This window comes from Mustela erminea, chromosome 8, assembly GCF_009829155.1.
Source record: "Mustela erminea isolate mMusErm1 chromosome 8, mMusErm1.Pri, whole genome shotgun sequence".
NCBI lineage: Eukaryota > Metazoa > Chordata > Mammalia > Carnivora > Mustelidae > Mustela > Mustela erminea.
The window spans coordinates 18698286-18752564 of NC_045621.1; the positions used below are offsets into that span (position 1 = coordinate 18698286).

At 40.7% G+C, this 54279-nt stretch overlaps 2 protein-coding genes across 3 annotated transcripts in view; one reads left to right on the forward strand and one right to left on the reverse strand.

The window, feature by feature from the left end:
* The first annotated feature begins 8327 nt into the window (after positions 1-8327).
* On the forward strand, positions 8328-45166 carry CCNYL1 (cyclin Y like 1). Of its 2 annotated transcripts, XM_032354596.1 has the most exons (10): positions 8329-8940; positions 19863-19937; positions 21629-21663; positions 26753-26853; positions 29880-29915; positions 32593-32644; positions 34219-34338; positions 37956-38122; positions 41592-41754; positions 43245-45166. In XM_032354596.1, exons 1-10 carry the CDS (start codon positions 8715-8717, stop codon positions 43359-43361), a joined length of 1092 nt encoding a protein of 363 aa, XP_032210487.1. In that variant the 5' UTR covers positions 8329-8714; the 3' UTR covers positions 43362-45166. The 2 variants fall into 2 exon arrangements, with proteins under 2 accessions (XP_032210488.1, XP_032210487.1); XM_032354597.1 differs by lacking the exons at positions 26753-26853; positions 32593-32644 and having other exon boundaries at positions 8328-8940.
* A 5373-nt stretch (positions 45167-50539) lies between these two features.
* FZD5 (frizzled class receptor 5) overlaps positions 50540-54279 on the reverse strand; it is a 7473-nt gene continuing 3733 nt past the window's right edge. The window contains exon 2 of the mRNA XM_032354598.1: positions 50540-54279. This exon is cut by the window's right edge and continues 2813 nt beyond it. The gene's annotated coding sequence lies outside the window, so the exon portion shown is untranslated.

Genomic DNA, 54279 nt, shown 5'->3' on the forward strand with positions numbered 1-54279 from the left:
AGGCAGACTGGGTGTGGGCACTGGCTTCGGCGGTTACCACTACTCTCCTCAGTTTTTCTTTGCCTCTTCTCGGCCAAGCATTGACTCTATAACCAGACTACTTTTTTTTTTTTTTCCAGAAGAGTGTTCTATGTTATCTGTATAGTAAGTACAACAGAGAAGATATAGCTCGTGGGATGTGGGGCATCACTCAAAGGAGCACCTTAAAGAAGCCGGGCCTGCTCAACAGAGGGGCCAAGACCCTAGCTCCTCCACTCCCTGCCACATGCAATCGAAGTTGTATGTTTTGTTGTTGTCATTGTTTAAGTTCACTTTCTCTACAAACGTGTCCCTTAAGACAAATTTCTTGGTCCCTGCATCTATCCAGTCTGCCCATCCTAATCCTTTCTGATGGAAAATTCTAGAGGAAGTGCAGGGTGCACTCCATGCTGTGAGGATAAAAATCGATTTGTCTCCACAATAGGGCAATAGAGTCATCATGAGGAAAAGACTGTGCCCTAAAACCTATGAGCTCTGTTTCTAGGGGACAAACTTGGTTAAGAAGACTTCTTTAAATTTTTCCCTGCTGTCAAGTTTAATGAGACTGCTCCTCCTACAGTGTTTCTAATATCAGCTTGACTTCAGGAGGCTGCTGTCAAAAAGGCTACCAGAAGACACTGAGGGGAACACACTAAATCATTACAGGAAAAAAGTTCTAACTTCAGTAAGCCAGCTTGGCCAAAAATTCCATTTTAAGAGTAAAATTGGCACATCAAACACTGACACATCTTCAAAGCAACAAGATATCACACAAGTGAAACAAGTAGAAATAGTGAAGTTTGGTGGGGGGAAGGGGTTAGCATTGGCAAGATTGGGAAAAAACAACTGCAAGCATTATTTAGTTATACTCTACCTTGCTTTTGTTTTTTTTTTTTTAAAGATTATATTTATTTATTTAAAAGAGAGAGGGAGAGAACGCAAGCAGGGTGAGGGGCAAAGGGAGAAGCAGAGGGGTTGCCTGGGTGGCTCAGTGGGTTAAGCTGCTGCCTTCAGCTCAGGTCATGATCTTAGGGTCCTGGGATCGAGTCCTGCATCAGGCTCCCTGCTGAGCAGAGAGCCTGTTTCTCTCTCTCTCTCTCTCTCTCTCTCTCTCTCTGCCTGCCTCTCCATCTACTTGTGATCTCTCTCTGTCAAATAAATAAATAAAATCTTTAAAAAAAAAAAGCGGGGGGGGGGGGGAGAAGCAGAATCATTTCTGAGCAGGGAGCCTGATGTGGGGTTTGATCCTGGGACTCTGCAATCATGACCTGAAACAAAGGCAGACATTTAACTGACTGAACCACAACAGGTGCCCCTCTACTTTGCCTTGTTCTAAAGCGGATTTGGCAGTGAGTTTACTTCCAGGGCAAGTGTGCTAGGCAGCTCTTTCCGGAAACTGGTTGAGTGTAGATCACATGCCTTTACAACCTTTGGATCTGGATTGAAAGCTGGCATCTGCTTTAGAAAACCAGGAGCCCGAACAGCTGTGGGCTAAAGATTTTAGATTTCCTATAGCACTTAGACAAAGGCAACGGGAAGCAAAGAAGCCATTAAACTGCAAAGAAGAGAAAAGCCTCCAGGAAAGGAAAAAAGAAAATCCAAGGCTCTTAAAACTGTAGGCCCTTCCTAGCACTCGTCCTAGAAAGTGCCCTGATATGTTGAGTTGTAATCACAATGGACATTCAGGGCCAGAACTGACCTGTTCAATGAACATTAACTGCCCTAGTGGTATGGCAAACTAACACTTTTTAAAATTTTTTTCAGGGCGTCACTTCAAATAAATGAACATTCTTATCTCAACTGACTTCAGTGGGCCAGAAGAAACCTTCATACAACGAGAAGAGAGAACGTAGGAGAACAGTTCAGAAGGTGTGGAAAGAGACAGATGGAAAAGGCACTGGATTGTTTTCTTAAATAAGAATGCCAGGACCACCAAATGCCCCACTTACTAAAAAGTACCAATTATAATTTTCTAAAGTTGGGAATGAGAAAAGTCAAGTTCCACATCAAATGAGATATAGTAATAATTCTTAATGTTTTTATTCACATATGTCATAGAGAATATGGTGATAAGGGTAGACTCTCTGCCCAGAAAAAGAAAATGTACATATTACTTACACACAAAATCCTATTCTATAGTACTCGTCATCATAGTCAAGATGGAATCCAGTTAGTCACAACACACATGTAATACATAGTCCTAATCACCTGACTGTCATAAAATCTTTCGTGCATCTAAGCTAGTTTTATTCTATAGTTTAAGCCTCTCACCACTTTTTCTGTCCTCTTAAGAAAAGATTATTATAGAACTCTGTTTAAGTTTTCATATATGCTTGCAAAAGGATATGAAATTTTATCATGATCCCTTTTGCTTTAAGCTGAAACTTCTCTAAACTTCACTTGTAGATGATAGCATAGAGTGTTAGTTACCGTGTGTATCCTGTTATCCCTTCTACAGTAGTTACTCAGCCGTTTGATTACATTTTCTGAGCCTTCATTGCAGCCATGTGTGGTCGTATGGCCATGCTTTAAGTCAGTGATATGTAAGTTCTGGGCTAGGCGCATCTTAAAAATCTCCATTCCTTTCCTCTGCTCTGATGTCTGGAATGAAGATTCTATAGTCATTCTGGACCTTGATTTTGAGGTGTGATGGACAACACTGACTGTTGACTCACTTATTGCAAGATCAATTTAATGAGAACAGGGACTTGTTTATTTTGATCAGAACATCTTCAGCACTTAAAAAGTGGGTGGTATGTGGTAAAGGCTTAAGTATTGAACAGGTATTGAATGGATGAAATATGAGTTTATTCCAGACCCATATGAAACACTAATCACAAAGTCCTCCCCAGGGCCCCTGGGTGGCTCAGTCACTTAAGCATCTGCCTTGGGATCAGGTCATGATCTCGGGGTCTTTGGATGAAGTCCCACATGTGGCTCCCTTCTCAGCTGGGAGACTCCTTCTCTCTCTCCCTCTGCCACTCCCCCTGCTTGAACTCTGTCACTTTCTCTCTCTCTCTCAAATAAATAAATAAATAAAGTTTTTTAAAAAATTCTCCCCAGGGGATATTCAGGCATCAGTAGGCACATGCAGGTTCTCAGTTTCTATCACAGAATCAAAGTCTTGCTTAATTCAAATCACATTGCTACTCCTTGTTTCCCTTTGCTCTGTCATTGAAGGATAGGGTTGTTGTTGTTGTTTTTTCTCACCATAGCACATACAGTCCCCAGTGTCCATCACCCAGGCACCCCATCCCTCTCACCCCCTTCCCCTCCAAAAATCCTCAGTTTGTTTCCTGAGATTAAGAGTCTCTTGTGGTTTGTCTTCCTCTCTGGTTTCATCTTGTTTCATTTTTCCCTCCCTTCCCCTATGATCCCCTGTCTTGTTTCTTAAATTCCTCCTATCAGTGAGATCATATGATAATTGTAATAGAGTCTTTTCTTAATGCTCTCCAATGTCTTTTTCAAACAAAATATTTTAAAATCTAGTTTTATAACGATGCTTTCCAATGTTTTCTTTTTTTAAAAAGATTTTATTTTTATTTATTTGACAGAGAGAGACACAGCGAGAGAGGGAACACAAGCTGGGGGAGTCGGAGAAGGAGAAGCAGGCTTCCCGCTGAGTGAAGAGCTCGATGTAGGGCTTGATCCCAGGACCCCGAGATCACGACCTGAGCGGAAGACAGATGCTTAACGACTGAGCCACCCACGTGCTCTGCTTTCCAATGTTTTCTTAGCAAGTGTTAAGATTCTTTAATTTTCAAAGTCATGCATATCTATTTTGATGTGTGTCTATTTCTTTTTTTAAGATTTTATTTATTTATTTGACACAGAGAAAGAGAGATCACAGCAGGAAGAGGCAGACAGAGAGAGAAGGGAAACAGGCTTCTTGCCCAACAGAGAGCCCGATGCAGGGCTTGATCCCAGGACCCTGAGATCATGACATGAGCCAAAGGCAGAGGCTCAATCCACTGAGCCACCCAGGCACCCTTGATGTGTGTCTATTGTTAAATGCAAGCACTATTTTATAACATAATCTTGGACATTGTCTCAAGTCTATAGGAATCATCCAAAATGGCATTTGAAGGGGTCCCTGGCTGGTGCAGTTGATTAAGCAAACAGCTCTTGGTTTTGGCTGGAGTTGTGATTTCAGGATTGTGGGATCGAGCATGCATTGTGCTCTACAATCAGCACAGAGTCTGCTTGGGATTCTCTCTACCTATCCCCGTCATGTGCTCATGCGCTGTCTCTAAAATGAATAAGTCTTTGGGGAGCCTGGGTGGTGGCTCAGTCGGTTAAGCATCTGCCTTCAGCTCAGGTCATGATCCTGGGGTCTGGGATCAAGTCCTACATCTGACTCCCTGCTCAGTGGGGAGTCTGCTTCTCCCTCTGCCCCTCTTCATGCTCTTGCTCTCTTTCTCTCTCAAATAAGTAAGATCTTTTTAAAAAAATAAATCTTAAAATAAAAATGGCATCTCATGACATTCCTAGAACTTCAGACAATATTATTATTATTATTATTATTATTATTATTATTATTTTAGATTTTATTTATTTATTTGACACAGAGAGAGAGAGAGATCACAAGTAGGCAGAGAGGCAGGCAGGGGGTGGGGGAAAGGCTCCCCACTGAGCAGAGAGTCCGATGTGGGGCTCGATCCCAGGACCCTGAGACCATGACCCAAGCCGAAGGTAGAGGCTTAACCCACTGAGCCACCCAGGTGCCCCTCAGACAATATTATTATTATTATCATGGAATGTAGTCACTGAGGATTTAACAATATGTTGTTCATGGAAACCTAAACTTTACTGAATCTTTACAATTCTACTGTGGTTTCCCAATTTCAATTTATTGTCAATTTTTGTCCCCAAACCGTATTTTACATCTTTTAAACAATTAAATTAAGTATTAATTATCGCTGCTTCTCTGATATTTAGATTTTTCTCTATTTTTTTCTTTTGAGTATAGTTGACACATAAAAGTTACTTTAGTTTCAGGCGTGCCTGCTTCTCTGATTTTTGAGGTTACCTTTTCTTTCTGCCATCCTAATAAAGGAGGACATTCCTCCCTTTCGTCCATTTTTGGGTAACTTATGTGGTTAAAGTGTCTGTAAATGTTCACATTTTTTGCAATTACGTGTCATTTTCTTCTTAATTTTGTTTTTACTTGCACCCCAGAGTTGTAATTTAACTATTTGGGGGAAATAATTAGCCCCGTCTACTTTTGCAACATACCTGCTTATACTAGAGCTCCAAGATTTGTGGTCAAGTGTCTCTTCAATTTACCCACCTTTGAGGGAAGATATTTACTTATTGTATATAAATATACTGAACTTTTATGAAGTGTGGACTTCTCTACACATCATTCTCTCTTCTCCAGAGGAGATTTCCAAGTAGAAGCTCATTAAAATAGAGAAACATAGAGGTCACCAGATGAGCTCTTCCTAAGCCTCTCCTTTATTAGAAATGTCTATGAGGCCACACAGGTCCTTCCCTCTTCCTTGCTTTCCTGTCAGTCCAAAGCTAATCTCTCCTAACTCTGGAGTACCTCACTTTTGCCTTCTCAGAGACCTTGCTCCTATAATTCTCTCATCTTCTGTAACTTCAAACATTTTTTCTCCATTGACTCTTACCTTTAACAAATAAATAGACTCACTTTTTTTTTTTATCTTAAAAAAAAAATCCTTAATCATACACCGCCCTCTAACTACTACAGCATCTCTCAGTCAAATGTTTGGGAAGAGACGCCCTCAGTCCTGGTGTTCCCTGTCCCACCTCCGATTCACTTCTTTACTCACTACCTGCCATCTGCCTCACACACATCCACAGTCTCCCAGTTGCCATAGCCAAAGGCATTTGTAGCTTTCCCATCCTTGACCCCGCAGGGAATTGCTTATTGCCTGCCTACCTGCCAGGCACTGTTCTAGGTGTAGCCCTGTAATGAAAGGCAGCTGTGGCCCCCACCCTCACGGGACTCACTTGATCCATCAGTCGTTCCTGATTAATACTCAGGTCCTTTGAGTTCACTGCTCACCTTTTCAGGCTTTACTTAAATGCCTCTTAAATCTCTCTATTCTCCAGTCTTTCTTTTTATTTATTTTTTATGTATTTATTTTTTTTAAGATTTTATTTATTTGACAGACGGAGATCACAAGTAGGCAGAGGCAGGCAGAGACAGAGGAGGAAGCAGGCTCCCCGCTGAGCAGAGAGCCCAATGCGGGGCTCGATCCCAGGACCCTGAGATCACGATACGAGCCGAAGGCAGAGGCTTAACCCACTGAGCCACTCAGGCGCCCCCAGTCTTTCTTTTTTAAAAAAGTCTTTTTAATTACACACATCTTCTTAAGACAGTCATTTCTGTACCTGTGGCTTAAATTACTTTCTATATATTCTAATGAAAACACAATTTTACATGTTTATTCATTTAAGTTTTATTTTACATAAAATGCTTCATTCGCTAAAACCATAGTGTTCTATGAACAACCAAGTTGTTCTGTGAAAGTAATCATTAACAAATGTTCTATTCTTAGTATGTCAGCTTTAGGAAGTTTCCCTGATTATGTTTCTTTTTTTCTTTTTTGGTTTAATATGTGTTATTTTTGAAAATGTAAGTTGGGATATTGCAAAACAGATCAGTCAAAAGAGGTAAATATCCAACTTTCCACCAGACAGCTCCTTTCGCATGTCCCACTTAACAGGCAAATATTATCTTCCTCCTCAAACCTGTTCCTCTTCCTGTATTATCTCTCTAGGAGAGGGTCACTGCTGTCTACCCAGTCCGCCAAGCCAGGACCCTGGTGGCCATTTTTGCCTCCCTCTTCACTTGTCTCTCCATATCTAGTCATTAAGCCCTTCGATTCCATCTCCCTAAACATCTGAAGGCCTTTCCCTCCACTTCAGTCACTGCCACTGCCTTCTGTCCTAGTTGAACACAAAGTCTCTGAATTGGCCTTGTTGCCTCCTTGAGTCCTTATTTGTCTCGCTACAAACCATCTGAAAGTGATTCCTCGACTTTATGTTATTCAATTGTCGCATGTTTGCAGGATAAAATCTATCCTCTGTCCCCAACCATCTACTTTGGTGTCAGTTAGTTCTAGGTTTGAATCCCAGACTCAATCAAGCCCTTTCCAGCAGTCTGACCTCAGACAGTAGGATTCTCTAAGCCTTTGTTTTGTCATCTCTGTGAGCTCACTGAGGGCAGGAAGCTTTCTCATATACAGTGCCTAGCATGTGGGAGAGAATGTTAAATGAAGGGAAAACATTTTAAAATCTACATTAAAAAATTGTCCTTCCTTAAAAAAAAAAAATCCTGATATACCATGTCACTTCCTCTCAAGTTTTACTTCTGTCTTTATTTTCTGGTAATCACGATAAGGTGCCTGGGGTGATCTGCACTATCTGGGATCAAACCCCGGCCCCACACCTGAGCGATCACGTGTCCAATGTTATTTCGTCTCAATTTGTTCTTTAGTATCTGTAAAAGGATTGTGTTTGAGGGTTAAAGGAGTGCCTCACTTGGAACGGGGTAGGGCACGCAGTTAAGTGCTTGCCAAACTATCATCATCATCAAATCAGGACCGTGTCACCCCGTTTTGTGGTTCTCAATTTCGTATGAGAAAATCGTGCTTAGTGGACTGTTGGCCAAAGATAAAAAACCTGGAAACTCCTGCCTTGGAAGGGAGTAACAGAAGCGAGAAAAGCGAGTTGGTGAATCCCCGCGTTTCTGGGCTGGGAGGGACCGAGTCGGTCCCCATTTCACCGATAACGAAAGGGAGGGTGACGTGTCCTCCTGTCTCGTGCAAGACACACAGCCACAGCGCCTTCCTGCGAGCGGGGCCAGGGCTCCGGGAGTTGCTGCGCTTACGTGGCAGGCGAAAACTGAAACTTGGGGGGCAAGAGAGGGGCGTCTGGTTACGAAAACGGTCAACAACTCGGGGGGAACTAAGTTCGGCGACCAATGCATCCCATGAGTCAGCTGTCGGACCCGCTGCAACCGAGCTCCTGACGGCATCGGCTCTTTACTAACAAGACTTTCTGTAAAGCCCACCGACCCAGGGCAGCTTGGAGCCACAAACGCCCGCAGCGCTTCCCGCAGAACCGGAAAACTCCCGGCTGCGCGAGATGAATGGGAGCTGGAGTCGGAGGCGCGCCGCGCGGGGGGCGGAGCAGCCGCGGGGCGGGGGCGGGGCATTGTGAGTCACGTGCCACCGCACCGAGGCGGGCGCGTGGAGGGAACTCTGGGCGTGATTGGTCCCTTGTAACCAGGTGACCACAGAATGCGTTCCGGTTGGCAGGCGCCAGCCAGGCCAGCGGACTTCAGTCGGGAGGTGGCGGCGGAAGGAGGAGGAGCCCCGACCGCGCTCTCTCCCGGCAGTGGCTGCGCGTCTCAGCGCTTGTCGGGTCCCCACCCCTTTTAAATAAGCCGGGCTGGTCACCGCCCTCACAGACTAGTTGGCTTGGGGGAGGCGGCGGCAGCGGCGCGGCGGCGGGGGTGCGGCCGGGGCCGGAGCCCTGCCCCGGGCCCGGCGGCTGGGCGGACCATCGGACAGCGGGCGAGGCCGCGCCTGCATGCGCGGCGCAGCCCCGGCGTAGCCCGGGGCTGCCGGTGCCGACCGCGCCATTGTTGGGGGAGGGGGTAGCTGCTGAGCGCGGCGGAGTCGGGGGCGAGTGAAGGCGTCGAGGAGTGGAGGCGCCCCATGGGGAACACCCTGACCTGTTGCGTGTCCCCCAATGCCAGCCCCAAGCTGGGCCGGCGCAAGGGGTCGGCGGTGCCCGACTACGAGTCTGAGATCTACGAGGCTGCGGCCGGGGACGCGGTGGCAGTAGCGCCGGCGCCTGCTGCCGCGGAGCCCGCCGAGTTGGATTTCGGAGCGGGCGAGGGCCACCACCTGCAGCACATCAGCGACCGGGAGATGCCTGAAGGTAAGGAGGAGGCGGGCACCTCTCGTCCCTCTCGGGGGCCGACACTCTCCGCTCTCGGGCGGTCCCCCGGGACGCAGCCGCCGCCTCGGGCGCCTTCCTGCCCGGAGCCGGCTTGCCCAGGGCTGGGCGCCGGGGATCAAGGCTGGCTCTGCCTGGCGTCCCCACCCCTTATTCTTTCCCCGTCGTGTCCGGCCAGTTGCTCTCCCTCTTCCCTGACCCGAACGTCGGTTCTTTCCCCTCTTCCCGTTTCCCAGCCGGGCCCGAGACCCCCCCAGGCGCAACTCCTTCCTGTTTGTCGGTCTACTTAACATCTCGGGGGACTTTTATAAAGACTTTTTATAAAGACTTTCTGGTATATTCTCTCCCCAAAATGTAAATCCCCCGTCCACCTCATCTCCCTGTGCTTACCGAAGCGAAGAAACCAGGTAAGAGCCTGATGGTATCCGTCCTCCCACCCGTTAAGGCACTGGACACGCGGGACAGTTCAGACGCATTGTTACGGATCTGTTATTGAAATTCACAGTACAGACTGGCCTGGGAGAGTCCGTGTGGTGTTCCTAAGTAGGCGGTTTTCAGCAGCCTCGGTGGAAGCTGCCTTCCTCTAGAATTTGAAGACGGACGGGAAGAAAATGATGGGAGGAAGGGTCTTGAAATAACTGTGAACGGTGCGGAACGTTACTGCCAGGGCTACCAGAAATACTTTTTATACCGAACGGAGAATCCGGGCAGTTCCCATTACTTTTAATTCCCACTTTGGCCCAAATAGGTCTTCAGCCCTACCTCAGTGACTTAACAGACTTCACTTACTTGTTGCCCGTTCTAAAAATGAGAGGCGGGTGGTTAATGAGACGATTGATTGGTCAAAAGTTTCCGGAGAGAGAAAAAAAAAAAAAAAACAAGCCATAAATTTAGACCTTAATTTGTAATATAAAGGTTTGGTAATTAAGATGTGTGTCATCCTGGGGTGCCAAGGTCGCTTAGTCGGTTAAGTGTCTGCCTTCGGCTCAGGTCAGGATTCCAGAGTCTTGGAATGGAGCCTCGCACCGGGCTCCCTGCTCAGCAGTGAGTCTGTTTCTCCCTCCTCCTCTGCCCCTCCGCCTGCTTGTGGGCTCGCTCTCTCTCTCTCTCTCCCATTCAAACAAACAAACAAATAAATAAATAAATAAAATATATTTTTTAAAAAGTGTCAGATCTTGCACAAGAATGTCTCCAAATCTCTCTTTCCTTCCTCCCCCGCTCCTGTCTATAGAATCGTGTTCAACTTTAAGAATGTTGGGGTAAAAGTTCTGACTAAACGGTTGGGGGAGGGGGGAGGGTAAAGAGGAAATGTTTGATTTTTGCCTCTGCAATTTTGGAAAGGGATGACTAGGTAAAGATAATTCTGAGTAACTGCCTGGCTCTTTAATGAAGTCTTATATCCTTTGAAGTAGAAAACATTGTATCATAAAGATGTTAAAGCCCCATTAGCCCATTTGTTTCATTTGAGTGCCCCAGCTTATTTCATTATTTCCTAGGGGAAATGTCTAGTTCTTTTTCTATGTAAACTTTAGGTGGGCTATTAATTTGAGTTATAATAATTAAGCCTGTGGATTTACCCATATGATGGGTATGGCTTTGTAACTGGAAAGCACTGCTTTTTCAGAATATTGAAGTGTTGTAAAAGAATGAGCAAATTATGTGAGTTCATTGTACTTTTAAACACAAAGCATGTAAATACTTGTGAAAACTTCCGCTCTTCTTGGTGCTGTAAGGTAAGCAAGCCTCTGAGTGATTTGTCAAAGTAGTTAGTAGATGGGTAGTGTTGGAAGAGAGACCAAATTTGGACCTTTTAATAATTCTTTGAAGATTTTGTGACACATCTTCATGGCTGTCTGATTTGGCCCTTCCAACTACACATAAGGGCATGCGTGTGTTCTCCCTGCATTGCTGATGGAGGAGAGATTCTGAGATGGGCAATGACTGTAACATAGCAGCTGAACAGAAGAAACTGACATGGAAGGGATGGATTGCCACTCAGTTCTTGGGGTGCCTAAAAACCTCTTTAGAATGCTTCTGTTATTATTTATCCATGCGATAGGCCTGTCTCCGCTTAGCTTGATGATTTCCATTCAGAGTTTCTTGTTCGCAATTCAGAAGCAACTTTACCTCTCCCTTCCATGTCTGTAATTATTACAGTAGATAAGACTAAAAGAAGTCATGATATAGCCTAGATTAACCAGTCGGGTAAACGGGTTGATGCATTTAAAAGAGTTTGTTCTGGTGATCTCGAATTAAAGCCAAGAATTCCCTGGACAGAGGAACAGTAAGAAAAGCTGATAAGGTAAGTTACCCAGTATTAAGCATAGGACTATAAGGAGTGTTAAACCAGAAAAGTTAAAAAAAAAAAAAAAGTTCGTGAATATACAATTTACCTTTTATATTTAACATAGTTAAAATTCATTTTAGTTTGTCTTAATTTTCTTTGATGTTCAATAAAATGATAAGAGAACCCTCAATTTCAGCATTTGCCTATTAGGTTTCCATAGAAACAGGGTCAGAACACCAACTATGAAGTGCAGGCACATTGAAAGTTTGCTTTTAATGTCTCTATTTCAGACAGTTTTTACAGGGGAACTAAGAAATAACTACTTAAATAGAGAACATTTTGGCTTTTCCATGATGAAGTATTTAATTGGTTCCTTTCTTAGACAGAAACCTCCATAAATAATGTTGTGCCTTGTTTTTCTGAAACATTTCAACATTTAACATTGAAACATTGAAGTTTAACATTGAAACATTTGCAAGCCATTTCAAAGAGATATTCCTAAGAACCTAGTGTAGATTTCAGATAGACTCAAAAGAATTTTTCTACTACCTTACCTTTATCTAACAGTGGATCCACAATAACTGGTGGTAGTATCAATAACACTAAATAAGACAGTAAAGTCCTATTATCCGAGCTTATATTACTTATCAACTTTTCATACAGCCTTTTATGTTCCAACCTTACAGTCTTCACTAATTGGCTGGCCAAAAGTTCTCTCTCAAGTGACCCCTTCTTCCCCCTTCCCCTGAAGAGTGAGTGAGGAAAGAATTGTCAATCTGATGTGGAAAAACCTCTGAGCAACACAGCTTTCCTCTTTCCAATAGCTATTGTAAACAAATTATTTTTTTTTTTATGACAATAGGCATTTGCTGTAAAATATTTAGAAAATACAAAAAAGGGGCACCTGGGTGGCTCAGTGGGTTAAAGCCTCTGCCTTCAGCTCAGGTCATGATCCCAGGGTCCTGGGGTCGGGCTTCCCGCTCAGCAGGAAGCCTGCTTCCCCCTCTCTCTCAGCCTGCCTCTCTGCCTACTTGTGATTTCTGTCAAATAAAATCTTAAATATATATATATATATATATATATACAAAAAAGTCATTCACTTAGAATATCCAGAACTTTTATTAATGTTTTAGTGTTTCTTATTCCTAAACCTTTCATATGTATATAAACATTTGTTAATTTTATTTTGTTAATTTTACAAAAATGAGATAACTTCATGTGCCACTTTATAGCTTTATTATTTTTTTTTAAATTTATAATATTTGACAGACAGATCACAAGTAGGCAGGCAGGCAGAGAGAGAGGAGGATGCAGGCTCCCCGAGGAGCAGAGAGCCCTATACAGGACTCGATCCCTCCATATAGCTTTTTGTTTTAAAGAGAAATAATGACATAAAGTTCCTGGAACTGTGCTCGACCCCCAGAGAGCACTCAGGATATATTTCCATGGAGCTGCACATAGCTCTACCACATGCCTTTTAATAACTGTTTAGTGTATCTTTGAATGGTTGGAGCACCACTCATTTACCTACCCTTTATGGTTGGGCATCTCTTATAGTAAAATAGAACACAATCCCATTATCATGCTTTATTCTGGGGACACGGATAAAAACTGCTGCATTGTACTTGAGAATTCAGATGGTATTCTTTGTCTTGTGTCTTGGTCTTTTTGTAGGTAAAGTACTTTAACATTAAATGTTCTTATACCAAATTGAAGTTATTGTTGGTTTTTCACTGGATGTTAGAATTCCTCCTTGAGATTTTTGTGGTTCTTTGTAGACTGTCTTGTGTCTTTAATTCGAAATAACTACTACTCCAAGAGATCTGAAAGTCATGCCGGTCTAAGATGACTTCTCCAAAGAAGCATTAGAAGAAATCTTAGTTGGGGAAATTGGGAGAAGCTTAACTGGATTTGGGCACACTGAAACAGAGATTTTTTTAGGCATTGTTCCAGATGCAGGACAGACATAAACAGGGCAAAGCCTATAACCTTAACTTCTTAGATGCTAGAGGAACCTAGGGTTAGACAGCACATGAATATTGAAAGAACCTCAGATAGTGAAGTGGTGAAAGAAGGTCAGGGATTGGAGGAGGCCAGGTTTACACGAAGTGGTGTAAGACTGCTGCTTTCAAGTGACAAGTGTACAGCCCTTAAAGTGAGACGGAGCTATGGGAGGATATGGGAGAAGATGCTTCCGATCACTTCCTCACGTGGGAATATGCTGGTGCAGGCAAAGACAGGAAGACACCGGGATGGAAGCCGCAGGGTGAGAGGGATGCCAGCAGGAACGTGGTAGATTCAGACCTTTAGAATACTGGGGCTTCACAAAAAATTGAGATCTTAGTTTAGTTGTAATGGGAAACTTTTGGAGGATTATATAAAGGGGAATGACATTAATTCTTTAAAAACAAACAAACAAGACTAGCCACTGTGTGAGCATGTGTAACATAGGCCTGGATGGAAGCAGGGAGACCAGGTAGAAGTCTGGTTCCAGTAGTTCAGGTGGGAGGCAAGAGGAGACTGAACTGAAAAACAATACAGGCCTAAAATACAGAGTGACTTACAACAAAGATATGAAGCGCAAGCCACAGAACAAGAAATGCAGATGACCCTTAAACGTGTCTTCATGCACAGGGGAAATGCAAAATAAAGCTATACTGTAGTTTCTCTCCTATTGGGAGAAAATCCACTGATACCACATTCTTTGGTGAGACTGTGAAGAAACAGTTACATTCGTACTTTGCTGTTGGAAATGCAAAATGGTCTGACCCCATAAAGGGGAAATCGGCCCAATCTCACAACATTGCAGATAGATTTAACCCAGAAGTCCTACCCCGAGGAATTTATTCTGAAGATATACCCCACAAGTATGAAATCACATATTCACACAGTTTATGTTGCAATATTTTCAAGAGCAGAGTATTAGAAATAACTATTAAGTGTCCAGTAAGAAGCTGGTAAAATCAACTGGTACCTCCACATAGTGGAGAGCTACGCAGCTGTAAAGAAGAGCAAGGTCCTCACTGCTGTGCAGTGATCTCTAGGTTACATTACATGGAAGAAGCAAGGAGAGGACACACAGTGATCTGCATGACAGAAGCAGGAGAACTAGATATTTAAACCAAAATCACTGAGAAATTCTTAATGCTTGTGTGACTTTGAGTCCTTTCCCTTTAGTGTTCGCCAAAGCACATATTCGCTTGAGGTGATATTGGCTGAGAGTAAAGAGTGGACATTTCATGCACTTTACAATGAAATGCTGAATGTTCAGTTTTTGCTTCTGAGTTCGCTTGTGAAAGCTTTTTTTGGTCATTTATTGTGCTTTATATGTTAACATAGATGGCTCTTGCATTTCTTTCCATCCTCACGAACAATGCTCTGTGTTACATAGTATAAAAATTAAATGTTTTACACATGAGAAGATGGGCTCTGAGGGGTATAAACTGAGTTGTTCAAGTTTTGAAAATGAGATGATAGATCAGGGATATAAATCACAGATATATGGCATACTGTGGTAGAATTTATTGAATGATTTATCATGTGGGCTACTTTGGATACTACTATTTTCCCTTACCGTTTGTGTGTGTGTGTTAAAGTACTTAGGTTTTAGAATTAAAATATTAACATTGCCCAGTGTGAAATGAAATAAAGGTAACTCGCAGCCCAGAAATGTTCTCTGACATTCAAGAAACTGAGCAAAAATACTCCTTAGAAGTGTGTAACGGAAAAAAGACGTACTTCACTACGAAATGGCAGGACTGAGAACCAAGGTAGATTCAGGTACAGAAGTGGTTTAGAAGCCAGAGGTAGGAAGCAGAAGAATTAGGAATTACCTGGAAGGTGTGGACTCAGGGATAAAATCAGGGTAATTTTAAGACTTGAGATATTTGTGTTAATGGGCCATAAAATGAGCACGGTACGGTGTAAGGATGACAGCATAGTTCAGTAGGTGCCGGAAGCCTTAAGTGAACAGGTGCCCAGCAGCTGGCCCAGAAAAACTGCTGACATCTTCTATTTAATTGGAATATATTGAAATCAATATATTGAAACAATCTCCTTGTGGAACACACTGCTTTGACACTTTCTTGGTCACTTCCTTCTTTCCCTAATATTTTGACAAGGAAAAATCATTTACTACACTTATAGTTGCATAATTTTACACATTTGGCCTTTAATAATGCATTTCATTTATTCTAAGTTGCTTGTATTTTCACATTTTTAACATCTCTGCATCTTATAACTGGTAGAATCTTTGATTGGGGGAAAGCAATATTGGATGTCAATAGTTTTATAGATTTCCTCTGTATTTACGTTAAGATCCAAGTTTAATTTTTTTTTTTGAAGTCCTACTTTCCTACATTAACCTGTCATGCTGTCAAGTTAAGTTGCAATTTAAATTGATTTTTTAAAAAAAGTGATGGGTCTTAAAATACAATTTGAATCATAGCTTCTAATCATGAACTCAGGAGTATTTCTCTTAGGTTAAAACATTCTTAGAGGTTTCCAAAAAAGTAATTTTGGGATAGAGTCACATACAAGATGTACAGTAATTTCATGCCATCTCTCTAAACCACTGTGTGTGCACACATGCCTATGTGCATGTTGGTGGGAGGTGGTAACGCTTCGCTTAATGGTTGGCAGTCTTTCTCTTTCATAGAGCAAATAGGGTAGTTCAGTTGTCTTAGGTTCTTGAGAAAACAGTAAAGGACAGTGCAGAAATACTGTGTGTGTGCGCATCTGAGTTTAATATCTAAAGGCTTAAGTATCCATTCTATAAAATAGCAATGTAGTTTTTGTCATTAGCAAAAAGTGCAAGTTATATAGAAATTGTCATAGGCTAGAGACAGAAGATTATTATTTTCTGAAAACCTCATACAAACTGAGAACATTTTAGGGTCCTTGTAATTATAGTACATATAATACATACATGTGATAGGCATCTCACCAAAGTGGAAATAATACTGTTAACTATGGGTGAAATAGTTAAATTGTATAATCAGAAGTGCAAATTAGAGACAGTGAACTTCTTCATTTATATCAGTAGGAATTTTTTTCTTTCAGGTATCAGAAGTCAGGGTGGGAGTGAAAACTGGTACAGTTGATAGCATTACACACTAGAATGCTCCCACCTTTTTAATAAGAAAGCAGCTTTGTATTATACATTGAGTCATGACAACTATTTAACCTTATGGTCTAGTCATCCCATTTTGGAGATCTTTCCTAAGGAGATAGACAAAAAACTATGTATATGAAGATTTTCCTCATAAGAATAGATGTTTGTAAGCAACCTGAACCCTAAAAATATGTGATTGACTAAAGTATGGGAATAACACTTGGTAGGCCATTGTGTATCCATTAAATAGTAAATATATTCGAATGGGGTTGAGATTGCTTGTCAGGAAAAAAGTAGGACATAAATGGAGCTATTTTTTTAAGGGTAAGTAACAAGGTAATGGTTGTGAGTTAAGTAATTTTTAAACAAAGTATTATTTTGGTTCTTGCAAATTTTTGTTCATGATAGGATATTTGTTAAAGGAAGGAGCAAATGACTTTAACTGTTTGCACCTATAATGTGATCCTCAGTACTTCTGATTAACCTAGTCTCTTTCATTTACAAGTTAATATCTAAAAATTAAAAAATATATATATTGCTTCTATAACCAGAGTTCATGGAGTAAATTGGTTACTACTTGACCCAGGAATTAAATGGCCTTTCTCAGTTCTGCTCTCCTCTGTTGATACATCCTAGAAAGGCTTCCATCATGCTCAACCCTCCCCTACCCCCCGTGATGGCAAAGGAAGCCTGGGGAAGCTCCAGACAGTAGCCAAGAATCTACAGCTCTGCCTCTTTTTTTTTTTTTCCTCTCTCTTTTTAAAAAAGTATTTATTTATGTATAGAAACAGCGTGAGTGGGGGGAGGGGCAAAGGGAGAGGGAGAGAGAATCTCAAGCAGACACTGTGCTGAATGGGGAGCCTGAAGCAGAGCTCAGTCTCATGACCCTGAGATCAAGACCTGAGCTGAAATTAGGGAGTCAAATGCCTAACCAACTGAGCCACCCAGGCGCCCCAGCTCTGCCTCTCTCAGTGGTTCTTGGGAAGTCCCAGGGCAGCAGTAGCTGGCCCAGCCTAAATGGAGTAGGGGCAGTGCCAATTTCCTTCTTATCACTTGGGCTCATTTTGTACTTTTTCTGCATATTGATATTTCTTTTACCCAAGGCCTCTTGATTTTTAATATTTAGATCCTTAGTAGCATATCTTGGTTTGGGAAGGTGTGTGTGTGTGTGTGTGTGTGTGTGTGTGTGTGAGAGAGAGAGAGAGAGAGATCCCTAGAATTCCCACTGAAAAGTGTTAATTAAACTTCTTTTGTGCCATAGGCACTGATAGGTAGTATGTTTATTTCTACAAACATTTCTGCTTATTTTCTAGATTCACATGTGATATATTTACTTTTTTTTTTTTGTAAGAAGTTGGTCATGAACGCTTTCGAAAGCCTTAGGTTAGAGGCAGCCGTGAAAGTCTTTGTCACTTTGAGCACAGCTGAATTCATTGATTTTCCAAATAACTAACATTGTCTTATTTTTCAAATATGTGGAAAAAAAGTTTAATTTTTATGTATGGTTCTTTTACATAAAAATGTTGAATAGAATAGTTTCTCCAAAAGCAGTCAAACAGACTTCAAATTCAGTGAAGGAATTTCCATGAAGAACAAAGCTATGTTTAGCTATGTAAATTTCTAGTGCTGGCAGTACCATTAAAATGGATGGTTCAGATTCCTGTTAAACCAAGAAGTCCGAAATGGTGATTGTGAAAGATTCTATTGGAGGAAAAAATGATTCTAGGTAGATAAGTTTGTGAAATGCTGAATTAGACATTATTCACTATATGACTGATTTTTTTTTTTTTTTAAGATTTTATTTTGTCCGAGAGAGAGCACTGTCAGGCAGAGGCAGAGAGAAGCAAGCTCCCTGCTGAGCGAGGAGCCTGATGTGGGACAAGACTGATTAGTTTTTTGGTTTTTTTTTAAGATTTTATTTATTTATTTGAGAGAGAGAGATCACAAGTAGAGAGGCAGGCAGAGAGAGAGGAGGAAGCAGGCTCCCCGCTGAGCAGGAAGCCTAATGAGGGACTCGATCCCAGGACCCTGAGATCATGACCTGAGCCACCCAGGCGTCCCAAGACTGATTAGGTTTTAAGGGACATTTTGATTCTCTAAGAGCCAGGGAAGCCAGGGATACTATTTTCTATTAGACTGCCAACACGCCTTTAAAAAACAGAACAATTGTTATGTGGTTTGGGGAATACTAGACTTATCCATTACTCTCTCAGGATCTTGGTCCGGTTTCTTACACGATTGGCTAAGTACTTTGGGATGGACCTTGCTGAGGAGTGTCATATGGTGTTTTTTGTTTTTTTTTTTTTTTTTCAGAGAATTTTGAGTGGTTCTTAACAAAGGTTGTTGCAATATGAAAGTCATTTGTTTGATAGAAGTATCAGACTGTCTTGTCAAAAACAGTGAAGTAGCCCAAAAATATATTTCAGAGCTAACAGAGCTTAAAAAGAACAAAGATTATATGCAACCAGACAAAAACCTATTTCTGCATTTCCTAGTTCTTGCTCAGACTGCTTTGCTTATCAGACTGTCACTAAACATCTTGAGGAAATGCAGAAACCATTTTGTTTGGAATCTTAGACACACCAGAGGTGTTTCACTTTTTTTTTAAATGATAATTTTATTATCACATATAGTGGCAAACCCTCTTTTATGAAAGTTCAAGTACCTGCTTTGTATTCTTGTGTAAATAGAGAATTTCCCACCTTGGTACAAGGTGTGGACTACAGGCAGACATACCTTTACATAGGTATAGACAAAATTTTTTACAAGTAGCCCCATGATCTGGCCCAAAAAGTACTCTTATTGAAACCCCAAATTAATCATGCAGCATGGATGGAGGAAGCAGGAGTTTTACTTTGGAAATTGAGAGCAAAAGTTAAAAATTACTTGCTATTATGGAAGTGTACCTGTAGAATAGAACATTGAACTTTCATACAGTTTTTTAAAAATCTGCCATGGTGGATAGTCCCCCATATAAACCACAGCAAACTAAATGAGTTCATTTGTTGAATGGAGTTAGAATTAGCTATTTGATTGTCTAAAGAATATTTGCTTGCCAAAAGCAACTTGTTTGGTTTTGACATATTTGGTATATTGAGCTGGTATCTGACAGTAATAGCCACAACATAACTTGCTTTTTGAGACTGTTTCTGGAATATGCCAGTAATATCAGCTTAAAGGGTGGTGACAGGATTTTTAATAGTTAAGTAGGAGGGGGAAGGCACAAATAAAATTCCATCCAAAAGTTGCATAGATTATTTAGGTGCAGGTTAAAAAAAAGTTTAAGACACAGCTTGGTTTTATTCCACATATGTGAAGAGATTCTACAATTTTGCAGTTTCCCAGTATAATTTTATATTGTTGCCTTTACTGAAACTGGCTTTTTGTCATTACTAAAAACTCTTCCCAACACTGCTAAGTGATTAAAATTGATGCGTAGCTATTTTTAAAATCATGTATTTTTCTACTCAAATTGTCACACCTTTTTCTCTTCTTCCTATACAGAGTTAGCTTTGGAATCAAACCCTTCTGACCATCCAAGGGCAAGCACAATTTTCCTGAGCAAATCTCAAACGGATGGTAAGACAGTGTTTTTCCCCCTCTGAGAAAAAGATTGTTTTTGTTTTGTGTATTATAGAAAGCCCCTAAAAGAGCTTGTACGTTGGTTTAAGTGTTTCACTCTTTCATGTATTCATTTCTTATTATGATATCTGATGATATATTCTCCTTTCCTTGTTACGGATTTAGCTAGCAGGAACGGAGACTCTGTGTACACATTTTGCCACCTCTTTTACCAACTTTTATCAACTTATCACTTGTGACCACATGCTTTAGATATTGTCTGATTCTCCGTACTGCCTTGTCCTTTAACCCCTGACTCCAAAGAACAACGGTTTTCAAGATGAGTGATAGGATTTAGGCCCCAGTTAAGTTTTCATTTAACAAATTAAAAAAAAAAAAAAAAGTTTGTTAACTTACGGGGATTAAATCTGTGATTCTGGCCCCATTTTACACCAGCCTCAACCAACAAGCCTATCTCATATCCACATTTATTCTACTCAGAACTTCTGAGCTATTCAAAATTTTCTCATCCTAATGTAGTGGTGTGCCCAGATACATGGGAACAAACATGGCCTGTGGGGTTTCCTAGAAGGTTAGAGACTAGTATACATTGCCTGTGTCCTTGATGTATGATGAGAATCAGAACTGTAGAGTTTTAGCACTCCTGCTTGCATGCTTATTTTCCTTAATGTAATGTTAAATCCTTTTTTATTCGAACTAAGACCATACATGACCAAGTTTTTCAGATGATTATGACAGCAGGAATTTAAAAAGTGAGGGCTCCATAATATTTGAAGTATGCGGCACGATAAAAAATGGGGGATTTTAACCTGCATTTTCATAGAGTATGTACATAGCCTGACTTAAGCAGATCACTTCTGGTTAGGATTGCTGTATTTCTCTGTTTCTTCCACATGTAGAGACAGTGTGTGGAGACAGTAAAAGCAAAGCTTTCTCATGTCTCTTTCTCCTGAGTCATAAGGAATGTGTGCCTATGATGTCACCCCACATTAAAGGAGGCAGTGTGGGAAACGAACAAACAAAAAATGGGGTCCAAGACCCTCATTGGAGCTTTTATTCTTCGTCTAGTCTTTTTTAGAGCAAAGTGATTTTGTGTGCTGTAGATAACAATCGGTTAGGTTAACACACTTATCAAAATATAAATTTAAGATAGATACTTTCCAGTTGTGTAATGGCCCATTTATTTTTTTAGCAAGGTATTCTAGTAGATCACCAATAAGTGCTTTAGGATGCTTCCAGAATACTGATGTATCTAGAAATTAGTGCCTGGCCAGAAACTGATTCTTAGAGCTGTCGGATCCTGGTAATTAAAGTAAGTTGTATATAAATATAGAATTAGAAAATACTATGTAGTGGTTCAGATATTCAACAGGTAATCATTTTTATTAGTTAAATTTTCACCTGGCCTAGTTTGCTTTGTCCTTTTCTTTTGTACATGGGGAGCCTTTTGTTTGTACCTGACACAGAAAATCTGTTAGGTCAAAAAGTAAAACTAAGTTTTTAGATTTTATTTTATAGGATTCGTCTTGCTAGGTAATTTAAATTATAAATTTTGTTGGAAATTATATTTTTAAAATGGAATTTCACCTCATTTTGTGCATTGGTAATCTGTCAGATGAGTAGCAACTACTTTTACTTTTCTGTGGCATTTGTATCAGAATTGATCAGTTAATTTTTTTTATTCTTAGTGCGAGAAAAGAGGAAGAGCAACCATTTAAACCATGTAAGTAAACAGTTGAAAAGTTAAGTAAGAAATTAATAGTTTGAATTAAAAGTATGTATGTCATTATTCCCCAAAAATATAATGGATCCCATACTGTTAGCCCTGTAAGGACCTCTTTTTGTAGATTTTCCGAAATCTCTTCTATTTTCCTCGTTACCAAACGTATTCTAGAAAGTCTTTGGCTTAGTAGTGCCCATTTTTTAAGGGTTCTGACATTTAACTTAAATTTCAGTAACATAGCTATGGTATAAAGTTCTGCCTTCATTTTTTAATCTTATTTTTTAACCAAAGTAACAAAAATGTAATAACTACGTTAATTTTTAGCACTCTCAACTTCCTATTGTGCCAGATGCAAGCTTAGCTTCGTCCTTCACCATGGCCTTTTTGCCCCTGCCGCTAGTCCCTCAACCTGCATCACGGTTTTTATCAGAATCAAAGTGTATGTTGTTATGACTGTGCAAATGTTGTTCCCTGCTGAGCCATGTAGTTCTCTGCCTGTGCCTTCTCCTGTATACACCTCATTCTTTGTCTTGAGTATTTCTGAGACCTGAGCACTTCTGCACTTCTCCAGGGTAATCCGGGCCCCATTTTCCTAGCCAACATGATCTCACACGGCCAAATGCTGTGAGGAGCTCCCTGGCGGGTCTTTCTGCTTTCACGTTCTTCCTTTTTTGTGTGGAATTAATTTCCTGACACTATTCACTTGCTGATTTTCTAATAGCTAATTTTCCCCCCAAATGTTGTAACAGTTGTCACATGTCCATCAGAAATATTTTTCGTTTACTAAAACACATCTGTTCTGTTTTTTTCTTGGAGACTGGCTTTTGTTGTTCTATTCCAGTAGAGTAGACTGGTTTTCACTAGGTTGGCTCTGTGTCTGTTTTCCTGGTATATCTCCTTGAAGTCATCTGGGATCTCACATAACTGCTGTCCTGTGTTGGATCCCCTATGTCCTAGATTCTCTGTTTCCCCTTGTCTTGTTACAGGCCCTTGTTTTACTGGAGCACATTTTTCTGGGAATAGGCAGAAGTTTTTAGAGATCTAGCTTCTCTGAAACTATTTGATATTTGATAAAGTATAGAATTCTATAGAAATTAATTTTTGCAGTTCTATAGACATTTCTTTATTGTCTTCTCATTTAAAGTGTTGCTCATAAATCTGTTGACATTGTATGATACATTGTACATTACCAATTTTAGTCATTGTTCCCCCATCCCTTCTTTCTCTGAAACCTTCTAGTACCTTCTCTATCCCTGAGATTCTGAAATTTCATAATATGGTTTGATATGGACCTTTTCATTTTGTTGGGGCAAGTAAGTCTGCAGACCATCTCTCTTTCTAATGAGTGTCTGTGTGTGTGTGTGTGTGTGTGTGTGTGTGTGTGTGTTATTCAGATGTTGGACCTCTTGAACCAGTATTCCCGCACAGATCTCTAATTTTTTTCCTATTTTCCATTTTGTCTTGTTGTCCTACTTCCTGGGGACTTCCTTGACTTTATGCTCTAACCCTTCTCCTATTGAATACTGAGCTTTATCTATCTTATTTTTAATTTATAGAGTTCTCTTATAGTCTCTCGTTATTTATAGCATCTGGTTCTTTCATGAATGCGTTTTCTCATCTTAGGGTTTTTAAGAATTTTTGCACTTTTCATTTGCTTCTTAATTTTATCATTCCCATCAATTTCTTTTCCCGTTCTGATCTCTCTTATTTGTCAGAGGCTTCTCTCAAATATGGAGTGGTCTCTGCCCGTGTCTGTGATCTCACTGGAAGTACTATGCGTGAGCAGGACTTGTTCACGGATGGGCCTCACTGTGGGCGTCTGGGGGCTGAGTCTCTGAATTCTGAGCCTGCCTTGGGTTCTGTAAGACAAACTGGCTTTCTTGTTGCCGTTCCAGCCTCTGTGCTTTTCTGTTCTGCCGTGTCAGTCGCCACTCCTTTGGTCTTTTCACCTTTCAAACGTTAAAAAGCACCTGCTATTTATCCTGTGTTGTATATATCCTCTGAAAGGAGAGGAAGTAGATTTGTGATCAGTCCGCCATGTTTTTAAGTCAAACTTAGAACGTGTTTTGAAAGTATATATTTAAGTTTAAAGTTTTAATTCAGTATAATTAATGATACTAATTCAGGCAGTATTTTCCAGTTATCCTCATAATTAGCATACAACACTTTTCTCCTAATGCCTGGATTAAGAATTCAGACCACACACCCTGTCATATTGTCCCATTAATGCACAACATAGATGAAGCAGTTTTCATTAATGCATAGTGTTGGACATTTTAAAGTTGTCTTGTGAAAAAGACAACTTGTGCTGTGAAAATGAGAGACCCACAAGTGAACTTTAGCAGTAGGCACAATGGGCAGGTCAGTGGCTGGGGCCTGGATTTCAACAGGTACTTGGCCTTTGATGGTAAGGCTTGGATTGTGATTTCCTAGACTTCTAAGTGTGATTATTTTTTAGTCTTTGCCATTGAATCCTAAGTGTGTGAAATAACCTTTGTTGTAAAGATTATAAAAGTCCACCTATTCCGTTAGTGCTCAATGAGTGAAAATAAACACTGCCTTTGTCTCTGTCTATTCTAGTAACAACTGAAATATCTATGAACACTAAACTGCCAATACTGCTGTTTTTTGCTATTTGATTTTTTAAGTATTTGCTTTTTATGACCCTGTGCTTGTCAGTGTTGTTTATTGAGGCTGTAAGCCAGTGATGGTAAGCCTTTAACCATAAAAGACAATTGTCTTTAAATCTCGGCTAATTTTAAGCTAATAAATAATTATAGCTTGGTATATCCAGGCATTGTTCATTGGCTTAATTCTGCCACCCTCTAGTTGAATACTAGATCTTACTGAATACTGAAAAGTAGGCCTGAACTGATAGGGAAGTGTTCAGTGTATCTTTGGTTGGATCTAGCCAGTACACTGTAAGTTGCTGATTCACTAACCCCCCATATGGCTGTAAGACTACATCTAATTAAAATTTTTAAATGTTTCACACTAATATTTTCAAAGGCAAGCCAAAATATATTCATACTAGAAAAAAAATTAATGAGGAAAGCGGGAATAAATATAACCCAAAGCTTTACCAACGGATCTATATTTTGGTGCATTTTCTTTCTATTCTTTTTATGGCTCCTCAGTATAGGTTTTGGTCAGCATTGACTTTTATTATTATGTAATATACACCATAGTATACCCTACTAGTAGTGGCCTTAAAGAACTTTCTTTCATTTAGAGTAAAAGTATTTAAATGAATTAATTTTCGTTTTACATGCTGTATTTATTGAGATTCTTAAAATACGTATTGACTGAATAGCTTTAAAGAACATGACAGTGTTACATATAGTTGAACATTTCTGGCTTGAAGCAGAATTTAGTGATACTTTTCAAAAACAGAAGGTCTAGAACTTTTTGTTAGTAAGAGGTAAATGACTTTGTAGGAAAACATCTGAAACAGGCAATGTGTTTTTATATATCATGTGGATATTTCAGATTATTGGCTACTGGCAGCTTTTAAATGCTCCGTATTTTAAAAAGTAAACTAGATTTTTTTTTCCCCTGCCCCATTTGTCGTTTATTTGAGGGGGATGCTGACAGAGTGTGACAGCATGGCGAATGCTATTTTATATTGATAAGAGGAAGGAAGGCTCATCTGAATTAGTTTAAAAAAAAAAAGGAAAGAAAGAAAGAAAAAGAAAAAAAAACCACAACAAACCAAGATTAAAATTGTTGGCATTCTTTGGTATCGAATGCTGCTATTACTTTTAACTACTTAGAGTGACTGGGATTTGTTTATTGGTCTCACATAGTTTAGGCTACTTCAGTATTTGACTGTTGCTATATACTTGGGCTCAGGCTCTTCACAGATAAATGGATACTTCTAAAGTGTTTTAAAGATGGTTATTCTATGGAGGGTCTCCAAAAGTTCATTGTCACCTCTTGGACACTACTGCAGATAAATCCTCATTAATTTGTAGTAAGATGTACCTTCCAGTTGTAACTGATTTTAGATAATTTGTCAGTTAATTGAACTCCTACTAATTGGTCCCAGAATCTGTGTTCATTAGCTGGAGGTGGGAGGAATAAGAGTCCGCCCTTCTCTAGAGAAGCTTACTTTTTTTTAGGAGGGGAGGGGACACCCTCCAGCAGTTGGTAGCATGTAACAAGTGGCAGATTAGATGTGTGAGCGTACAGAGAAAGAAGTTTTGTGGTGTGACTGCTGGCAAAGGTATCCTGGAGGTAGATAGGGTCAAGCTTTCTGGGACAAGGAGAAAGAAAAAGGCATTGTAGGCATAGAAAGCAGCATGAGGGAGGCAGGAAATTGTTGTGATGAATATCAAGTAACTCACAGAATAGAATTAATAAAATTTTTAAATGAATGGAAAGTCCTCTGAGGTTCTCACTTAAGTAATATGATAGCAGTCTTATTTAAACATGAAGTTAAAGTGAAGTTCTCATAAGCTGTTTTATCTGGTTTTTTTGGATGTGAGAGAATATTAATGCAGTACTCTCTTGCCCTCCGGATAAGGAACCTGAGGCCCAGAGACACCTACAGCCCCCTTAGCTTATTAATGATAGAGCAACCCTGGCACAGACAGCTTCTGACTCAAGAACATTTGTTTCATCACACTGTCTCCTGAACTGATACATTTATTATTGGCTTTCATTTTCTGCAATAAAATGTTCTTGCATCAATATTATATAAAGCATTACATTTCATTGTAGTAAATGAATAGCAAAAATAGAAAGTCTCAGCTGCTTTTCATAGTTTAGGGGGCAAAAAAACCACTGAAATCTTATTCTAAGCTCCTTACGTTAATATACAGGGAATTTATAATACGTGGTTGCCAGGTTTGATAATAGGTAATTTATCAAGGGCTGTAGTTTATAACCCATTCCTTAAATCCCATCTGGGAAGTTAGAGCATCCACTGTGTTTCCCATAGAGCTGCACAGGATAGCACACTCAAGCAGTTCATGAAGTGTAAGAAAAATCTTAATGCTTTATCGTTTGACATTTTAACCGAGGAAAAAACACACTTTTATAGGTTTAACTTACTGTGACATTTTCTTCTATTTCCCTTCCCCTTCAGGTATCTCCAGGGCAGCTTACTAAAAAGTATAGCTCATGCTCAACAATATTTCTAGATGACAGCACAGTCAGCCAGCCTAATCTTAGAACCACAATAAAATGGTGAGTACAACTAGGTTGCCAAGGGCTGAGTGACAGACGCCCCCCTCATGCTAAAAGCATCCTAGCCATACTTGATCTGATTTAAGTCATTTGATTGTCCTTTTCAGTAATCAGGTTAAGAAACTGGTGTCTATTTTATATTGCTTTCCAGGACCTCAGTCTGAATTATCAGTTTCCATTTTAATCTTAGAGTGCTTGGTAAAGGGAAAGCCAGTTAGCAAATAAAAAATCCCAGGAAAAGTATACCTCTTACTTAATACATTTCCGTTGTTAAGACATTGTTAAACATAAGGAGGAGATGGAGAGGCGCTTTTTATTGGATGTTTCTAGAAAGAAGTATTTCTTTATGAGTTACAGGCCTTAAACAATGTATACTACTTTAGAAGCTACTCTTGAAAGAAAGAACAGTTTGTCCCCTACTGGCACCAGAGTGTATCTGCATTTAAATTTAATTGAATTTTTGTCAGATTTTCCCCATGATTCATTTTTTTTCTCCCTCTGCACTATTGCTGTAAGAAAATTAACTTCTCCTTCTTATCTCCCAAAGAGGGGGAAAATGTACCAAGTCAATCTTGAGCAAATTCTCAAGCTTAATTTCTTTATGGATGAAATTTTACTCAACTGAAAATTATAATTTAATAAATGTAGTTAATTTTAACTTTATATATGTGTATCAATATAGAAATATATCTCTAGGACATATATCAGTCCATATATAAGAAAACCACAGCAGAGAACAATGAAAGAGATGCTTTTGGAAACATAGCTGTGGTCAGGTTTATACAATAAACATGAACAGTGTTACGATGATGGAAACTTAATTTCCAGGAGCACCTTATAATCCACAATTAGGGTTGCACTTTTAGAACACCCCAAGATGAACCTTTCAAGCTTATTTAAGGAAGAGGATAAGCCCAAAACTGGATATGCAGAGCTTCCTGACTTCATCGAAATTGGCCAAAGAACATTATTAACATCTCTTTGGGACATGAGTGTTGATTTTCCAGAAGACAGTTTAGAACACTACTTCAAAATATTGATATTCTCCTCTTGAATTTTATTTTTCAGTCTTAGAAACAACTGGCTTGTAAACTTTATTTTGTTTCTTATGTACCAGCTTTGTCAGCTAATTAAACTATCGGTAACTTCTACTTAATTAAAAACAACAAGTTTACAGTCATTATAACAGCAGAGATCAAATCTGTATTTCAGCAAAAACTGAGCGTCAAAAGTCTAAAGTCCTGAGCTTTGGCACCTAACAAGTAATCACTAAGTGTTTTTATTCAGCCAAGACACTAAATCCATTTGTAAAAAACAAAACAAAACTCTACTTTGGCTAGAGTCCCCAGCTTTTGACTACAGAAGATTCTAATATTTTGGTACATAATTCAAAAGTGGTTTTAAAGATTAACCTTGCTCAGACAAGTAGTTTTCATGCTTGTTTTTCCCTACTTGGCCTAATTTGTAGAAGTACAGTAAATTTAATTTGCTTTCATTAAGTTTTAAAAATAATTCAGTGCATTTATTGATGAAATAAATGTTTACTGAGAAAACTAATAGGGCAAATTGGTTTTTAGGAATGATTTTGAAAAATGTTTACATTGGGGTAGTGCATTGTTCTCAGTGGGGGGGGGCATATTAGAATCACTTGTGCAACTTTTTTTCAAAAATCTGTTTCAAAATACATGCATTACCCTCTCCCCTACCACACTCTCACAAGCCTTTTGATAGGCTGAGGAAGGATACAAGGCATAAATGAATGAATGAAAGCATCCCAGAAGGATTCATTCATTCCCAGATTTTGTTGCACGTTGCAGTCACCTGGGGAACTTTAAAAGCCAATCTGATGCCCAAGTCATACCCAGTGTCAGTGAAATTAGACCCATCTGGAGGTGGAAGCCAAGCAGTTTTTAAAAGCTCCTCAGGCAATCCAGTGTGCAGCCAAGCTTGGAGAGAACCGCTGCCTGGTTAGAGTGTGGGAGAATGAGACCCGCTGCTGACCATCTGTGGGACCTTGGGCAAGTCAGTTTTAAGCCTTGGTTCCTTGTGTGTAAGATGAGTTGTTTAATTAAATGCTAAGGCTTCATGGTCCTTTTCAGCATAGAACTTTGAATTCTGTGATTTTAAAATCAAGTTGAAGATGAAACTGTTTGAAGCACTATAGAAGTATCCATTTTATTATCCTAATAGCATGTTAGGCCTTTTTACAAGTGCTTGTATTCTATAGACCTAATTCTAAAATTCAGATTTGCCTTCCCTCAATTGTTTTGAGCTTCATTTTAGACATTTTGAGGGCAAAGGGAAGCATATAACTTAACTAAGAGAACCCCTTTGTTGCCTGTACAAAACATCTGTGAGTAACTTAGGAATATAGTAACTTAAAGAGTGTCTGAGGACTTATATCTATCTGTTCATTAATATTTAATTTGGAAATACCTGTCATTAAATATTTTATTGTATAGTATTATGCTGCATTGTTAGCACAGCTTATTTCGGGGTAACGACCTATTGTTGATTTTGTCAGTACTTATATTTGCTATTAAATTTTCTAATTATGATTTTAAATTATTTGGTATGGAACACTTTAATTATCAACTTTTAGAGAAACAATAAAAAGTGGGTGGGTTTGGTGAATAGAAAACTAAATCAATCAAAATGTAGGGTCTTTTTTTAATACAAAAAATTATCTTATGGCTTAAATTTAAGCATGTGTACAAACAGAACTTGTATAGGAGGATGAAATATTCTGTGGGTAGAGGGTCAAATGACAGGGAAAATGTGTAATAATTTATATATTATAATTGTGTACCAAAACAGGTTTTCTAACAGTTGGTCCTCCTTTTTGCCAAAAGCCAAAGGACTAAAACAAGGGGGAAAGTGCCCATATGAACTGTTCTGAATTAGAGGATTTCAGGGCCCCTGGGCCCCTAGAAGGATCCTGTCTCCCTCCCAACCCCTTTTAAAAAAATGACTTCATGCCTAACGTGATAAAATTAATTGTTACAATTTTCTTTTTCCTTCCACAGTGTGACCTTAGCAATATATTACCACATAAAGAACAGGTGAGCTCTTTTAAAACCTGTCTTGTTATTCCAGCTCCTTAATTTGCAAGATATCAAGTTTAGTGTTAGGTAACGAGTATAAATATTATTAGAATAAACTTGTAGAGTGCTTTTATTACACTATTGAAGACCCAAGGAGTAATTGTTCCTGTGGGTTATATTAATATTTACTGTATTAGAAATAAAATTTGAGAATTTAAAAATTAAATACACTGTGTATCAAAACAGGGTTTTTATGGCACTGTTGAAGTTTTGAGCGAGATAATTCTTTGTTGTGGAGGGTTGTCCTGTGCATAATAGGATGTTTAGCAGTCCGGCTGGCTTCTACTCACCAGATGCCAGTAGCACATCTCTCTCCCTCCACATTGTGTCCCCAGACATGGCCAGATGTCCCCTGGGGAACAAAGTCACCCCGGATTTGGAACCCCAGTGTTAACATAAATCTTTTTTTTTTTTATTAAAAAGTAACTTTTCCACAACAAAAAAGTTGAGTGAAAAGTATGTCATCAATTTACAGTTTTACAAATCTCTTTACTATCTGGCTTAATAGAAGACAGCTCATTCTCATATCCTGTCTTCCGTGGTTTGTTTTGAAGAAACAATATGAAGACCCAGCCTTGTTTAGATACAGAGTTGGGAAAAGGTGCACTTTTAAAACCTTCAGATATTGTGGATATGCTATGATACTTTACTAAAAGTCCACAAGTGCCAATTTCTTAGGTTATAATGGAAATATATATATAATGGAATTTTAAATCGTATCAGTGAACTTATACTCTGTTAATATCTTGCACACTGAATGGATCTTTTACCTGTATGTAGTTTTAGAATATTATGCATTGGTCAGCTGGAAAGTACTAGTACACATTTCTTTATACAGTGTCAAAAACTCACTTCTGTTAGTATCACCACCTGTCTTATCAGAAAAGCCTTTAAGTATTGAGAAGCTATCAAGCTTACAGTAGATGAAGCTCATAGTAAAAGGTACAAGTTTTCCCAAAATCCTGATTTTTTTTTTTTTTAGCTTGATAGCCTGAATTTTATCATTGGCAACAAATACTTTATTTTTCTTGATGTTTCAGGCTCACTTTGTTCATTTCCTTTTTTTAAAGATTTTATTTATTTATTTGAGAGAGAGAGAGCAGGAGCACAGGAGCAGGGGCAGAAGGAGGGGGAGACGGAGCTCCTGCCGAGCAGGGAGCCCAGTGCAGGGGCAGAAGGAGGGGGAGACGGAGCTCCTGCCGAGCAGGGAGCCCAGTGCAGGGGCAGAAGGAGGGGGAGACGGAGCTCCTGCCGAGCAGGGAGCCCAGTGCAGGGGCCAGGCCCAGGACCCTAATCATGACTTGTCTTAACTGATTGAGCCACTCAGTTGCCCCACTTTGTTCTTTTTTTTTTTTAATTTTTAGATTTAATTTTAAGTAAACTCTATACCCAACATGGGGCTTGAACTCAAAGCCCTGGGATCAAGGAGTTCCATACTCTACTGATATAGTCAGCGAGGCGCCTCTCACTTTGTTCATTTTTAAGTTGTACCTTAAAATGGGGCACCTGGGTGACTTGGTCATTAAGCATCTGCCTTCAGCTCAGGTCATGATCTCAGGGTCCTGGGATCGAGTCCCTCATCGGGCTCTCTGCTCAGCAGGGAGCCTGCTTCTCCCTCCTCCACTCCTCCTGCTTAAGTTCTCTCTCTTGCCGTGTCAAATAAATAAATAAAATCTGTAAAAAGTGCTCTGTGAAAAAAGTGGTCTGTTCAGTTCACAAGGAAGTCACAGGTTCTCTTCTTTCCTTAACTGTCTTGCAACATGCAGAAGTGTTTTATAAATATTTTCTAATTTTTCAGAATATTAGAAGAATCAAGGTTTAATAACACTGTTAAATCTTACTGCTTTATCAAGGATGTTCTTAAGTAGAACAGAATTTTTTTCAACTGCAGGCGGCAGGGAAGACTGGTGGCGACTGGCACCGCCGCCTTAGTTTATGTGCAAAAACAAGCCGTTTTATTCCCTTTGATTTTGTCTACAGTCATTGCAAATGTCAAAGGTGTATGAGCAAGTAAGGTATTTAGTATTTCTATAAAAACAGTTTTGATTTCATGAGCCTCAGAAAAGGGGAGCCGCACACCTAGAGAACCACTGTCTAAATGGGTAAAGTGTATTACTGGGGTGACCTTTTATATGAAAAAGACAGGTCTCTCTTAAAATTTAAGAAAATTACATTTTTAAGTCCACCAAACTATTTAAGAGCGACTAGAAGAAATACATGGTAATATATAATATAGAGAGCTTACAGAGAGAAAAAAAAACATGGAAAAAATATGGATTTAATATTCACATTTATTAAATTCTAAAGATTTTTTGCCCACCACTACTGGTTTATAAAATGTTCTTATGTATTCCAGTGTGCAGTTAGAGGAGTGAAAATATATTTGGTTTACTAACATTGCCTGTGAGGGAAAGTCAGTGTTCTGAAAGGCACCTCTGGCTTGGCTGGTCATGGTAGAAGAGATTTCACAGAGGTCAGGAAACCCTCTGAAGGCCAGAATGCAAAAGAATTTGTAAAACTGTTTGCTTTTGTTGAAGGTTAAGCTTCTTCCACTCCCCTCTCTAATCCCAGCAGGTACTTTACAAAGATATTAATTTCTATATTAATTTTTAAAATGCATGTTCTTATTTTATAGAGATGCAAATAGATCCTTGGATATTTTTGATGAGAGATCACATCCACTCACAGTAAGTGTCAGTTTTATTTCTCTCACACAGTTGCATTTATTTCATACTGATTTGATTTGAAATTAATTACCAGGAGAAAATTACTCCCTCCATCTTAAAGTCAAAATCATCTTTTTTTTTTTTTAAAGGTTTTATTTATTTATTTGACAGAGATCACAAGTAGGCAGAGAGGCAGGCAGGGTAGGGGGTGGGAAGTAGGCTTCCTGCTGAGCAGAGAACCTCGATCCCAGGACCCTGAGATCATGACATGAGCCAAAGGCAGAGGCTTAACCCACTGAGCCACCCAGGCATCCTTGAAGTCAAAATCATCTTAAGTCTTCTTCCCTACCCCATGTTGTGTCTAATCATTTTACCAAAGGAATGATGTATTAGGTATATACGAGAGCAAGAACTGAGCTGCAGCTTTGTAGAATTAGCAAAAGTGAGTAGATGTACCCAGACAACAGAAAATGTGTCTTCTTAAAAGATAATTTTCAGTAACTGCATACAGTATAAGTATTTGCAAATAAGCCTAACAAATATGTTGTGATCTCTCTGAAGAAAATTTGAAAATGATTTAAATGTTAAATCCTTTAAAATAACAGGGAGCCTGGGTGGCTCAGTGGGTTAAGCCTCTGCCTTCAGCTCAGGTCATGGTCTCAGGGTTCTGGGATCAAGCCCTGCATCGGGCTCTCTGCTCAGTGGGGAGCCTGCTTCCCCTCCTCTCTCTGCCTGCCTCTCTACCTACTTGTGATCCTTGTCAAATAAATAAAATCTTTTAAAAATTAAAGTTTTCTTTTTTTTTAAAGATTTTATTTATTTGACTGAGAGAGACACAGCGAGAGAAGGAACACAAGCAGGTGGAGTGGGAGAGGGAGAAGCAGGCTTCCAGCTGAGTGGGGAGCTCGACGTGGGACTCCATCCCAGGACCTTGGGATCATGACTTGAGTCAAAGGGAGACGCCCAACCAACTGAGCTACTCACGCATCCCTAAAATAACAATTTTAACTTCCTTAGTTAATGACAGTTTACTCCCGCAGGTGCTCTCACCACGTGTGGCTGGTGACTATTACATAGGTCACACTTAAGAGTCTTACGGTTACAGGGAACAAACTTTTTCTTTCATTTTTTTAAAAGATGATTTTATCAGAGAGAGAGAGTGCACATGCATACCCGTGCAGATAGGCAAGCAGGGGGAGGGAGAGAGAGAGAGTCTCCCGCAGAGCCCCTGCTGAGTGTAGGACCCCATGAAGGGCTCAGTCTCCCCACCCTGAGATCATGACCTGACTGAAACCAAGAGTTGGATGTTTGACTGACTGAACCACTCGGGCAGCCCAAAATTTTGATAGAAAGGAATATATATATAAGTTTTCTGAGGTCATGCCTATATTTTTCTTTAACAAATGTGGTGGTACGTATTGAATCACTATAGTATTTTAATATCCCATTGTTTATATCTAAACCACTAAAAGACATGTCACCCAATCAAAATCATTTTGGGAACATGGGCCCAAATGTAAAGACTGCAGTATTATGGGCATTTAAGTACTTTTCCTCTGTGGATACTTAAACTGCATTTTTTTTCCTTCTTTCAGAGAGAACAGGTTCCAGAGGAATACTTTAAGCATGATCCTGAACACAAATTTATTTACAGATTTGTTCGTACTCTTTTCAGTGCTGCACAGCTAACAGCCGAGTGTGCAATAGTAACTTTGGTAAGATAGTTCTTTCTTACAGCCTCTTTCTTCAATGTCAATCTTATGGCACAGGGTATGGTCCTGCTTTTCATATAAAAATAGGTTCCTGAAATGATCATCAGAAGTTTATTAAAAGAAACTCATTGAAAGTAAAAATACACACATTCAAACTTAATATCACTATTTTTCAAAACATTGCTGTTGCTTTTCTCATCACAAAAGAATGGCTGTTAAAGGCAGCAGGAGAGATTTCTGGTTTCTCCTTCCATACCTCTCAGTACACATATGTACACTCAGTGCACACATGTGTACACTCAGGTGGTGTGCTGGGGGACCACAGGCAGTAACAGAACCGTCTGGTCCACCGGCAGAGACTCATTTGGTGTAAGATCTAAGCTGAGTCCCAGATTATTTCGGTATTCCCCACACAGTTCTCATGTGTGTCTTGATTGAGAACTGTTGCCCTAAATTCTCTGTTCCTTGGGTGATGGGTGTTCTGGTGTCCTTTTGAGCCTGCCTGTGAAGTTGCCCAGGGTTATAGCACCGGAAGTACTTCTAAGGACTTTTGTGTTATCCATACAGAATTCCTGTGGTAAGATTTTATCGTTGGAAAAATAAATTCTATTTAAGTGAGAGACAGCTGGGGTTATTTTCACTCCTCTGTACAGCAGACCTTTAAGGGGAAAGTTAACTATCTGGAGGGAAAGTTAAATGTCTGGAGGGAAAGAATACTTAGGTCAGTGCCTGTATTCCTTTAGTATCCAGTTAGAATTTAGGAGAGGAGGCTTCTGTTTTTGAGTAGAGACCCCTCAGTGGGCACTCAGGCCATTTCTTTGACCATTCAGAGTGGCTAATCCATGCTGGAGAGAGGCAGAGTGGTCCTCCCACATGGAGAGCAAGACGCCGCCGGGAGGAGAGCATCTGGATTGGAGTTGGGGAGTTCTTTGTAGACAGTTTAACCGTGACATGCCCGTGAGACAGCAGAGTGACACTGTCTAGTCATCAGTTGAATATATGAAACAGAGCATGAATCCGAGCTAGGTGTAGGGAATTAAGAGTAGTAGCTGTTCAAATGCAGAGAAAAGTAGAGAATAAAAAGTAGATAGAAACTAGATCTGTAAGGACGACTAGCATTTAAGGGACACATCCTCAGAAGAGTGGCTAGAGAGTGGTAGGACCCAGGAGGGAATAAAAAGAAATGCCAAGATATGAGGGGTTCAAGGAGAGTGGGGTCAGAAGGCCAAATGCTGCCAACCATTGCCCATTGCATACCCACTGAATACCAAGCCTGTGTCACTAAGTGTTGGGGACAGAGGAGAAAACAGATGGAATACAGTTCTTGCCTTTGTCTAGCTTATATTCTAGCAAGGAAGAAATAAGTTGTTTGTTTTTTTCATTTGCTTTTTCAAAAGAGTGTTACCGAACTATTTCAGGTCGTGGTAAATACCAGGAAGAGAAAGCAGCGTGAAGGGATAAGTGATCGGAGGGGCTCGCCATTGTACATAGCATGATCAGGACGAGCCTCTTGAAAGAGGTAGCACCTGAACCATGACCTGCCTGAGGAAGATGATGGGCTCCGGCATTACACGCCAAATGCGAGACTCTCGAGACGGGAGCATGTTTTGTGTATTTAAGGAACAGTGAGGTGGCCAGTGTCAGAAGAAGAATGAGGGGAACATGCGAGATGAGGTCACAGCAAGGCAGGGCTGTATCTTCCGGGGCCTTGTCGCCAGCAGCCGGGGAAGAAGGGAAACTGTCATGGTTTGATGGAAAGCTCTGGTAGGTCTTGAGCAGGAGTATGACGTGCTCTTCATTGAAGAGGCTGTCCTTGCTGCTTTGGGGACAGTGGACTGTAGCGGGAGTCAGCCTGGAGGCGGAGAGTTAAGGAGGCAGTGACGGTGATATAGCCGAGAAGTGACAAATAGAAATCGGTCAGATCAGCAGTGCAGATAGAAATAACAAAAACTGCTGGCGGATCGGAACAGGGTTAAGTCCAATGGAGGCCCCAGCAGCAAGGCCAGTAGATTGCCCTTTAGGTTCCTAGGAAAGGCTTGGGGAGTGCAAAGTTGGGTTGAAGGCACAGGGGACCTCACGAGTGACAGCTGCAGAGGGCACTCTCACAGGTGCGGAAGCTGATGGGAGGTGGGAAGCCAGCACGAGGCCTTTTGTGTGAGCAGAATGAGAGGACAAGGGGTGGGAGGAGGGGGCCGTGGGCAGTGTAAATCCCGTCGTAGCGGGGGGAACCTCTGGCAGAGGGGGAAGAAAAGTCTCCAAAAAGAAATTGTGTAAACAGTTTCGCACAAGTGGGATGGGCTCATCCAAGAATTACTTGAGTGAGAAAAAGAAGATCTCATTCCCACAGACACAGGAGAGCTAGTGCTATCAGTGAGGCGGGGCGAATTCCAAGTTTCCCATAAAGAGGGTAGAGAGGAAGTTGAAAGATTGCCGGTGTTGTGGAAGTGCCTCTGATTAATTCCCATAAAGTAGAGTTGAACCTTATAGGTTCAACTTGTTCATTCTTAGGACCCCTGAGAGAGCTGCATTTGGGGGAATGGGAGCAGAATTTCACTGAGGACATAAAATGTTCCAGAACCATTTGTTTTTAAAAACAGTTGAGTTTGGAAAATATTGGCAAATCTGAGCTGGCGATCAGACAGCCTTCAGACAACAAACACACTCTAAAATTGGATTTTTCTTGTCAAATGGCATATATACTCTTCTGCAGAGAATTCTTTGAAGTAACAACAAATTATCGCTTACCTCTGTAGTCTTTACTCAGCTGTTAACCCTGGCCGGGGCTGCTGGAGCAGACATTTGCTACTGTAAGGGAGATCCGTCCGGACAGCCGGACAGCGGGTTTAGAGGAGCCCCAGGGTACAGAAACTGGGGCTCTGTTAGCACTTTAAAACCAACAGAATTGACTAAGCTGCAGGTAACACACGAATTATCATGAAATGATGATAATGGTGATGTGAAAATGAGGGGATAGGAGAAGGACTCTCCTTTGTATGAGTGTATGTTCCTTTAAAAGACACTTAACTATGAGGGGGACTACTTGACAGCACACCTGTTTGTGCTTGCCGACCTGCTGCACCACACAGCAGCCACTGGGGGGCTCTCTTGCCCACCAGTTTCTGTCCTCAGGCTTGTGCCACAAAAGGACTACTTTGAAAAGGGGAAGGCAAAAATGTGCTTTGTATTATCCAGGGTTTTACATATTCAAGTATTATGTAAAATGGCCATGTAATGACCAGCCAGCTGTGGTACCTTGCACAGGGTAAGCTCTCAAGGGCTTATTGAACAACTTGAATCTGCAATCAGTTGTATTGAGTCAGTTCCCTTTATGAATGGGAAGGTTAATAACCCAATGCCTGCCTTCAAGATGCCCTTTGCTGAGATGTCCATTCATTCCTGCGACAAAGGCTGGAAATCCACATGGGCAGAGTAGGCAACAGAAGTATCTGACCTACAACTGTGACCCGGCCTCTGGCTTTGGCCGGCGGGGCCAAGTCTTTGTAGACCTTTGTAGGAATAAAAGGCATGTCAAAAACAGATGAAATCTGTGATTCCTAACAGTTCTTATCACAGCACTTTAAACTGAACTAAAATCAAAGACCAGTGCTCTACTTTTGCAGGTTTACTTAGAAAGGCTTTTAACTTATGCTGAGATCGACATTTGTCCCACTAACTGGAAAAGAATTGTTTTGGGAGCCATTCTTCTTGCCTCCAAGGTTTGGGACGATCAGGCTGTATGGAATGTGGACTACTGCCAGATCCTCAAGGACATTACAGTTGAGGACATGTGAGTTTATAAGGTTTTGGTGAACTTTCTAACCATCTTCCAGTACCTCCATTGCTCTGGTAAAGTGTACATTTTAAGAAATATTTTTAAAGGTTACATTGTGCAAAGAACTGAAATAGGCATAAAATTACAGACTTCCTATCTAGTTACAGTATAACAATTCATATTTCCCATCATTGATTGGTAGGGCTTGATGTGTTGTTGTTTTAATAATCTGCTTGGTAAATTGATGTGTATATATTCCTTTTTTGTTGTTGTTAAATATTTTATTTATTTGACAGAGATCACAAGCAGGCAGAGAGGCAGGCAGAAAGAGAGGGGGAAGTAGGCTTCCTGCTGAGCAGAGAGCCCAATGCAGGGCTCGATCCCAGGACCCTGAGATCACGACCCAAGCCAAAGGCAGAGGCTTAACCCACTGAGCCACCCCGGTGGCCCTGAATTTCTGCTGGGTTTTGGCATACATTTTACTGGCTTACGCTCAACACAGTATTATGAATATCTTCATGGCTTTCTTAAAGCTGTCTACAGTTCGAGTTGATTTTAAAGAAGCCTATGACCCATCTTTAAAATGTTTTGGCCACTGTTAAGGTCTTAGGTCCTCTAGACCATTGAGAGGTTCTTCAATCTGAGTCAGCTTTTGTCAGTCATTCTCTCCTTATCTGAAGTTCTGTTGTTAAAGAAGCCGTGGTACGAAAGTGGCCACACGCATGAAGGTTTCAGATCCCAGTGTTCCTACTTCCTCCCATACTAGGAGTATTGCACTTGTTTAAAAGTAGGTCTGAGGAGTTAGGAAGCTCCTGTTTCTCAGGCAGTCCTGAAAAGCAGCACTGGGACATCACCAGTGCCTGTCGTATTCGAGAGTTCTCCCGAGGCACTCAGCAACCACAGCAGCGCTTTGTGGGGCCTGCCATCTGCCATGAGGGGGCTCCTTGCTGGTGGCATGAAACACCAGACTTAACAAGGGCTTTTGATCTGGCCACCCTGGCTTCCGGGAAGGGCCCTGAGGGTGGTAGGCAGGATGAGCCAGCGAGGTATTTCCAGTAGATTCTCAGAGTGCCCATCTGAGAGTGAAAATGTCTTTGTGGGTGGCATTTGGGAAAATGTGGAAGAACACGTCTTGATTATACAGAACCACGTAGGAAGATTAAGATCATGGCAGGCAGTGGCAAGTTTGTTTTTGTTACCTTTGCCCGTTACTCTAGGTAAGATTGTCATTCAGAATTACCGAAGTGCATATTTACAACTGAAATGAGGATACTTGTGACTAGAAGAGCCCAGTGATTGTTGGTGGTTGTCCGAATGGCTTTTGATAATAGTGGAAACTGAGTGGGCTTGGAGATGTTGCTTGCAGCGGTGGTAGCAAATGGTGTAATGGCAAATAATGGATTTGAAATAAAAGTACTTTTGGAAGTTGCAGAAACTAAAGTGACTTTGATCACCACTGTCATCAGTCTGCAAACTCTGGTGCCTTGAAGGAAGAAAAATTTGTAATCACAGACCCTAGCCCAGCCATGGTGGCACCTGAAATTTTCTCCAAACCTTCAACGAAGCTGGCTGGGGCTCTGATTCTAGCGAAACCTCAGAACATGCTGGGAAGTGTGTGAGCTCGTGAGAATGAGTTTCCAGGAGCAGTGATGACAATGTCTGGCTACGGGAAGACCAGTTCCAAGCAATACTTTGTGTGTGTCAACAGAGCAGCACTCGGAGCTATGCTGATAATAATGGGCTGCTTTTGTTTATGATCTTTGGAAATGGGAAAGCATTACAACAAAGTGTTTAATACACATTTGTTTTGTCCCCCTGCTGTTGACTTCGATTTGTAGTAGTCTCATTTTGAGTCTAAATTGAAGAATTGGTGTCTATCAGCTTTTTCTTCAAACTTTCCAACATCTATGCTTTAGAATATATTCCCCTTCAAAAGAATAAGTTAAACTGAGCAGCTGCTATTCAGAAGATCTGCTGTGCCTGTAAATGGTGTGCTATTCAGCCATTTGGCTATTTAAAAAACAAAAAACCCAGAAGATGCGTATTCTATAGGCATAATGCTTCTCTCCAGTGATTAAACCTTTATTAATAGACATGTTAATCCTATGAAGTACTGTATTTCCACACAATTAAAATGTATTAGCGGAGAAAATATAAAAGGGATAGTGAAGTGCATTTATTCCTGTAGTAAATTAAGTCCTGATTAGCTGATTATCAAAACATTATCTGATTTACATTTCTATAGACTTACAGCCATATGAACAGGAAATTAAATTTGGAAGTAGGTTCAGTTGGGTTTAAAATTCAACAAATGAGAACTTCATCTCTGCTCATATTCTGAATGCTCTCCCTACCATACAGGAGAACATCATTTGTTGACCTATCCAACAGATAAAATACTAAAACTTTAAAACCGAGAAACCAAATACGTTATAAAGTAAGCTGCTCATGTTTGTTCGGGTACTTAGCGTTTTAATGGAATTCTCTAAAGGATGACTGTGAAAGTGGTCAATTTGATATTTATTTAATATTGGGCAAGTGAGCCCGTATGGTCATGTGGAGCCAAGGACTGCTCCCGGCATTTTCCCTGCCTGTTTTATTGAACTCGCCCCCTGCGGGTGTGCTCGTTGTGTTCTGGCAAGAGGGTGGCACCACATCTTGGGGTTGCATTCCCAACATGAGAGAAAGGCTGTTTGAGTCCAGTGTTCGACCAGAGGTCACATCATAGTGAGTTTAGTCAAGCCGAGACATCTCTTTGATCGTTCTGCCCTCCAGAGTTTAAAAAAGTGCATCCTGTCCTATCAGAGTGACAATTTCTTGCTGTAGTAAAATGAAGGTGCACGGAGATGTGCATTTATGTGTGCCCTTTGACATAGCCCTATGCACTGGGGCAGGGGAAGGGGATTCCTTTTTCCATGCAGTGTAGCTTATTTATTTATTTATTTGAGATGAATCCTTGTTGCTTCAAGAGTTTTTCCCCCCCAGAGATAATAGCAGTGACTCTCGATGGGTCCATTTGTTGCCGTGGTGATGTGCCCACTCCTTTTGTTGGCGCGTCTCTACTTCAATAAGCCCCTTCCTGTTACCGGCCTGGTGAAAATGTCTGCAAGTTCTTCAGAGCTAATAAACAGCATACATCATTCCTTTCATCTGATCACTATAGCGGGGCCTTGTGAGCGAGCGTGGAGCATGAATCGTACAGCTGCACTAATGGAACTCTGAAGAATGAGCCCCTGAGTCAGCAGCAGGAGTGCCTAAGAGGGCCGTAACCTCTTCCCCCTTGTCCCAGGCTCCAAGTGCTGGGATGCAGAAAGGACCACAAATAGCTGCACCTTGTTTGAACGCTAGTGTACTAATCCACTGGGAGCCTCTGTTTGTTCCAAAACAGAATTTAGAGCCCTCCCCGTAGCGCAGGAGGATATTTTTGAAGATAGCCCAGTTGCCTAAAATTGTCTTGTGTTGGTTTTGTTGTCTCCTCCCCCAGGAATGAGATGGAAAGGCATTTTTTGGAGCTACTTCAGTTTAATATTAATGTTCCCGCCAGTGTTTATGCCAAATACTACTTTGACCTCCGCTCCTTAGCCGATGACAACAACTTGAATTTTCTATTTGCTCCTCTTAGCAAAGAAAGAGCACAAAACCTAGAGGTAAGGCTGTGAAATCGTTAGTTGGGGTTTTCTTTCGGCCACTAAAACCAGCATCTGTGGCTAAAGCTCATTAAGCAGTGATTAGCAAAACGGAAAGATTGAAATTAACACATCGAAGAGTTTATTAACCCTTTGGTGGCATATTTCCTGTGTCTTTTATGATTTATGTAAGAATCTCCCATTATGTTTAAAAGGTATGTAGATATTTCCTCTGTGACCATAATTCAGAATATTTCAGTCAAATTTAACCTTTTTTTTTTCAAATTTAACATGTTAATGGTTTTCCATTTGAACTTTATCCTTCCATATAATCATACAATCATATATATCTAGATAATTTCTTACAATTGTATCCTTAATCGTATCAATATACATAATTTCTTATGATTGTATCCCCAATCATATCTACATACTCGCCATTCTTTTTTTAAGGTTTTCTTTATTTATTTGGGGGAAAGACAGACACAGAGCAAGCATGGTGGGGGGGCAGAAGGAGAGGGAGAAGCAGACTCCCCAATGAGCAGGAAGTCTGACATGGGGGCTCCATCCCAGGACCCTGATCATGACCTGAGCCCAAAGGCAGATGCTTAATCGACTGAGCCACCCAGGTGCCCCTCTACTCACTGTCCTTAACAGTCTTTTACTCAGTTTGCAAATTCATGCCAGTGTCTTTTCCAGGTGCCACAGTTCAGTCCCATGAGTTCATTAGACAAAGCATCTGTGGCTCACCTGAGACTTAGACTGTATCTGTGTTTCAGTTACTGCCGTAGAGAGCCTGTGGGTTTTTAATGAAAATGGTAAAGGATATGAGACAAAGGAATTATGGTTTATAGCTTATAGTGAGTTTACAGCTAAAGTATTCACAACTGAAATTTCGAGACACTTAAAATGGACACTTCTTGTAGTATCTTGGTGTAGTTCTCAGTCAGGTATTTTCTACCATGGTTAGTGTGCAAGTGAAAGAGCACTTTTTGGTGCTTCGATCATTAGACTTGTGACCTTCTAACAATAAGGTCCAGACATGCCTGCCCTGTTAGAATCTGCTTAGAGGACATAATAACCAATGAAGACTAGAGGCTGAATGGCTGAGAAACACTGGTTTTTGCCCAGGTTGATGTTCACTGTGTTGACGAACAGGTGGACAGGGAACAGGGGATATTGCTGTTAGGAGCCTACCAGAATACCTTTGACATCTTTGGAACCCAGTTTGTAAATAAGCACATTCTTCCTTGCCCAGTGATCTAATTATAGCCTTTTAAGGGATATTACCATAGTGAATTGTCAGAAAGTAGCATCCCCAGAATCTGGGAATGTAGACCTCCACAATCCAAAGGAGCAGTAACTGAACTATGTGAAGGAGTATGGCTGTGTGACTTATCAGTGAGGCTTTTTGGTTTTGGGGTTTTTTTTGTGTGTGTGTGTTTTTTTGCCCAAGGTTGGAATGCTTTTTAAAAGTTTGTTCTTGTGTTCTCTTTGATTGACTTTCCCAGGCCATTTCCAGATTGTGTGAAGACAAATACAAAGACTTGTGTAGAGCTGCTATGAGAAGGTCTTTCAGCGCTGATAACTTCATTGGTATTCAGCGCTCTAATGCCATCCTCTCTTAAGGGAGAAGGGAGGGGTTGTAACATCATGAACCCCTCAATCTACAGGGACTGGAGAAATACCACCTCTCCTGCTCAAAAACCAGCAAAGTTAGTATTTTCATCTAAAAGAAAGACCTCGAATTCAAGAAACTCATGGACCGCAAGGATTTATGGTCACAGGAAAGAATGGGACCTTGTTAATGCAACACACTCTTTTGTCCTTTTTAATGTAAACAGAGTTACAAAAACCACTCCAAAGCAAAAGCTCCAACCCACACACGGATATCTGCTTACTATGTAGGCTGATAGCTGTGAACTAAGTGAGGTTTTTTTTTTAACAGCTTAAATTTTTAAACTTTAAAGACACTAACTATATAACTTTTATGTTTTTTCCTATTTTTCTTGCCCCTTCCCCCCATATTGCTGCATATTTCTTTAGCATCAATGCAGTATTACCAACCGTGAAAACATGGGACTCCTAACAACTCAAAAAGCCACTTAGGAACAGACTGTAGCATTGTGTTAGGTATTGAAGGGTTCTTCCTACTTTATCACTTAAGCTGCTAGTCATTATTGGCAATCAGTTTAAACCAAAAAGCTGCTGGATAACACTTGTCACTCAAATTCTTTGCAAGCACTACTTATTACCATATTAGTATATTTAGGGTCATAAACAGAGAAAGTATGTTATCGATGATTATCTACTTCTATTGGGTCCACGCTACATTTCTTGTGAACTGTAATAATGGTGCTTCTCATTTTCTGATGATTTTCCTCTTTATTAAATACCTGTATTAAAAGATATTTTTACAATGCCAACCAACATGGTGGTCCAGTGGTAACAAGCAGGTAGTGAAAAGAAGGTGTCCTGAAAACCTTAGTGCAGCTTTAAGCTTTAACCTAGTGTGCTTGGGCCCTCTGGGGCACAGCTGAAGGATAAATGCTACACACTGATAAAACATCATTTAAAAGTTTAGTTGTTTCTTGTAAACATACCTACTTTTGTAAATTTTAAATATGAAGCTTTTCATTTTAGTATTTTTGTTTTAGCCCCTCTTGAAGATGGCACATATTGGCTGAAACAAAAAAATTAAAATGAAAAGCTTAGTATATGAGGCTTTTCATTTTAGTATTTTTGTTTCAGCCCCTCTTGAAGATGGCACATATTGGCTGAAACAAAAATACTAAAAATGAAAAGCCTCATATACTAAGCTTTTCATTTTAATTTTTTTGTTTCAGCCCCTCTTGAAGATGGCACACATTGGCTAAAACAAAAAAAATTAAAATGAAAAGCTTAGTATTTAAAATTTACAAAACTGGGTAGGTTTCCAAGAAATAATTAAACTTTCAAATGGTGTTTTATCACTGTGTAGCATTCATCCTCCACAGGTATCAAAGCTTAAAATTGCACTAAGACTGGAGGGATGCCTTGTATCTTCATAGACACGCCCTCCCCTTTTTAAAATCATTCTTTGCAGGGCTGTGCTGCTTACCTGCTTTGGTCACCAGAATTTCTTTTTCCTACATTTGTAAAGAGTATGAAGAGCAGTGATAATTCACATTTAACAAACCAAAAGAAACTGGACTCTAATAGTAGTCATCTGAAAGTAGGGGATCTGGAACAGCTCCTCTAGCCTACCCGGTAACCTGGCTGGAGGGGGGCTCATTTCGAGTCCTGCTGTTTAAGAGGAACCCTCACCTCAGGCTTTAAAGGGCAGGGAGTTAAGTAATCAATCTTTTAGGAGATTGGTAATGATGTCACTTAAACTTGAAATGTTAAAAAAAAAAAAAGTGTTCTTAACTATGTGAAATCTTTCTCCTACCTTCTCAAATGTAATCCTAGGAATTTTGCCTGTAAAATTCATTTTGCCTGTAAAATAGCATTTCTGGGCCAGGAATACTTTCTCCATATAGCAAGTCTTCATTATTATATTGAGTGCTGCAGGTTCCATCATTTTTAAAGGACAGACACATAAATGACAAATAACAGTATATAAAATACTACAATCTACCACCTCAAAAAACATTGTTTATGGAGTTTGGAGCTTGGAGATTCAAGTATTGATTGCAGTTTTATTTTGAAAAGAATGCTACAACTTACGTGGTTTTTCTTCCTCATGTTTATATTAAAAGCTAATAAACTCTATTTTAATTAAAATACGGCTAGTGTGTTTGTAACCTTTCAGTTTACATAGCATTACATCTCTGCCTAACTTCAGTGCTTTTCTGTCCACTCTAATGGTGAGTGGGGTCTTAAAGCAATTTCAAACTGACCATAATTTGATTTGACTCTTGCCTCTAGTTAAGTGTTGTCATGTATTTCTTTTGGCTTCTGCTCTTTGCAACCTGAAGATCAGTTAGTACACTTAAAATCACTGGCCACAGTACTCAGAGGCATTGCAGCTCATTGTTGTGCCAAGACTGGAAGGTTAAATTAGGTAGAGTATACCAGAGAGAAGGAGCTACAAGAATAGTGCATAAACAATGTGAGTTGTATGAGGATTTTAAGCAGTTAAAACATAGGAAAGAAAATAGAACTAGATTTGTGGTTGTTGTAAAGCAAAACAACCCACATATTTGGACTTTGAAATACTCTTTTCAAAGTTACATTTCAGTGAGAAATATGGCAGATCTTAATAAGGTTGAAGACCCTAGCCACCCAGGGTAAGCGAGGCTCTGTAAACCCTGAGAGTCTTCCTGTAATTTCGTCCACCTTAATTTACTACCTAAGGTCCAATCTTCACCTGATCACTTTGTTCTTGATAAACTGCTGATGAGGTTAAATGATCTGATTTCACTTAGAAGGGCAACCTGTCACAAATCACTGTAGACTGTACCCTTGACCATGCCAACTACTAAGGAGTACTGCTGGCATGAGCAGTCAGAGGCGACATAAAGGTCTTGGGTAGGAGGCTGGACAGGACTAGCTTCAAGAACAAGTTGCCAGGATCGGCAGAATCACAAACTGTTCTTTCTCTTTTGGCTTGAATTCTAGAAGACAGTATAGCCATCTTGGTAAATGGGAAATTGAGTCAACGGGGTAAAAGTAATACACATCCCTGAAAGCTCATGGGTTCTCTGACAAATAAAGGGCATGGAAACTGGTCACAAGGAGGGTAGTAACTATGGCAGTTTTCTCAGGGCTTTACACCGAGGAAGAGTTTGTTCCCCAAATAAGACTATAAAAAAAATACCTCATTTATCTTCGGTTTTAGTTTTTTTTCCTTACTGGAATACTAACTTCGGTGAAACTTTTAACTGATATATTGGGAACTGAGTTTTTAAGTATTTACAAGGAAAAGACAAAGGTTTGAGATGTATGTCTGACCGAAATGAAATTGCCATTTTTGTAGGTCAAAAATGGCTGTTCATAAGCAGTTCCACACAGCTCTGCTAAGACATTCGTAAGGCCTAATGCTTCTGGTTAAAGAGAAACTTTGTCCGTGCTCTATCAGATTCCATCACAACCACCTTCTTGACATTTACTCTTGACGTACCCCATGTATGCCCGTGTACTATTGAAATCCAACCACTGAATCTTGGTTTTGTAAGAGTTCAGTGTTCATTGCTTGGTTTATTTTCCCTATATGTATAAATACCCTATTCCCTGAATTCCCTTTAAAAATTCCCTTAAAAGAAGAATGCTGAAGCCAGTATTTATGGAAGAACCATTCATTCTGTATCGGTATTATACAATGTTTTTGGATAAGCTGAGCTGCAGCGTACAACTTAGCCAAAATCTTTTCATCACCAAGACTTCTCTCTACTCACATATGAAATGACTACAACTGCTGCCTCACCCAGAAGCTGCATTCCTGAGTACAGAGCTACTTGGAAATGCACTTGAATCTGTAGATGACATGCAGCATCTATCACGGTAAGGATTCAACTACCTAAAGTCTTAACCATTTATGTCGCCTCTGATCGCTCATGCCAGCAGTTCTCCTTAGCAGTTGGCATGATAAAGGGTACAGTCTTACAGTGACACAGCAAGAGAGCAAACGGTCTAGGAGCCCTTCCGCAAAGCCAATTCCCGCAGATCACACATGCAAGCAGCTTGGTTTCAGAGGCAATTTTTCACTACTTTTAAGAACATGTACTTAATTTGATACAAATTTTAAGAATACCAGTTTGTGGTTGGGGATCTCTAGGGTGCAGAAAGAATTAAGAATGAAATAATATAGAAATGAAGAGGAATCTAACAACAAATGAGAAAAGGTTAACATTCTTTTAAGAAGGAAAAAATTAGGTTTTAATGATTAAAACTGCTAGGAAAGGAACTAAATCTGAATGGATTAGAGAAATTCAGTGATTGCCTTAGAACCCAAGGTCCTCAAGAAGGTATCGATGGCATCCACTTCAAGACCTCCAATTATTCTGCTAGCTTTTTGTTTTTGAGTGGTTTTTTTTTAGAGGCGGGGAGAGAATTTTTTTTTTTTTAAAGATTTTATTTATCAGAGAGAGGGGGAGAGAGCGAGCACAGGCAGACAGAATGGCAGGCAGAGGCAGAGGGAGAAGCAGGCTCCCTGCTGAGCAAGGAGCCCGATGTGGGACTCGATCCCAGGATGCTGGGATCATGACCTGAGCCGAAGGCAGCTGCTTAACCAACTGAGCCACCCAGGCGTCCCAGCGGGGAGAGAATCTTAAACAGGCTCCACGCCCAGCCCAGAGCCCAAGGCGGGGCTTGATCTTGGCACCCTGAGATCATGACCTGAGCCAAAATCAAGTGTTGGATGTTTAACTGACGGAGCCACCCAGGTGCGCCCACCAGCGACTTTTTCTTAAAACATCTATTCCTTCATCTTACCACTCTGAATTCTACAAACCTTCTAGCCCAGATGGGAGCCCCGTTATCTCCTCACTTTGGAACAGTCTCAAAAGCAGATCTGCAGTGTGTCCCCCTCCCACCCCCGATTAGGTTCCTCCCTCAATAAGATCATCTCCCCTCTGCTAGTATCCAGTGGCAATGCTTGATGTTAGTTACTACTATGACCCATTTCCAAAGCATTTCTACAGGGTTCCAGGAAATACAGGATTTTATGTGGCTCCGGGCTAACCCAGCCCTTGTAATCCAGTAGAGTCACCTACTTGAGAGAGCTCCTGGTTTCCGCAAAGCACCTGTTCGCTATATACTGTGCCTTTGTTCACTCCTCGGATCTGCCCACAACCCAAGGTGGATCTAGTCTCGGTAGCATCCCCACCTTCCAGCTCCAAGACTCATTTCATCCAGCATCAGGAACAGACGCCTCACTTCTTAAGGTAGCCCCCTCATCTCATGGAGGGGATTCCATTCCAACTTTTTAATACCAGCCTTCTAGATCTACCCCTCCACCAGTGTACCCCCTTCTGCTTCAAAGCTGCATCTGCCCAACATGAGGATGGGGCAATTTGACCTTGATGGGTGCTTTTACTTGTCCTATTATTTCTCAAGATACGGTCCCCGGACCACCTACCTCTCATCCGCTGAAAGGGCCTATGAAAAATGAAGCTTCTCTAAATGCAGTGTGGAATCCTGGATCAGATCCTAGAACAGACAAAGAGCATTAGTGGAAAGTCTGGTGAGATCCAAATGAAGTCTGGAGTTAACAGTACCGTGCCAGTGTTGGTTTCTTCATTCTGACAGCGTACTACAACGATGTGTTAGCATTAGGGCCAAGTGGGAAAGGAGTATGTAAGAACTGGATTATCTTTGTAACTTTTCTGTAAACCTGAAATAATTCCAAAATAAAGTTTACTAAAAAGATGATGGGGAGGGGTCAGCAGCTTCTTGGGCACTACTGAATTTCAATTCTTGGAGCTTAAGTCTATGAATCTACATTTTTTAATAGGAACCCCAAAAGATTCTATCAATTACCTTTCCATTCCATGACTGACCAGTGGCTTCAGCCTTGCCTTACCTTACCCTGATCTAATGCTTTAGATCCTCTTAACCATAAGTAAGTACTATTATGCCACTTTCACAGATGAGAAAAGTGAACCCTCAGAGATTAGTATGTCCAGGATCACGAGCCTGTAGATGGTGGAGCTGGACCTTGAATCCCTAGCCATCTAGCTGCCAAGCCTTTAGGCATAACCCTCCTACTGCCTCTCAATCCTGCTTTCATTAATGACCAGTTAAAGACCTCTAGATCACTAAAAGAGTAATTCCGGTAATGATTCCAGTAACACTCTGGACCCAACCTCTGTTTCTCCAACCTGCTAAGTTTCTACAGTCTTTTTGGCTCCAGCTTATGGCTTTGCCCTGACCCCCTTTCCCGCCGCGGGAAAATAAGCAATGTGAAAGCCCCGGGAAGACACGCCAACTAGAGTACACGCCAACTGTACACAAAAGGTACTGTTGCTCTTCTGTCAGGATCCAGCTCACCTAGAGTATTTTCAGTTCTGCTTCTCCCAACTGCCCCAGCTTCTATGGGAATCTGATAACCTTCATAGCACTCATGTTGACATTAAATTACGTACTCTCATATCATTATTCACCTCTTATCGGATTTGTCTTATCTCCCCCAAACAAAATTTTAAGCTCCTAATTACCCAGCTCCTCCTCTTCACGGAGGCCCCTGAGCCTTGCTGGAGACAAGAACTGGAGGCAGTGGTTCGCTGACTGGGAGCTAATCTGCATTTTGTCCAAGCAGCAGCCAGCAGAAAGTCCTCTGATGATGGGATCTCGGGTTTACTGAGCATCTGTCCAGATTATCAGGGACATGCCAACTCCAGAGCAATTTCTATCCTCTCACCTGGGCTCCCTGACTTGTATGTAGAGCTTACTACCAAGTTGGGGGTCTAACTGCTGAATGACTGTAAACAGTTTTGAGAGTCCCTGCCCCCCAAGCGGAAACACAAAACAACAGTGTCACCTCTACTCAAAGAGGTTGAGTTGAGAGTACAGCTGGAGGGTTGATAAACTAGAACACAGTCTCGGGCAATGTCTCGGGTCTTACGTGTATTTCCCTTCATTTCCTCAAGTGAATCACGATTCAGTCACAGGATCGGCAGGAGAAACCTATGAAGAATATTCAAGTAAAACATGTGTCCATTAGTTTTGCTTCTGGTGACTGGAATTTGCTTGAATTTTGTATCAATGAAAACACTGCCGCTTTAAGCACATTTGAGAAATCAGATTATGAAATCAGAACCCATCTATCTGCTCAGGTACTCTTAGAAAGCAGTGTGTGTCTTCATAAAAGCATGAGGAGAAAAAGACGTGTACAGCATCTCTTTATTTTCTTTACCATTGCTTTAATGCACTTTAAAATTTATCTACATCAATTGGGAACAAAGAAACAAAAATAGACATTTCTTTGTTTTTCATAAATAACTACTCTCCATATTTGATAAAAATTTCAAACCATTATTTTACCTTCCCACAAATATAATACATACAAAATCTTTTCTGAAATAATAAGGTCAGCAAATGAAGGATCTTGAGACTAACATAACCACATACAACTGCTGTTCTACGGACTTCCAGGAACCAAACAAGAAACAAAAACTTCTTAATCAAGATGCTCTGGGTTACCTTTTGTTAATGTTATGGATTCAGAATTATAATCATCTGCCAATAATGCTTTATAGAGTCAAGTTGATTGTCTCCAAATAGGATACCGCTGGCTCCGACCTGTGAGTTCTGGATCTGACAGGACAGTGAGGAGGCACGACAGGCACTGTGCGTCCGTGAAAATCAGAAAAAGGACTGAATGTCCTGGACTCCAACTACTGACTCGGTATGTGCCTCATTTGGCTCAGTAATAAATTCACCTGCACCAAACCCGTATCGAAAGTCACTAAATCTCTCATATATATAATATATATTACGTATATACACACCCACAACACACACACACACTACACATACAGTTCCTAACAACCTGGAGTACTATTGTCTCAAAATGATGTACCGTGGACATGATCCCGGCTGAAATAAATCCTGGGAATTGTCACTGAGCTGCTAGAAGCTTTTAGAGTTCTGAGTCGGGTTACTTAGTGACTTCCACCCGGCCTTCCCTTTGCCCGGCTTTAATGCCTTGGTAGCTTTTTCCCCCTCAGAATCACCCTCCCCCCCACTCCAGGCATATTTTCTTTCCAGAATGCCTTGACTGGACTTCGGAGGCAAGAGAAGGCACGCGGAGAGAGGGAGCAGGCGATTCGCAGCCACTGTCCCTCACACCTGCCTAGATTTGTGATGTTCTCTCTCCTTTTTGCCACAGTTGGTGTAAGAAAGCAGTTACTGGAAGCTTTGTCCCTCCTACCCACCTTGGTCTTTCTGTAGAGCACAAAAGTGAAAGAAGCCCCTTTAGCAGGGGTAGCAGTTCATTAAAATATACAACTACATTTCCTAGCTCTGGGGTTCCCATTCTGTCCTTGAGTGCAGGTCACCCACACTGTTGTTAAGGTTCAGTGTGGGATCCATGGGGTCTTCTCCTGGCAGCCAGTGTCAGGATTAGTGCAGCCCTGGCCCAGGAGGAAACAGTCTAATGAATATCATCAACTTGGAAACAGTGCTGTCGGCACAGGATTTAAGCGTGTACATGCGCACAATTACACACAACACACACACACACGCACGCACACACATGCACACACACACACACACACACAGGCCTGTCATTGCGAACAGTCATGTGGAAAGATGACAAAGGTTTGCAAAGATAAACCAATAAGGCACCAAGAAAAATTATTTTCAGCCAATTTAGACAACATCAAAATGTGAGGAGGGAAATACTGTAAGTTAAAGAGACTTCCTAAAGTCTGGCTAACCGATTCACTAAGAGGTCACATTAGTTCCTTTCGATAACCTTCTACATCTTCACCCCCAATCTATGACGTGATAGAATGCTAAAAGCTGAACCGTGAAAGGGACAGCCTGGAAGCTGTGCATGCCATTCAACGGAACCATAAATCCTCTTCAACGGCACAAAGCTATCTGTGAAGAAGGTGCCAGACTTCTCCCCCTGCCCAGCGACACACAACCTTTCATTGTATTTGTTTTCATGAGTATGGATTGTTTGCATAATAAAAATACAAACTGGGGAAATAGCGCGAGGGATAGAAGCAGAAGGTGACCATAAACAGATCTGACCTCTCTCCTCTGGGCAGGGATGGGGTGGTGGGCAGTAGTAAGACCTGAGGGAAGCAGGTGGGCTTTTATCCTTGGGGGAAGGGGGCGGGAGGGCAGGCGTGAGAACACAGACTGAAAACAAACGGGCACCTCTAAAATCGGTTCTACAACTAGACCCCAAAAGACATTACCTACATCGCCTCTCCTTGGCTTTGTGTCCTTTGTCAACACCCTTTTTCTGTTTGGTTTTGTTTAATTGGTCGTTCTCTTAGAGTTAGCATGTTGCCAAAATGAAAAAAAAAATTTTTTTAAAGAGGAATTAATCCACTTTTATCCATTTCATGCCACAACTTTTAGATACACTGTGCATCATTTCCAGATCCCTCCACAAAGAAATGTAAGGGGGACAATGCAAATTAATCACAAGGACTGAAGGCAGCAGAAAACTCTACGTAATTTCTGGGAAGACACACTAAATGAGGGAAGGGGTCAAGGTGATCACAAAAGGTCCTCATTTGAAAAACAGAAGAATTGGCCCTCAGACAGGGGATCTACTCCAAGGTTCCAAGCCACAGCTTCTGAGTAAGGACAGGAATAAGATGTGCAAAGTTCTGTAGTTCTACGTACTAAATTTTGTTGAATCCACTGAAATTTTACCTTGTGCATTTTTATAAACACAAACAGCTTTTGAGAGTCTGCAAAACTATAATACGAGGCTTCTCCCTCTGCAAAGGGTTTCAGGTCACTATGGGAACTATGCAGGTCTTTCCTTAAAACCCATGAAGTAAAAACTGACCCGGATTTAAACCTTACTTTCCCAACTTTGGTATAAACGAAGCTCAAATGCCCAGACTCGTCATTTTCCTAGGGAGGCATTCTAAATTTTCCAATTGTTTTTGCTGTTTTAGCTTCCTAAATATAGTCCCCACTCAACCCTGGTCACTGGCATTTTGCAGGCCAATGCACTCTCGCCTCCTTCCCCAAGTCATGGCCTCAGACTCTTCACGAAGGAACAGTTAAACAGATTAGAAAAGCAAACAGAATTCTTTAATAGGAAAGAAATGTGTGTGTGTGTGTGTGTGTGTGTGTGTGTGTGTGTGTGTGTGTTCATACATAGGCCTTCGTATATATACAAGAATGGTTAAGATGATTTAGAAAAAGAAACAGAATTCTCTAACAGCAAAGTGCATGTGTATTTGCATGTGGGTTCATGCAAGTGTGTGCTGATCAATACATAGGGTTTCTCAGGGAAAAAAAAAAGAGAGAGAGAGAAACAAGCTGATGTGGGGGAGAGAGGACAGCTTTCCCCCTACAGCAGCAGGACCCTGATCCATCCTGTGTGTCATTTGTTTTGAGAGACTGCAGAAAGCCGCGTTTTGCTGCTTTGGGACTATCTGACTATTAAACTAGTCCAAAGTCCAGGGACACTTATTTTTCCCTCCTTGCTGCCAATGTTTGTTCACAGGTAGCCAGCCTCCCTCCCCCCAGTTCAAGCACCCCATTCAAGGGTGGGTGTGGTTTCTTAATCACAGCTCTCCAGGAGAGGAGGAATAAGAAAAGCAAAAAGACTGTTTAACATGATAAAGGAGGTGGGCTGGGTGGAGCAGATAAGAGAAGTGTTGGAAATTTACTTAATTACTGGAGGTATGTTTAGTCCTTAAATCTAAAAAAGCAGCCCCTTTAACAACTATCTCTAAGTATTTCCAGAAGAAGGGAGTGGGGGTTTACTTTGACCAAAATCAGAACACAGGTTCTTAAAAAAAAAAAAAAAAAATGGGATCACTGAAGCCTATTAAGAACCACCCACTCCTTCTCTGGCACAAAGCTGCCATTTTACCAGTCTAGAATTCAAGCTCAACCAATCACCATCCTTTAGGTTTTCAA

Bases quoted from the DNA above. Each gene is read 5' to 3' on its own strand.
- CCNYL1 (XM_032354596.1), top strand. From the start codon at position 8,715: ATGGGGAACACCCTGACCTGTTGCGTGTCCCCCAATGCCAGCCCCAAG. The intron at 19,938-21,628 runs GTAAGACAGTGT...TTTTATTCTTAG, and splicing joins GAGCAAATCTCAAACGGATG to TGCGAGAAAAGAGGAAGAGC. The intron at 38,123-41,591 runs GTGAGTTTATAA...CTCCTCCCCCAG, and splicing joins GACATTACAGTTGAGGACAT to GAATGAGATGGAAAGGCATT.